Source organism: Ixodes scapularis, unplaced genomic scaffold (genome assembly GCF_016920785.2).
Source record: "Ixodes scapularis isolate PalLabHiFi unplaced genomic scaffold, ASM1692078v2 PGA_scaffold0__279_contigs__length_252992795, whole genome shotgun sequence".
NCBI classification, from domain to species: domain Eukaryota; kingdom Metazoa; phylum Arthropoda; class Arachnida; order Ixodida; family Ixodidae; genus Ixodes; species Ixodes scapularis.
In genome coordinates, this window is record NW_024609835.1 from 192,683,387 (window position 1) to 192,755,475 (window position 72,089).

Consider the following 72,089-nt stretch of genomic DNA (forward strand, 5'->3'; position numbering starts at 1 on the left):
GGCCCGCCGGAGGCATTTCCCGAGTGTGTGCCAGTGCTTGCAGAGGCTGATGACGAGGTAAGTTCAGAATTTCATGGAATATGCATTCCAGATATTGGGCGAGTGACTAAATTTTATTGTTTCCACAGCTCCTTGAATGAGGTTATTTATATGCTTCCTTAAATTGAACCATCGGGCTGCTTCAGAATGCTGTTGAATGTAAAGAGTAGGGCCGGGCACTGATAAGATATTTCTTTCTCAATTAATTGGCACTTTTCTGAAACGTTTTCTATCTAGTGTCCTTGTCTTATTTCGAGCTTTTTCATAAATCATGTACCAAGGAGCCCAATTAAAATTGTGTTATAATTGGTACCCTCCTTTCGCTTTCTCTCTTTACTCTGAACTCACTTAAACGGACACTTAACCCCCCAATAAAAGTTTTCATTTTTGGCCAGCCGATTTTTAATAGTGTCGAAAGACTACCAAATTAATATTTTGCAACAGTCACATATATTTTTATTAAAGCCAAAAAACGCAACTGCTCAGAACTGAAACTGAAACCCGCGCACGGAGGTCGGAGAAGTGGAGAGGAGAGAGTGAGTGGGCGGAAGTCACGTGGCTACACCCGACCGTGAGCTTTTTTGTTTTCCCCTCCGTGTTTTTTTTGTGTGCATAGCAGACGACATGCGTGGCTGGAACTGTTTGCTATGCGATTCTTTTGCAGTTATGTTTGTTCCACTCTCTGTTCTGTACTTCAAGATGAGGTGTTCTTTACATTGAGAAGTTGGAGACGAGTAGTGAGTGCCCGTGGTGAATTTCTGTGATTGGCTTTGAAAAGAATACCCCCAAGATGTTGCGTGAAGAGCTGCCTTGCATGTCCTGCGTCTGAAAAAAGTGGCATTGTGCGGCAGACGTCTGCACAAGTTTCCGAAAGATCAATGAGATCGGGACCAATGGCTGGCTGCATTTCCTGTAGAGCATTTCTATCTATTTCTAGGTTCACCTTTGACATGGTGTCTTGGTGGAAAAGGACAAACTGTTCTACGTGAGGGGAGCCCGGGGAGACTCCATGTTCGTTAAAGAGGCCACGAAGTGGATCTTCGGCAGGGAGAACCTGCGTGGGCGGAGTGTGACTGGGGTGCTATGCCGGCGCTTCAAGGGCGCTGTCGCCGAGAGGGCCCTGACTCCAGTCAAGTTGGCAGCAGTAAGTGCCCACTTCTCACAGATGTCTCATACTTGGTGAGTCACTCAAACCTTATGGATTCTGAAGTTGCAACCTGCTACGACAAAATTAATGTGATAAAATATTCCAAGGCTTTCAGAACTTTCAGTGTTATAGGCTGTTGAAAGGTCACGGTTCGACTAGTTCGAGCTTTAGGAACGTGAAGCTCTGAGCGCAAAACCGAAATGAAGAAGCCCTATCTCCCACTTTGTTTTTAATATATGAAGAAAAGTAAAGTGACCTTGTCACGGTCATCTAGGTGCCTTGGTGCTTTCTGATGTATTTTTTTTTTTACAGTAACATGCTCCGCATTGCAAATATCTGCTAATCCCTGCAAGTTTTGGGGGAGGTCCATGATATCAGTGGCCTGCTTGCAGGACCTTCTGCTGAGGCATTTATTTTTTCTTTTGAACGAAAAGCTGGCACTAGCAAAGTTGTGAAAGTGAGTCTTTTTGTTCACTAGAACTGCTACAACCGAACTATGTTTGGCTCTGTCCTTTGAGTACTGCCCATTTTTTCTGAACCGCCTTCTCACCGTGGGTGTTCCTCCTTTCTAGTGCTCAGTTTTCTTACCAGGGAACTATCTCGTATGAATAGACCATTGAAGGGTCGTAACACGGATATTAGATTAGTTAAATGGTTCTTGATATCAAATCTGTGTTGTCAATTTATATACATGCCCAGAACAACAATTGCAGGTCAAAATCTTTCTTTCGCACTAAGACTGCCGGTCGAGAATTGTGTGTTCAGTGTTCATTTTACTTGTTCCCATGGTGACATTGTTGGGCATGAAATAAGTTATAGCATCCTCGATCATCCGCACCGGTGCGCACCGGGGCACTGAGGTGCGCCCCTTCATCTTCGATCAAGTGCACCGGTGCGCACCGGACGTCCTCGATCAACGAAGCGCACCCTCCCGGTGCGGCTTTTCGTTGCCCCAACGCGCACCAAGAAAATCGGCGGTGCGCCGGGGGGCAGTCCCATCAGGCATTGCGGCCAGGAGCGGGAATCGAGAAGATGGCGGGAGTAGCAGACGCGCAGACTATCGAGATGGCGATCTTGCAAAAACGAACACGCCTCGCAGCTGCACTAGATAACTCCTCGGGTCTTCTGACGTCGAGACGACGAGCTTCTCACCATCGCCGCGATTACTGGCGATTGGTGCGGTGGCAAGGAGCGCCCGAGAAGCACGAACTTCGTGGAAAGCGGCGCGAGGCGTTTCGATGACAGCGAGGTACGGCTATTATCTGGTGTTTCGTTTTCTTGAACCAATAATGATGGCCAACATATACATATGGAATTGTCACCCCCTTCGTGACCCCATCGACAGTCACGTCCACAATGTTTATTTCTGTGGGACCGTCAAATCCGCGAGTAAAACAATAGAAAAAATTGACAGCAGACGGGCACCGTGCGCTGACCTATGCAAGAAAAAACGAACAAAACGCGAAGTGACGCAAGGTGGAGCTCGCCGCGGTGCACCGGCGCGGCGCAGTTTGTCCTCGATGTTGCACCGACATCGCACTGCACGACCGAGGAGCGCTGTGCACTGTGCTGGTTTCAGGGCGATCCTGGTGCGAGTTGATCGAAGATGCTATTAGAGGTTGTAGGCAATCAGAGGCCCATGTTCATAATTGAATATACATATTTAGATTTATAGAACATACTTTTACTTAAGTTAACAGGCAGGCGAGCTGGTTAAGGATAGACGTGGTTACCCGGGAACATGGGGAAAAAAAGGGACAGAAAGACACAAAGCTCTGGAGCTTCGTGTCTTTCCGTTCCTTTTTGTCCCCTGCTCCAAGGTCTATAATTTTCATAAACACTGAAATGCAAGGAACACACTGTTGCAAGCAAACTTTAAGTGCATAGTTGTGGAAAGTCACACTAGGTCTTTTCGATTTGCTTGAACTGGCCGATCTAGTTCAAATAGTGTAAGAACTGACTCATTAGATTCAACCCGAAGTTGCATGGACGCTGAACTGGCCTGTTAGATTTATTCCAGTGCTGCACGAGCTCAGCCTCAGTTCCACAGAATCTTGCGCTGGCCGAAGTCAGTTCAGCGTTCATGCGGTAACAGATGGCAACTCTTCTGTCTTTCGGAAACCAATTACAGGGTCGTTTGTAACGCTGCAGCTTAAGTTCACGCAGCCGCAGCCCGACTTGCGCACTGCTTCTGCACTCCTCTGAACTCGGTCTGAACTGGTTCAAAACTTTCGGGCCGAATCATGCATGCCTGCTGTTTTAAGCAGACTGCGTAATCGTAAGAAGTTACTCTTGGGGTCTACATGGTATCACAAGATATTAACAAAGCATAAATTGTAGCGGAAATTGCTTACTTATAATTGCAGGAAGTAAAATATTAAATTTTTCAGGGAACTGTAGATATACATGACTTATTGTTGTATTCTTTTCCCCTGCAGATGCCTTCAACGAGTACCTATGGAGGCATCCTCGAGAGGCCTCTCCAGGGAAGAGGACAGCTCGGGTGAATCTACTGCAGTATGCAAATTTGTTAATATCCTACTGCAGGATATTAACTAGAAGTTTGACTTCTAAGCTTGCTTAGAGGTTAAGCTTCTTGTTGGTGTTCTGCAGATGCCAATTTGCGTTCTCTAAATACACGTATAACCTGAAATGACCTGGCTCATGCTCATTCTTTGCATGACAAATGCATGCGAATTGTTAAACCTGCAAAGATCCATCCATCCGTTTGCAAACGTTGGACACCATGTTGATTCCTATTACTGCGTCAGAAGGGATAAACCTTTAAAGATATAGGTTTCTCTATCTGAACAGATGAACATGCATAAATATTGGTTCCTATATCTAAATGGGTCAACCTGTAAGGTACGGGTTCCTATATCTAAACGGGTCGACCCGTATAGGCACGGTTTCCCTTACCTAAACGGGTCAACCCGTACCGGTACGGGCCCCGTATCTGAACGGGTTCCTGTATCTGAATGGGTCAACCTGTACAGGTACGGGTTCCCAGTATCATACGGGAGACCCGTATCCCATAACACCGTATGAGATATACGGGTCATCCAGTATGAATTTTTATACGGGTTTTTTCAGTAGGGAACTCCAGCTTGCCACGCAGAGCGGCTCTTGTACACGCGTGGGCTTCTGGAGCATTCTGCGTAGAAGGTTCGGCGCGTAGAACATTCTAATCTAGAATCACGAATTTCCCAGAATACTAGTCTGCAGGAATAAACAAAAAGATGCGCCGCTCCAAGGAATCGAACCCTGGTCCTTCGCGTGGGAGGCAAGCGCGATAACTGTTAGGCCACGGCCGCGTTGACTACTTGGCGCACGGCAATATTCGTAGCAAGATGGATGTCTCAGGGGTTAAAGTGTACCCTGTGCATAGGTGTTGTTTTCAAGCCGCCTCCAAGAGAATGCTTCCTCCTTGGGTAACTTTGTGAGAGCTTGTAGGTAGACCTTTCTTTCCAGTTTACAGTTTTTTTTAGGGCGCCTTCATCTGGGAGCAACATGGCTCGGGTCGGGCTGGAGGCCCGGCGAGTATAATCTCGAGCCAAAGCCCGGGCCAACTTATTCCTACCAGGTCCTCGTGCCCAGCGGCCCAGACTATTTGGATTTTCGGAAGCTCTCTTTTTTCTATGAGGAACTGAAGAGCCGTAGCCGCTACTCTCCATCTCTGAGAATATTTACAGGCTGCTTGTCCAAATCGTCTTAGCCTCCAGAGCGATAGCCGCTTTTTCCGCCGCTTGTCACTTGCATCCCAACTGTTGCAGATGCCAGCTCTTTTCCGCTACCGTCAACCGATCACACAGTATATGCTCCTTTTTCTATATACGTGGTTGCATTGGTGTATGTTGCGGACTCCAGTTTCACCTCGTAAGGCTTCTTGTGTGTTTCCACCCCGGCTCTCCTCCGCTCTTTGTTCTTTTCCGGATGCATATTTCTCAGGGTAGGCGCCACCCCTATCTTGTTTCTTAGGTCCAACAGGATCCATGGTTTGTCCCTTGTCTCACCCTCGTTACTGTAGCTTAGCTTCTAGAACGTGGCTCTGCACGCGGCCGTGAGGTTCAGTCTTTCCAGTAGCGTGTTTTGTGGGTTTTTACCATCTTTTCCCGCAGGTCATCGACCCCAAGTTGCACGACTCTCTTCGTCGAGGTTGTTTGAGGTAGCAGGAATGCCAGCTTGTAGGCATTTCTGTTGAGCCCATTGATCTTATTTTATTTGTGGTTTCTAAGCCACAGGTACGGAGTTCCATATGTAATCATGCTGAGCCCAAAGCTTGCAACACTTTCAGTGAGCTCTGCTCCTTGTGTACATGGTTGCATTTGGCCCCCCTCCTCACTATGTGTGTGACTAAGGAGGCGGTACCCTTCAGCCACTGCTCTGTGGTTGTTCCCGATTCATGTCCTTGGATATTCAACCCCAGTACCCTGATCGCATTGACCTTCGCGATGGCGAATCCTTTGAGAGTATGCTCTAAATCCCGCTGGTTCGGAAGGCACATTTCTCTTGGTCGTTTCGTCAGGATTAGCAGCTCTGAAGTCTCCGGAGCGTACACCGGACCTCAGTCCCACCGGTATGCCTCATTCCTGTACACCCCCTCCTGCGAAACGTCCTGCTTCGTTCCTGCTGAGTCGGCTATTGTCTAAACCTTAAAATCATCCGCACAGATATGGTTATTGAATCCTCACATAGCCTTCGGCCCCTGCGGTAGGCCCTCATTGCCAGGTACAAAACGAGATGTACAATCATTTACACCTGAGGATTCCCTCCATACGGGAAATTCAAATTATTTTTTCTTACAGTCGGTCTCCACTCCCAACGTGGACGTCTGGTCTTCCAGAGGGTTCGTAGATAATATTACGCGTTCATTCCACAACCAGCCTATGCAGGCTAGTCAGTACCACCGTGTGTAAAACATTGCTCGGGTCGCCTTTCACATGCATGACGAGGAATGTGCTGTTGCTTCTAGGGCTTAAGTTCTTGATGGCATTCTCCTTCAACTGCTGTAGGATATCTTGCGTCGACAGATGTGGTCTGAAGCCGTACATTGTACTTGGAAAGTTGTCTTCTCTCTTCCTGATTGGGTGTCAGTCCGTTAAGCATCATGTGCGCGACCAGGTTTCCCACGTGGACTTCAGTGATATCGGTCTCATATTCAGAATGGTGATTGTCTTTTCTGTCTTGGGCATTATCTCTACATCTGCACATTTCCAGACGGGCAGAATCCTCCCCGTACCACATCAAGGTTCATGAAAGTCTCGTTCTTTATTCGATGTCTCCTGGTACCGTTTTTCTCGTCAACCGTCCCAGAGAATCTTCCATTTCAACTCTGGTGAACCATTTTTCCAGCTCTGGGTTGTGTTCTCCCTCGTAATTCGGGTAGATGGTCGTGCCTTGTAAGGGATGCTCTCCAAAGATATTTGCTTTCTCCGCCTCCATCATCTCCTTACTCTTCTCCAGGAAGTTGTGGATGAATTTCTGGATCTGCTGTCGCAGGTTTGCCTTGGGCTCCGTCCTGTTCAGCAGGGGTCTGAGGATTCTCCAGGTTCTCATGTTGCTCAAGGCTCTCAGCAGCTGATTGCACACTCCGTTACAGTTTTGCTTCCCATTTTTCGGCGTACACCTCCGCCTGCCTTATGATCTGCGCGATATTGGCCTTCAGTTTTCGATTAATTTTCTCAACCTCCGCCTTCTTAGCAGCCCTTGTTTTGCCTCGTAGAGGTGAAGCATCTGAGGATCCACCTCTGGGTTGCCAGTAGTGAGCTGGATTGGAGAACAAATAGGCGGTCGGAAAAAGTATTTCAGCTCTTGAACACATTTTTCTATCAGAAAACTTGGTCCACATAATACTAGATACGAAACATGGACCTAATTTGGCTAAAAGTTGTATCACCTGATAAAATAAACATTCGTTTCCGCTTATCTTTATTTTCAGCAATAGTACCCATTAGACAACCAATTTGCTTCCCTAATGGGTGATTAAAACGGTGTCTTGCGTCTTTCGGCGGAAAAGGTTACATACCTATAGTTTTATAACAAATGCAACCTATGTACATAAAGAGCGGGCACCGAATAGTCTGTCTTAGTGCAATTAAGTGGCCTGAATATTTTTCAAGCAATTAAATAATTACATACAATGTAGGACAGTAAAGTCACACTAATATTTTTCCGCCGTATTATCGGCATTCCCCTCCTAACTGTATATATTTAAAAATTTTCACCCTTTCAACAACGAAATGTAGCTGTTTAGGTACATGTGCCCAATCTTAACTCTGCAAGAAAAACGCAGACATTACTGCCAGTTTTACACTGACGGTGCCAAGTCCTCAATGCACGTCGGCTCTGCTTTTTATTCAAATTTGTTTACCCATGTTACTCGACTTAACAATGTTGCCAGCATTTTTACGGCCGAACGTTATGTTCTTTTGGCAGCGCTCTTCTATATAATGAGGAGCAAAGTGATAAAAGCCATTCTTTTTGTATGTTCTCAAAGCGTTCTTAGTGCAGTATGTTCCGTTACACCAACCACAAATAACTTAACTCAACTTGTACGGGCCAAGGCTCTACAGGGACTCGCTGGTGGGTGTTACATTAAGTTTTGCTAGATCCTAGGCCATGTGGGCATGGCAGACAACGAGACTGGACATAGACTAGCCGCCTTTTCAGAGAAACTTTTACCATCGAATATCTGCATGCCTTACCAAGGTCTTAAAATGTTCGCACGATTTTCACTTTCACGGCTATGGCAATCTCAATGGAAGATAGCCGACAATATTAAGCTTCATACCATCAAACCTGAACTTGGTACATGGGAAACCTCCTATAATAAAATTGTTTTCATGAAGCCCTTCTGTGCCGCTGGAGAATCGGCCACTAGTTCATTACTCATCAACACCTGATATAGGGGAGGAGCCGCCGTTACATGAGCACTGTTCAGAAACGTGATGTTTTCTACATGTTTTCTTTCATTGCCATGGCCTTCTACAACAATACATGACATTTTTTCGTTAATTTTCAAAGTGCAACATCCCAGTTCACCCTGTCTTGGTTCTAATGGAGCAGCCTACAATATCATTTGCACGTCTTTTAGCTTTTCTCAAAACTACAAGTGTTTTACACAAACTATAGCCGAGCTCTAGTGTGGTCCTACAGTACTTTTACGAAAATATTTCTAGCCTACCTAGTTTAGTGCAGTTTGGCCGTGGGGCTCTTGCGCCGTAAAATCCGCAAACAACAAGAATACATGTGCCCAACATCTCCTAATATACAGCATACCGGTCTCACTCAGGTTTGATGAAGCTCCAACTGCTCAGGTAGCACGGAGACCTGGAGTAAATTGTGGATTTCGACTGAGATTATTGGGCCTTGACAAGCCCTTATAAGCCAAAGTACAGCCAAATCAGACCTAGTTTGGCAAGTGTCTGGTTATTACTGGTTGTTTTCTGGTTATCGACAAAGTTGTGTAAGGATTAGTCTTTACCTGTTTTTGCGTTTTCTTCTTTTCCAAAGAAATATAGAAGGATGGAATATGTTGGCTATCGAAGGATGTGTTTAACGTTTAAGTTTGTATTTCGATGTTTTTAGAATCTTACGTATGGCATGTACACCCCCTGCTATGATGCAGAAAGGCGATGCAGGTCTCTATGTAAATAAATAAATAAATAACCAACATTCGTACTAGGGACCACAAATACTGGCTAAAAAATCAAAGCTGGCTCATAAACAGTTCCGACCGTGCGTGGCGCGTTGACAAAAACACCATGACAAGTCACTGCTTCGTAACAAAACCTCCTTTTTTTTGTTATTTTCTTTTCCTTTTTTAAGCATGCACCCCTCAGCTGAGAGTGTGGTGGATGCTAGTAGCTCACCCGACCAATAAACCGCCTCCCATTCGTTTCTTGACTCCGCCTTTTTCCAATGGTTATAAGCAGGAGAGCGCGAGCACGTCGTGAAACATAGACGTACGGCTGGCGAAAGAGTACGTAGCTTCCATTGCACTTTAAGCTTAGGGGTGCGGTTAATATGGCTGGGGATTTCGAGGACCGTCACAAACTATAGTCTCAACAAAGCGCTTATTTCGATTTTTATTTTTTTTTAATAAGGCGGGATGTCTTCGAGGTCACTGGTATGAATGTCCATTTCATACTTACTTTCCATACCGGAAAACCAAGTGTAATGTCGTTTCACTATATTGATTATGAAAATGAAAAATGAACTGCAGTTATCTTTTGAAATATTAAATTAAGAATGCAGACACAGGAATAATTTCTGAAAACCTGAAATCAATCCCAATAAAATCCAGATAGATTTACAGTTTCATAATCCACATGATGAAACGTTATACTCTTTCTATTATTCGGTAGGTTTGATTTACTTCTTCTCAACTGTCCTCAGTCCCGTCAGAGGACAGTTAGGAAACCATTTGCTATTGATTTGATATCCGCCTAAAAGCGGAGCATTCATAAAATGACGCTAGGGTAATATACCGCGTGGCATCGAACTGGCTCCTGATAGGAAATCGCGGCTCTTATATGTTTTACTATAGTTCACCACAAGGCGATAATTGACATGGATAATTCCTGTACGCCAGTGCACATTGAAATATATCAAACAAAACCGCTTGGTTAGTTTTTACATATATTGATAACCCAATTTCATAAACTCCACTTGAGCACAGTCACCGACCTGGTAGATATTATATATTCAGAAAATAACTACTACTACAACTACCAACAGAAATAGTGCGTGTTATTGGAATATTACTGCTACAGCTAATAACAAAATATTAATAAATAAACTATGATAGGCGTTACTTGTGCAAACAAACATTGACAGTTTTCACTAGGGTGCAGTAAAAAGTAGTAAAATGTCTTATGACAAGTGTTTGAGCATGTGTACTTTCGAAATATTTGAAACAAATGTGCAGATACGGCCATTTGTCTATGCTCAGAACATCCAATAGCAAACACAGCCGTTCAAGAGGTCACATGTACGCTTACTACACAAGTAAGATTTACACTTTCGCAACTCAACAATCATGTGTTTCTTAACCTTTTTATTAATATTTAACGTTAATCATACGAACCAAACAGTAATCATTGTGCTGAGTATTTGCAGTTTGTTCGTATTCCTAATTAGTTGTGCGCGTTCACTGGAGCATATTAAGCCTGTACAAAGGGATTTGATATACCGTTACGCCACTGCGGAGTGAAAAACAGCTACTGAATTCCTTGTGATTGCCTGAAGCTGAGCAGGTTGGTTATTCATGCTTGTAGATACGCCAGCTGAACGGAGGAAGAAAAATGCAAAAACAAAGAGTCGCAAGGAACATACACACGCACTCCGCTGGACTAACAACCATTTACTGAATGCCATCTTTTTCTTCGTCGACTTACATTTAATGGATACCTCTCCTCTTTCGTCGATTTTAATTATCGCCTATATGAAATATTTGTCACTCGTCTTCATCACATCCTTTTTGAAAAACCTTGCATCTCCAGGGATAACGTCTCCTGTGGGCTCATGCCGGCTATTTTACACAGGGGGTGTTTCCTGCAAATACTTCTTTTCTTTTGCATGTACCACAATAGAGGCAGTGCTTACGCAATCTTCTTTCTTCTCCTCAATGGCTAGGGATTCTAGAATTTCCCTTGCAGTCTGTTTTTGTGTGTAGCCATGATGGTTATGTTTGAGAAAAAGGGAGCACATTGGCATTCGCGACAATGCGCTGGAAGATGGCCCCCTGCTGCAATTGTGCGCACGGAGGCGGCGTGTTCTCTGATGCGGTCATTGACACAGCGCCCAGTTTGTCCGATGTAACATTTCCCACATGACAGCGGAATGTGGTAAACAACAGCGCTTTCACATGGGGAATATTGAGCCCTGTGAACGGTGCCGCACGTGTTCTTTTCGTTGTTGTCGGCCTCACTGTTAACCTTGCGGCCCATGGCATATGCCTTGTTGGGAGCTGAGAAAACGACTTGTATTTCATGTCGGCCAGCGATCTTTTTCAGGCGATGTGTAACCCCGTGGACATATGGCAACACAACTGGAGGATTAGGAGGCTTCTTTTTTGGTGTTTGTGCAGTCTCCCTTGGTTTGCGTCGTATTTGCTTGCAAATACTTTCACACACAGGTACGAGGAGTGCGCTCGTGTATCCGGTGTCTTGAAGCCTAGAGATTTGTGTTTGGAAACTGCGTTCGAGCCTATGGCGTCAAGATTTCTGTAGTGCCGCGACAAGAGCTGTAGTAGCCAATCCTCGTTTAACAGTTTTTGAATGTTCGGAATCACTCGAAAGAAATCCCTTGCAAGATCTAGCTTGATACATCCAGCATACGTGTGTGCTTGTGAACTTTAAGGAGAGATCGAGAAATCGAATACACCGGTTTACAGGAAGTTCATGGGTGAAGGAAAGTCCAGGGCAGCTTCGGTCAAAGCTGCGCACGGCTACTTCTAAACACCCATCACTCCTCTCGTCTACTTCAGAGTTGCACAGTATAAGAAAGTCATGTACGTATCGGAAGATGGCCTCGATGCGATGATCTTTCAGATTATCTTGAATGGTCTTCCCGCATGCTGCAAGATATATATCGCAGAGGTATGGGGCAGCTCAGGAACCTATGCAAACACCAGATTTTTGTAAATATTTCTGGCCCTGGTGAGACACAACAGTTGCCGTAAGGTAGATTCGTAGGAGCTCCAGGAAGCTGTCGAGGTTCATCCCAGCTGCGTTTTGAATGCGTTGGACGCCTTGCTCTTCGATTGTCGTACGAAGGATCGGTAGAAGAGTGGCATGGGGAATGGAATAATACATGTCTTTTATATCGACGGAAAAGCATGAAACAATGTCGCACCCCTTTTCTTGAAGTAAGCCGATTACTTGCTAAGAGTTGGGATTTCGGAAAGGGTCGTTTATCTGAACTTGGGATAGTATTTTTGCCAAAACGTTAGAGAGATGGCCTTGCCAGGTGTGATTTTCTGAAACAATGGCTCGAAAGGGAACCTCGTCTTTGTGTGTTTTGGCCAAAAAAAACACAGATAAGTCACCTTGTTTCGTTCCTTTGATTTTTGTCACAAGACTTCCACATTGCTCCTCGTCGAGTATCTTGAGGATGGCCCTTTTCGCGGATATACTTTGTTTTGGATCGACTGGACTGAAATTCGTCGCCATCGCTTCTCGGGCTTTTTCTCCAAACGTCCCCAAATCCATAACTACAAACCCTCCTTCCTTTTCGGAGAGACATAGTCTAAGGTCTTGCGACGTAGTTCACGTACCGTTGTTGCAAAACTTAATTTTTGAGTTCCTTGGCTCCGTACAGCGGCTAGGCAGTCAAGTCCTTCACTGATTCTCTGCGAGGATGCTTCCTCAGGTGCTTTAGATGCAATTTCCCGTACCATTGCGACCTTTTCGATGGCATGCAGACTTGGTGGTAGGGCGAATTTCGGCCCTTGTTCAAGTACGCTGCGCGCTGGTGCTGAAAGAGCTACTTCGCCGATGACCTGGAGTGCGGCGCTTTTAGGCTCTTTCGTAGGCCTCCTTGCCAGATGGTGTTTCCATGTTGGAAGAAAACACACCTTCCAAAGGTGTTCCGTTGTGTATATTGTCATGGTCAAGTGGTTCGAAAAGACGTTGTGGCTAGAGCACTTTACTCTTAGAAAATCTGTGAGAATGCGAACCTGCCGCCATGTTTCGGATCTCATGATTTTCGAAACTCTTTGGGCATGGCCTTGAGATGGTTCAATGAGGCCAAAGAAATGTCGTACCTCATCAAGGAGAATCTTCTTTTTGATGCTGCGGGAAAGCAGCCTTCCTCTGCAGGTGTTGAGAGCAATGAGATGGCTAAGGCCTTGCGGTTCAAGACGGCTGAAACATATAAAAGGTGAGCTCAGAGTACTAGGAAGATACGCTGTGATTGCCTGAAGCTGAGCAGGTTGGTTATTCATGCTTGTAGATACGCCAGCTGAACGGAGGAAGAAAAATGCAAAAACGGAGTCGCAAGGAACATACACACGCACTCCGCTGGACTAACAACCATTTACTGAATACCATCTTTTTCTTCGTCGACTTACATTTAATGAATACCTCTTCTCCTTCGTCGATTTTAATTATCGCCTATATGAAATATTGGTCCCTCGTCTTCTTAATCTTTACTGTGCGCACAATTGAAGCAGGGGGCCATCTTCCAGCGCATTGTCGCGAATGCCAATCTGCTCCCTTTTCCTCAAACATAACCATCATGGCTACACACAAAAAACAGACTGCAAGGGAAATGCTAGAATCCCTAGCCATTGAGGAGAAGAAAGAAGATTGCGTAAGCACTGTCTCTATTGTGGTACATGCAAAAGAAAAGAAGTATTTGCAGGAAGCACCCCCTGTGTAAAATTGCCGGCATGAGCCCACAGGAGACGTTATCTCTGGAGATGCAAGGTTTTTCAAAACTGATTTGATGAAGACGAGGGACAAACATTTCATATAGGCGATAATTAAAATCGACGAAGGAGAAGAGGTATCCATTAAATGTAAGTCGACGAAGAAAAAGATGGTATTCAGTAAATGGTTGTTAGTCCAGCGGAGTGCGTGTGTATGTTCCTTGCGACTCTTTGTTTTTGCATTTTTCTTCCTCCGTTCAGCTGGCGTATCTACAAATACTGAATTCCTCCCGCGCAGAAGGGATCACTGTCCGCTGCGACAGCTTACAAAGTAACGTTCCAACATAATTCCTCTTCACGCTCATGCAAGCTTGTTGCCGAACGGCCCATGAGCCCATTCGCATGCACACGTGCACGAGGGAGCCCATGAATACGTTTTCAGTGTAGATGTTGCCTCTTCATAGGCCGGAACCATCGCGAAAGGCAACTGCCTGGATGATTCAAAATAAAATAAAAATCCATTCAAGTAAAATTTTGATGTTTGCTCGACTGAGTTATCTGCATACTCACTTGGGCACAGTCCGAATGTTTGTGAAAGTGTTCGTTAAACCCTGCAGTGAGCCTGCGACGTGCTAAATCTGGTTAACACTGCTGCAAAGGACTACGACTGAGTCTACCAAAAGGGGGATTTAAGTCGCTTACGACCGCCATTGCTGCTGGGCGGCACGGTCGTAAGCTGTCACAAGGGGCTTAAAAACATGTTTTGTTGCACTCTGTTGTAGTCGGTTGCAACATTGTGAACCAGCCTTTACCCTCTATCAAATAGCGTCACACCAAAGGGAGTCAACGACCGCTTTTGTTTGATTACCAAATATATTAAAAGAAGTAGAAAATATGCATGTAGGCCATAACGACACAAACAAAATGACGCCATGACTAAAATTATACATGAAGTAAAATTTTGATGCGAACAAACATTGGATTCATGTCGTAATAAATCTAACTGCAGTACTCGTCTAGAGCGCAGCTCTTCGGCTCCTGTTTCTGGCTTGAGCGGCGTTTGCCATCGGCGTAATCGCCCGTTGCGTTATGAAACATTTCCCATAATAACGTCACACGTGATGTGACGTGGGACGTCACGAGGGCAAAATTTCCCTGCTAATATTGACGAAAAAGTTTTCCCGCTAACGTTTGCGAAAACATTTTCCCCTCGTGTCGTCTCACGTGACGCCACACAACCCGGGAATATTGTTCTGCTGAATTTAGCGGGAAAAGGTTTCCGCAAAACTTTCCCCCCCAAATTTAGCCGAAAAATGTTACCCTCGTGACGTCACATGTGACGCGCCTCTTCATCCCCTTCCCTCCTCCTTTTTAAAAGCTGCACTCTGATTCGGCGTTACATGAAATTCTAAATCTGTTTCATTGTTTGTTTCTTTTTTTTAGGTCGTTGTGAAAGTTTCTTTTTGATTGCGCTGCTACCCAAAAAGAGCCTACATCAATGAGTCGGGACATGGCAGTATTTTCAGTGTTCTTATCAAATGAACAAGAACTATTCAATAACTTTGTTCCTCTTCTTTTCTGGAAGCAAAACACTCGACTAGCCATATCTGAGTGCACCCAAACATCGTGTGCATTCTGACAATTTAAAAATATGTTTATTAATAGATCAAACTAATTCACCTGAATGCATTATTTCTAAATGTCCTGGGATCACTAGTTTTGTAGACCGCGCAAGTGACTCAGAAATGTAGTTTTTCAATGTTTTTCATACATATTTATGAAGGTATTTATTAAAACGACTTGCCTTATAGTGATTCTTTTACCGAATGAGAGAGCGTAGCGCAAATTAGAACGGTGCTAACCAAGCGCAGGTAATTTACACATTTACATATGCAGGGTGCAAATATAGCCGAGTGACGTAGTCGTTTTAAATATGAATACCATATATGGCCAGCTTTCGAAAATGAAATTAACATTAGATTATATCTTTCTTATTAGATTATATTAGATTATAAATAAAACCGATATCAACACTTTCAGTGTCTTGGTGTAAACAATATAAACTGCAGGACTAGAAAATAGCCCATAGCTCTTCGCAGTCAGCGAGCACTACCTCCCCCCCCCTCCCCCTTCTTCCAACTGACGCAGGATGCACCATTTTGTCACAAACGGCTGCAGCCCGATATTGGTGTTAAGGCACGAGGCGTAAAAACATGAAACTATGCCGCCCTGTCCCGGAATCTTGGTTATGCATATCGCGGACGTTCTCGATTGACTAAACAGACGCGCAGTTATACTGTGATAATTAATATTTATTGTTTTGCTCGTATTGTGCGTCAAAGAATTGTAGACTTTTTTTTTAAGTGGAAGTTGTACGTAATTGAGTGGTGCTCCGTATGGACTTTCTGTAATCTTCCTCCTAGAGTTGCATTCTTGCCGTCTTTTCAAAGCACCTTTGGTCTTTCTCGCTGTAACCAGAAAATCGATAGCAAACACAAAATTCCATAGTTTAATGTTGCGATAGTTCAGCAACATCAATGTCGATAATACTTGAACTCGGCAAATTTATGAAATAGACCACAATGTTACAAGCGAAGATAAAAATCAAAACTAAAAAAGTATATACTGGCTATTTTGAGTCATTAATGACATGTTTAGAAAAAAACATTAAATTTACATTAATATGGTTTATGCATCTGGGTTTTACGGAGAGGGGGACATTATCTGGAGGGATAGTTAGTGAAAAGAACCATGCGGTTCAAAATAGAACATTTCTGAGCGCCATCAAAAGCAATTAAATCAGCAAACTAAGAAACAAATTTGCCAGTGATATTCGCATTTAAAGTCCTGTTATGCACGAAATTTCTTCAGAATTGTCCGAAAAAGTACTGTGTCACGTTACGTATATCTTGCCGCCAAACCTAGCGGGAAAATTGAATAGTTGTAAATGTCACATGTCTTTAGGTCACGTGATGTCAATTTTCCCCACAAAATTTAGCGGATAATCGAAATTGGTGTTTGGGTCACAAGACGTGAATTTTCCCGGTAAATTTAACGGGTAATTGAAATAATATGTTGGTCACGTGCCGTCAATTTCGCCAAGGTGTATAAGTCACGTAACGCCATATTCCCCGCTAAATTTAGCGAAAATGCTTGAAGGACGGTCAAAATTGAGGTACTGTGGGGAAGCGTTAAAAAATGTGTCTTGTCTTAAAAAAAAAAAATTCGGATTGCGTTGAAACTACGGTAGTGCGCTAAACATACCAGTCGGGGAAACAGCGCTAATTAAACAGAGCAAAATCGCGAATAATAGAACACTTGAAAACCTCGCGGCAGCGTTTTTGAGCCTATAGCCTTGCTTGTCTTCCAAAGGTGATAACTCAGCGCGCTACCGCGCTTCCCACGCTCCACAATGAGTTCTAATATTGGCTAGTTTACCAGTTTTCCATGACGCTGTGCAAGTTCGTCAATACAATTTTGTATTTATTTTTAGAAAATATTTAGTTATTGACAAAATTATAGGTAATTCATAAACTTCTAGACAGGACTATCCTCTATATTGTGCATCAGGTGCGCATAGCTCACCAGCGCAAACCGTATGTTTCTAGATATAACGGCTTTTTAAAATCTGTAATACAAATCAATTCTTGTAAAAATATCGAGTGTTGCCAGTAAGGCTAAAATAATTCTTACGAATAGTTGGTTGAGAAAAAAACAGAAAAATAAATTAAAAAAACTAAAGTCACATCAGGAGATAAAAAAAGCCAATTGCTCCTAGCAAAAGCTTGGTGAATGTTATCACAAGAAGCGAAATCAACATATACCATAAAATGGTATATGCTGACACGGGGTGTACTAACGTTACCACTCTTGCAGCAGGAGCAGAACTAACAGTCTGATACTACCGATGATAAGGATATCACCCTCGTTCTGGCACCGCCAACTTTTTTTCGACTGCATGAGTAGAAACTTTAGCGCACCTTCTCTCCCCCCGAGAGCTTCAATTCCTCCTAAAAATCATATGGCAAGAAAGATTCTATACTACAACACTTTCAATGCTAAGAGGAATGCTGCCCTTTTCTCAAAACATGTTTGTATTGGAACCCTCTGCTGCTGAGGTACGGGGTGTCACCAAAAAAAAAGTTTACATGGCTTTTTTGCCGCAAAAAAAAACTATGCACCGCCGAATGTTTAATCTCCGTCCAAATGTAGCGTTAGAGGTCACAACCAGGTGGCAAAGTTTCTCAACTTTGGCACCTGGTTGTGAGCTGGTTTTTGTTCTGAACAGCAAGATATATATATATATGGGTGGTTTCATCTCAAACCGTGCAGGCAAAAAGGGTCGAATTTTTAATTTCGATAAAAAAAAATATATGTTATGGCGCCGTTTCTAAAACCGCAGTCGACACAAACCGCAAGTTCGTCGGATTTTTTGTTCTCAACTTATGAATTTTTAAAGAGGCCCCGGCGAAAAGCAGTGTTTTTCACACCCGTCGTGGGTCGGATGTTTCGCTTGATCTCCCGCCATGGATTTTGAGTCCACATTATATTTTCTTTTTGGAAGCACTCTGTGAACATATTTAAAAGGCTCCAATACCTTGAAATAATTTTAGGCCTTTTGCTTTTTTTCTGTAAAAATGTCAAAAACGCCTCCTCGGTCAATTGTTGACGAACTTTGACAATTAATTACTGGCGATCTACTTGGGTTACACCGATATTTTTTATGTCCACGGAGAGTCCAAAACACTCTCTTTATATTTATTATAAAATGCCTTGGCTGTATAAAATATCCTTTGCGGTACGTTTACGTTAATATTATGCAAAAACCGAAAAGTACCATTTTTGAAATTGATTTTCTCAAAAAACCCATTTTTTATTTTTTTTATTTTTTGTTCAAATGTAGATATGATAGTTGTCTACACGAAAATCAAGCCTAGAAAGTGTATATTTTGTTTGCATGTTTTATATTTAGGCCTCAATATCGGAAAAAGACGCCTTTGTTTTGCAAGACCTAAGTGAGACATAGCGACCCATGCGTCGCTATGAATTGTGAAAAAGTTTTCTTGAATTTTCTTCTGCATTTTGTAATCAATTATAAACGGATTTTGTGGTATTGAATATTTATGTATGTTTTGATAAGAGCGGGAACCATGAGATACATATTTAACCAAATCAGCAGGCCTAGTAGACTTTCAATAATCAAAAGGCACAGACGTTGTATTGTTTCAATTTATAAACCTTTCAAAGTAAACTAGCACGACTAGCTATTAGCTGTCATATTACTAAGATACAGAAAGTCACCACATCGTCGATATATTATATACAATTCTTTACGAAACCAAACACTGGGGATTGTTCACCGCACATCGCACAGGTCACCAGGGAATGTCCTTTCACTTCCGTAATACACAAAGGTGGTGACACAGAAACGGTCCGAAACACACAGAGAGTGTGTCATGGAGAGGGGTACGAAATAAAAATAAATAAATAGGAATTAAATTGCCCAACGCCGATCTAAACAAAAATTGCGTTAAAAAAAAAGTATTTAGGTTCGAGCGGTGGCAAGGCGATTGGTCCACGCCTGGTGGAGAGTCAGACAAAGAAGTCGACGGCACGTAAAGGTAAAACAAAAAAAAAATCAATAATTTAATAAAGACGGAAAAACTCAGCCGCACATGGCAAGAACAAAAATCAACTCCTCCGGGCATTCCCTAAACGGGACGCAACCAATTGCGTGCGAACACGCTCTCTACATCACCGCCACGCCGCTACGCCGTCACGAAGTAAACCCAACAACTGAACAGTGCTAACAAACAGTTAGTATGAAAACATTGAAAAAAAAAACAGTTCAGAAAAAACCGCACCCGAGAAACAAAGTTCAGCGGGGCGGAGAAACACACACGAGTCGGTCCCACGACATTGAAGTCTGGCAGGATGACGGCGTCCAGATGATGCTCGAATCCGTTCCTCCCTCTATTACGCACATCCACGACGGCTGTGCGGAACAGTGGCTGTACGAAAGAAAGTGAAGAATAGATTCGAGCAGGCGATGCGCGAGGAGGTAACCGAGACTATGCTTCAAGCTTCATATCGGGAGAGGAGCTTTCGAGGTAGTTTCTGCAGTTACTCAAACTTTCTCTTTCCCCTTCCCTTTTTCAAAAGGACACGTCAGCCGGCGATAACGTTTCTTCTCGGGAGAAGCCAACTCTTCACAAACGGTTATAGTTGACAAGGAGGCTGACTTCGACCCAACTAGTCTCCGGGCAGAATACAAACACAAGTATATTTACCAACACGCTCGTTTTAATGTCAGTTTCCGGGCTTTGCTGTTTCCAAAAGAGATAACCCTTTATAAGGACAGAACGAGCGGGTTGGTGGGGATAATTAAACTTAAACACTCCCTTCTCGTTTTCTTCCTCAAGTTTAATAGATAACTCTTCGGTGCTATCGGATCTCCCCGGAGAGAGAGAGAGAGAGCACGGCCGTTTCAAGGTAAGGATAGGGCGCTCGAAGCTAGGGCAAACAGGCGGTATCGTTTCACGCATGCACGGATGGCTGGTTTCAAATTTCCCCACATCCCTAACGAAACCGGCCATCTTCGTGTGTGCGTCTGCGGGATTTCTGTCCCGCGCCGCCGGTTTTAGCGCGCACGCGGCGTTGTTTTGGCTGGCAGAACAGTTGTTGACCGTCGACATTGTAAGGCCGTGGTGTCCTCATCCTTTCAGGCAACGATTCCTTTGCTTTCCCTTGTGCAATACTCTGACAGACTCCACCTGGGTGGCTGTCACTGTTCGCCGCGTCTACGACAGACTCGTACCATTTCACTCCTCGTGACACAGGGTGCGCTGCTCGCTTTACTGTCACGGGCCGTCCCATCTAACACAACGAGCGCGAAAGGTCGTGGTCATCTGCTGGCTCCGAAAGGGCGGGACGTTCATGCAGGCCAATGAGGGCCCCGAATCAATAAGACGTCTGCCGACTCCTACACGTTAAAAATTTACGACACCTGCTGGTCTGTTAAGAAGTGTTGCTTTCTCTTTTTGGAACACCTCCGATGTAGCTTGCCGCCTATAATAAAATTTAAATAATCAATAAATATATTAGGGTGGAAATACTGCATTTCATTTTTATGTGGGAACGTTGAAAAAAAGAAAAAACTATTTCCAAGCTTGTGAAGACGCGCAATTCGCAAGTCCATTTCGAGCCGTAAAAACGCGTTTTTGTACGATATTGATGCTTAAATGTAGAACATACAAACAAAATATACACTTTCTAGGCTTAATTTTCGTGTAGACAAATATCATATCTACATTTGAACAAAAAATAAAAAAATAAAAAATGGGTTTTTTGAGAAAATCAATTTCAAAAATGGTAGTTTTTGGTTTTTGCATGATATTGACGTAAACGTACCACAAAGGATAATTTGTACAGCCGAGTCATTTTATAAGAAACATAAAGAGCGTGTTTTGGACTCTCCGTGGACATAAAAAATATCGGTGTAACCCAAGTAGATCGCCAGTAATTAATTGTCAAAATTCGTCAACAATTGACCGAGGAGGCGTTTTCGACATTTATACAGAAAAAAAGCAAAAGGCCTAAAATTATTTCATGGTATTGGAGCCTTTTAAATATGTCCACAGAGTGCTTCAAAAAAGATAATATAATGTGGACTGAAAATCCATGGCGGGAGATCAAGCGAAACATCCGACCCACGACGGGTGTGAAAAACACTGCTTTTCGCCGGGGCCTCTTTAAAAATTCATAAGTCGAGAACAAAAATCCGACGAACTTGCGGTTTGTGTCGACTGCGGTTTTAGAAACGGCGCCATAACATATATTTTTTTCATCGAAATTAAAACTTCGACCCTTTTTGCCTGCTCGATTTGAGATGAAACCACCCATATATATAATGAGCTCGGCCCATGTAAACTACCTAGAATGGCTCATACACGAATGAACAAAACACTCGGTTGCATACACAAGTGGGCGACACACTTGAACAGGATGCTTTGCCGTTGATACTGAGTGCGCTCTAAGCGAATGCTGGTGTCCCTGAGCCGACGTTTGCATGAGTAGAATGGGTTGGCTAGAGCATTGGCTTTGGCGGGTTACTTCATATAACTCATTGTAACCATTCAGTGTATCACTTTTGCGAAAACAAGGTATCTGTATTTTTGTGTCATGAAAATATTCTTGCATCTGTTTATCATTAAGCCAGTTCTACATTCAAATAAGTAAAGGGCAGAGAAAGTATTTTTGTTGCAAGTACTTCATAAATGCTTCCAAATATTTGTGTGCCTTTCTATAGCCGTAAACAATCTCTTTCCTCTTTAAAGAGCAACAATTGCTGAGAAAATTTTGCCTGGTATGACAATCGTTTATTGAATGCTCCCATAACTTGAATTGAAGAAAAAAATCAAGATTTGAACACGCCTTCTTTAGTGTAGTTCATATTCGGATATTTACATAAAATATATTGTGGGCACATATAGCCCCAGAAATTCGAGAATGCATGATAAAGAACCAAGCGTCTACCGTACACAAAAAGTCGGTGCTTATGGAGACTTCTGGACTGCGCTATATCCGGAGAAGCCAACCCTTACAATAAGCGCCTTCAGTATAGCTATCCATTTTTTTACCTTTTCATTGCAACAACTACAATTCTAAACGCTTTTTGGCGATTTTTTGTTTCATTCGCTTGTTTCCTAGTCATTCGTTTTTCTCTATACCGTAGTGTCTGCAGCAGGTTGGGAAAAACAATATCAGCTACGAATGACCACCAAAGTGTACCAGACTACAACGAGACGTTTAACAGGGCAATGCAACTTAAAACGTTTGTCCTAAACTGAAGCAATGCTCCATCTCTGCCTGTCTTAAGATGAACTAGGATTTAAACAGCATGTAGTCTTGAAGGCAAGCTGAAATTGCCTGTTCACCAACATGGTAAAATTGTATAAGGTCCTTCGCTCTTTGTTGATATTATTAGATACCATTTGAAGCTTTTTAGGTGCTCTCTTCTAAATCTTTAAATATTATAGTTTCGGTTGGTTTTACACTTTAAAAAACATGTGTGAGTAAATTTGTTAAAACAGCGAACAATGACACTTCTGTTCCCAAGACCAAACATTGTTCTGAAAGCTCGTCCGTAAAAATATGATGGCCCTCGTTATGGCCGGAAGCTTAGAAATTCAAAATAGACGGAACGCCTTTTAGTTTTTACTTTCATTCACTTCCTCAGACTTGAACACCAAATGCTACGAATCATGTAAAAGTCCTGATCCCGAGGCCTACCACCGAAAAAACACGCGAATGCATAAATGCAATGGACCCGTTTCGAAAGTCAGTGGCAGATTATTAGAAGGTCGGAATCACCCTACAGTGGTGGAACAAATAAAATCGTGGAAAGTGCCAGTCATCCCATAAGATAGCGATCGTCAGAGCGCGGTCAACGCTAGGAGTGAACGAGCCAAACAAACAGCGTCGAAAGTGAAATGTCACTGCGCTCATTTCCTTTTTTTTTGTGAGTGTGCTTCTGCCTTTAATCCAACACATCGCAAAACTGTGCCGTGGCGTTTCGGTCATTGTCTGCAATTGAGCAGGAATTGCGCAGCTCCCAACGGAGGGTGGTCTTTCGAAAGGACTCTATTGGAAGTCAGGGCTTAAATATAAAAGGGCAAATCGTAAATTTTCCATACGATTACAAAAACAAAAGGTGCGAATTTCACGCATTCTTATGAGTTCATAGTAATGTACCCTGCTGCTAAACCATTGTATGCATTTTCTAGCAGCCACCATAAACACCAACTTACTAGATGGCTAAAGACAACACCAAAAACTATATCGCATTTTCAAAAAAGCAACAATCTTGACTCAGTGGAAAAAAAAAAACGGCATCCATGGGTGCTGGTTTTTTTTGGAGTGTGGATGCCAGGGAGTTAGTGGAATAATAAACCGACAAACCTTACGCCAGCTTGCGTGGGGGTTTGCATCTGGTGCTCGTTTACTGTTTTATTTATGAGTACTTTGAAGCACACAACGAGCGCTTAATTTTTTCAAAATTACTTTTGCTTACAAATCAGTCAATCACAAATACTACTGCAAACAGACTAAATATAACCTGTCAATAGGAATGAGATAATCACAACACTTCATCTTCACTCGCCCTTTTCCTTTTCTCACTTTTATATTTTTATTTTGAAATTCTTGACAAAAATAATGCAGCATTAATTTTAAGCAGATTAATGTTATAAAGGGATGCTCAACCAGTATCCACTATCTTCGGGAATTGAAGTTGCGAGCAGTATATCAAAATATCTTACATTAGGCATCTCCTCATCTTGTCATAGACGCAGTGAGAAAATGCAGAGCGTCCTGGCGTATCCAATACAGATGCCATTACATATCCTGCACCCGGGCCACAGTCAAGACCAGCATTTCCAGGGTGTTCTTCTTCGTGATTCATTCCCAATCTGCATGTTGTAAAAAAAAAAAAAAAAGACAGGATCGAAGCATGAACAGCACATCAGCTAAAACTACAAGCTTGAGTACGGTACTTTTTAACCAGGATCTCAAAACGAACCAACACCCGATACGAGAAGAATATTAGAAGGCGGAATTGTGTCGAACTAGAACAAATATCAATACGGTATTCGAGACCTCCTGAAGTCAAATGGCCCGTTTAGCTCTTTCGTAGCTGTCGATAGATTTGAAGGATGCTATGAGGTATCCAAGTCAATTAAATGTGATGTGAGATACACATGACCTTCAATATCATTGGAGTGACGAGCATGTGCGTAGTCTAGATGTTCGCAGCGCTGGACTGTATAGATAGCTCATGGAAGCATGTATATATAATATATATATATATATATATATATATATATATATATATATATATATATATATGTATGTATATATATATATATATGTATGTATGAGTGTGAGTGTGTATTCTGAAGAAGAGAGGCCTCCTCTTGGAACGTCAAATAAACGTTGCCTTGTTTTTGTTCTGTCCATGGATCTTTCTTGTGTAATTTTACAAGAAAAACCGACCTGTGAATTACACATTTGACGAAAAGTTTAGATTGCTACGCGCAGGCGTCGATTTTTACGGTCTATTCTAGATCAAGCCTGGTGACTTGAACCATCATATATATAGATATATATATATTTGTTTGTACGAATACAACCTTGAAACATGTTTTTATATTTGTTTTAAATGAAGTTTGGTAAGCTTTTCGTATCCTCAAGTTCAACTGTGTTACGCTGTTCTTGAACACGGTGAGTTTGAGAGTACGGTGCGCTCGGGCCTCGCCTACGAGTACTCTACTTGCTTTCTGTTTTCATCTACTGCTTTGACCTGTATTTGGCATACTGTTGTGTTTGTGATAAGACGTGGGGTTCACGGAACGGAAAAAAAAAATCACAAATTTATTATCCTGTATTTTTTTCAAAACCGGGATTTGATTATTATATTTTTGCTTTTCGAATTTTAAAGTAGACGACGGCGGGTAGAAAGCAATTTTTATCTCAGGATAAAAAAAAAAACACCTTCATGGCTCGAATATCTCTATTTTTTTAGCGGCACGAATTTATCAATGATATTGTTGAGCAACTAAATTGAGGAATTAAAGGATGCTGTCACGATCGCCATTAGCACTTGCGCAGAATGGCGTTTGCTATTTTTATGCATTGCGATAACGCAATCTTGTCGTTTTCTTTTCACAATTACTATCTACTAACCGATGGCGTAAAATATAACACATGTGGCGTCGTTGGCGTCCAAGTCCATCACAACGTAGGCGTCTCCCGCTGCCTATAGTGGATTGCATAAAATCTTTAAAACGGTGGATTGCTGGGCTACAGTGTTGTTGAACAACATTATTAAAAACATTGCAAAAGGACAGTAGAAATGTACTAGTACTTATGTCTCTCCTGCGTCTGTCTTGTTTTGTTCCTTCTAATTTTGTACCGTCCTATTGTGTCGTCTTTACAATGTCGTATAACCTTCAGGAGCTCGACAATTTTTATCGCGTCGACTGTAAGATACTGTCAAATTGCGCGAATAAAAACGTGAATGTCTGTACCTGAAAAAAAGGCTATGTTTACATTTTCCTTGCTATGGATGCCGAAGACAAAAATATCAGTGCCGCATTCAGTTCATCCGGGGTAAGGTTTTTTTTTTTTACTTGAAACCGCTCATTCTACATTCATATAAATAAGCGTTTTTATTAGTTGCCATATTTTAAAAAAAAATAATTTTAAATCTTACTGGTGTTTTCTTTTCCGCTTCATTTTAGACACAGAGAGACATTCATAAGAATTTGAACCTCACGAATAAATAACTTGATCATCCGCTCCGCGGTGTTAGACCTTTAGAGTTACTTGTATTTCTTCATGGCTTGACAAGGAGCTAAGGTATTCAACCTCATGAAATAAAGATAGTCAAAGATTTAAGATGACTAAACTAATATTTCACTCTTCACCTAAAATTAGTTTATTAATTTTTTGCATGTGATGAAAAAATTTTAAGAAAACAAATAATTAAAATATTTTCGCGCACGTACATGTTTTTATATTTAAATTTGTTTGAAAGGTAATTTCATTCAACATATTTTGTTTAGCACGAAGCACTGTGACAACGTTACTGTGGTTACTGTACTTCAAAAGAATATATATATATATATATATATATATATACAAGCTGTGTTCCTTAAATGTAACCAGCACTTGCAAGAAAATTACTGTGTGTGTGATACGCTCGGTAACATAACGCATTTCACCAATGTTGGGTAATCGGTCCTAGATGTGTTTCTTGTGTTGCGATTTTATAATATTCCCAATAAGAAAGCTCTATTTTGGTGTGCTGAGGCACCACAATCCTCGCCATTTACCGTTAGAATGCATGGGCGGCACGAGTCTAAGGCATAAATATGACCTTGTTTGACCAGTTGGCATATGGTGGAAACTGCGACCCAACCGATTATTCGCATGCCTGACTCCGGGGAAACAAAGCGGGAACTAATATAATCTACTGAACCGGACTCTAAACAAAACCGGAACAGAAACCTGTTCGATGCCAAGTTAAAAAAGTTTTGCTGTTCTCTCTCTTTCTCTATGTTAATAGGCTATAGAGCGTATATGATATTAATATGCCAAGAATAGAACGGATAATTTAAATGACTCCAAAGGCAAGATGCTGTTTAATAGGGTTGAGATGGGACATTCAGACGAAAGTACTTACTGGTGACCCAATTCATGAGCTATAAGTAGTGCAGATGTTGACTCCCTTAATCCTTGAACTGATTGAACGGTTACTTTGTATTTCGAGCAGATACCACAGATAATCGTGCATCCTGAAAATAGATTTTCTTATATCAAATACTGTGGTATCAGTGTACATGTTTCGCTGTTTTTAGAGTCGCGGAAGTCAACTTCATGCAAAAGCCGAGTGAGCTCAAGGATGCGTAGCGGGGTGCTGTGGTATACAAATCTAAGAAAGAGGCGGCTAATATTTATGCTTATTAAATTATGTTTGAAGTTCAACATGGTACTGTCTTTAGCACATGAAAGGAAATATATATATATATATATATATACATATATTTTTTTTTTTTTTTAAGTCTAACAGATTTGCTTAACAAAAGCCGTGAAAGTTATGCCGCTTGTGGAGGCGAGTTATACGACCAGGGGGACATGTTATATGGTTCTAATCGTAACGATTAGTCGGCTAATTAACTCAATTCGTTAATTAAATTTTTAAATAATAAAAATAGACATATGGTTCCAATAAGAAACTTGATTAACGTCATCGAAAACCACTAAATCAGTCATTTCCAGAAAGACTTTGAGCGCGTGAGATGCGTACTAGTGCACTAAATTTAGCACTCGTGGAGCAGGTACAAAGCCAGCGGTTGCGGTAAGGCGCCCCGCGCGATTTTTCCGTATCTTATCTCGCCCCAGCGTTGTACCAGCTCCACGAGTGGAACATTTAGTACAATACTACGCTTCTCACGCGCTCAAAGTCTTTTTGAACATGACTGATTTAGTGGATTTCGATAATGCTGAGAAAGTTTCTAACTGAAACTATATGTCTATTTTCATTAATTAGAAAGTTAATTAATGAGTTATATTTAATGAGCCGCCCGATCGTTACGATTAGCCCCCTATGATATGTCCCCCTGGCCGTATAGCTCACCTCCAGAAGCGGCATGAGTGTAACTTTCACAGCTTTTTTTAAAGATATCTGTTCAGCTTAAAAAAAAACGCCCTGCATATATATATATATATAATACAAATTATTCGAATGAATGAACCCTACTTAATCGATTGTATCAAAGTTTTACAAAACCAGTGCAAGTCAAAATTAATGGCGGATTCAAGATTTCAAATCTGGACATCTCACCTTCCGGGCGGGAGTGCGAATTAAAGAACCCAGCCATTGATTTTTTTTTTAAATACAAATTGGCAGGATTCAACGTACCTATTGTTGATCGTTGGTGCTCCCTACTAAATGGTAAACTGACGGAAAAAAAGGAGAGAGAGTGGGTTGCTTATAAGCATTTTTAGAAACCAGAAATACCTAGCACGTTCTGAAATAATAATCACATCTCTCTGGTAAATATTAGACCTGTTTGCTGATCTTATAAAGGTACTAAGGTAATGTCAACCTTGCATCGGTATTTGCACCCATGAACAACTGAGTTTTAACCACGCTTTTTGGAAGAACATAAAGTTATGTTTAGGTCACGCCCAAAAATAGCCTATGCATTCTCGAACGTTTAGTTTCTGCCCATATATGCGAGAGGCCAAGAATCCAAGCATTGTTGTTGGCAGCAAATGCAGAGATTTGTAACCTGGCTATCGGTACTTAATGCCTAGTTTTAAAAACGCTTGGTTATTTCATATGAAAACATACATAAGATCTGAAAATTAACAATAAATTGCCAGTCCAGTTTTTGGTAGCAGACGGCATTACTATATATTCCGTTCAATGCAAATTTTTTTTTTCAAAACCTAAAAAAAGTGATTAATATTATTTTTTTTAACGGTAATGTTTAAACACTTGCCGTCTGGTTCTAACCCCTAGAGGTACAATAGTAGGAAACAAAAAGTTAGGCTACGTGTTGATTGGTATGTAAATCTAAAAACCCGCTGTTTCTCTCACAAACTTCGTACACTCGCACCCAAACTGGAAGGAACAGGAGTTAAATACGTAATACCAACGCGTCCGTTGCATTGTTGTGATCTAAATTTGGTGCCGTGTAGCGCTGCCCTAACCCAATGATATATCCACCGGCCACAGCTTCACCCCATTTTAAGGAGTACAGCAAGAATCATTTGAAGTACTGAAACGGTACCAATTATTAACCTTTCCTGCTTTAGTAATAGCAGCAGATTAGTTTATCTTACTTAATTTGCAAGAGTTTGTTAAGAAAATGGTGCATAAAGATGATACCAAAACTAACATGCATATTTCAACCAATTTTTTTCAATTTCGAGATGTCACAGGAAGGCAGCATTGCACGTCGTCGAGCAGTCACAATACAGCAGAGCATGTCGGGTACATCTGTGGGGCTAATTGAGTGTCCAACTTAGTTTCGAGAGCCCTCATTTAACGCAATAAAATATTTTGTAGTCAGTTATGAAAGAGTTCCACTACCCGAACACTGAGCATTAGCCTAGCATTGGTGTCAGTTGGAGTTTCGAGCGAAAATGTTACTTAGAGAAAAAAAATTAAACCCTGTGCATTGGTGTATTGAAAGCATTATACGGCACGTGAGCGTCCAGGAAAACGATTTGCGATAGAGTGAGAGGATGTTTCAACGGCCTAATGATTAGGTTTTTTCTCGCATAGTATTCTAACAAATTGGTAGAGTTTTTGTATGACAATGGTGGATAAACTGAAGAAGGGCCGAAGTTTTTGACCAAGCCTAATACTGCTTTCTGTGACAAAAATTTTACTACCCCCAAGGTTTGCACGCCCAAGAAAGTATCTGACTGCCGCTGGTGTCCCGGTTTCTGAAAACTGTTTCACTACTAAAATGCTCAGTAAACAAAAACGAAGGGGTGAATACATTGTCTCAGAGTTTCGAAATGAAACACGCCTGAACATTGCACAGATTACATTATTTCTGACGGATTTCTTGAGTTACGTTTTGCAACGCACGAGATTGTAAGGCCCCTGGTTTCTTAAAAACTCATGTACATGCTTATTATGTCGAGGTACTTTTAAAACTGATAAAATCTTTTAACCCCGACTTTTCTTTAATCGAGAATTATATTTTTATGCTTCGCGTATTTTCTGTATCAACACCACAATTTTGTTTTTTTGCAAATAAAATATGCAGGAAGGACTAAGATTTCAAACTTATGTAATTTTATTTTACACTCAATGAATAAAATCGGAAGAAAAAACACACGTGCACCGTGTTTTGAACAGCCGTTTGGAGTTTTATATTTAGTGCATTCTGAAATCGAATGACAAGAAACCATCCCTATATTGAGAGAACGTAGTTCTAGTAAAATGTCGTGGGGAACCCGAAACCGGTGTAAATATACACCAACTCATGTTTACAAACAAACCGGAGCGCCCGGAACGCCCCTAGCGGACGCCACCGGCGCCGCGCACGCGCGACGGGGGTGTGGGGAAGAAGCTCGCCGTCGCCCATAAACAAAGCATTGAAATGCGATGTTGTCGGCGTCGGTGTGAGTCCCCGCGCTCTTTTTGGCGTTGAAATTGTTGATTCTACGTCCTCCTAACGATGTCTGACTACTTGAGTGGCGTCAGCGAAATTAACGAGGCTCGTGACAAAGCAAAACTTCGCGTGAACAATGTGACGTCTGGCGATTCATTCCGCGTGGACGCCGCAGTATGTAAGCTAAAGCCTGATTCACATGATGAGATTTCGCTGACAATTTTCAGTAGAGACGTCGCTCGGACTGCAAAAGCGTGAACCGTAACTGAGATGGTCTACGTCGATACTGAAAATTGCAAGCAGAATCTAACCAAGTGAATCAGGCATAACAAGTCGGTGATGGCCACTGGTAACAATGATCAACATCTTGTATCTACTGTTTACGTCGAGCCTGCTTACCAACCTTTTTAACTTCAGTCTTTTGAGGCCTGCACTGACTTCTTATCGCAAGTACCGGCCCCACATTTCGTCTACGGGCCGGTGTCCTCTAAAAGAGCAGACGACAAGCAGAAACGTTTGAAAGAGCAGACGACAGTTCGAAAGATCAGGCGACCGTTTGAACTTAAAGACGCACTGAACGTAGTCCGCAGGTGGTCCGTACAACTTTACCGTTTTCCGGCGTTAATTTTGGAACAATACAAATAAATCTGATGGCCAGAAGTATCCGTGAATTCAAACCAAAATGCTTCCCGCCCAAGCAATCGTGGTCGGACGGCGTCTGGTTTTTCCCTTTTCACGGCACATATCCACGTTCTCGGACGAACCGAGCGCATGAAAACTGACCTTCAAACCTTTCTCGATTCTTTTGGTACGGCCCCAGTCGCAACCTTTTGACAAGAAGGCAGTTTTTTTTGTCGTTCCTTTCAAAACAACGCAGGAATACACGTCTCACATGGGCACTTCCGCCCACAGCCCCGGACCGGAAGTGCGTCCGACGCGCCACCACTGCGCCGTGACGTAACAGAGATGAGTTCGTGTATATGCACGAATTTATTTGTTCATGAATTTCGCCGTACAAACAATCCTGCTAAATCTAGAGGGGCATGTCCCTCGTAAAATATGCGCATACGAATGTCTCCTTATATATCTCGTAGACTGAAGAAATTCTCCTCTCACATTCTTCTTTCTTTTTACGATATAAGAACAGAGGTTCGTTTTTCTTATTCAGACGCCATATCATGGTGGTAAATAATGCGAAACGGCACTGCTCCGGTAGTTTTAAAAATGACTTCTAATGTTGTAGAAGAAAATATCAAATCCAACACTTCGGCCCGCAAAAATACTACGCCTCTTAAAATGCTTGAAAACTGTTTGGATATGATGCTGCGAAAGTTTTTCACGAATGATTATGTGAAGAAACAAAGAATAGCTGAGGAAACTGAAGTATTTAATGGGGCGAACTTCTGCCCAAAACCAAAAAGGAAACAGAGGAAAACAACGGTGAGACTGACTACGGCTCGGCACGCGGAGCCCCTTATGTGCAACCGTGGGCTTCTGGAACAATTGGCATAGTAAGTTCGACGCGTACAACATTCGGACCTCAAACAAGCAACAGGTTTGTCGAAATTACCAGAACACTGAACTGCAAGACCAGACAAAACACGCGTCACTCCCAGGAATCGAACCCTGACTCTTCGCTTAAGGGGCAAGCACGGTAACGGTTAGGTCACGGCCGCGCTGCCTAGTTGGCCAGCTGCGTGCTGCATTACTCCCCCCTTTAAAAAGCGCATCGCTCCGATGCAGCACAAAGCAAAACAAAGCAAATAAAAATAACGGCAAGCTAAAGAGTTATTTCGAACACATAGCGTCCACAAACTATCGAGCGTAGAACGGCTTCAGGCGGACGACGTGGACGATTTGAGGTCGCGATGAGCGACGTAATGATGTTCTTGTTCCGTCGGGCATCACCTCGTAGTTCAGATCCCCGAGTCGACGAAGCACTTTGTAGGGTACGAAGTAGAGCTTCAGGAGTTTCTCGCTCAGGCCGCGTCGTCGTAACGGGGTCCAAACCCACACACGATCTCCGGGCTTGAAGCGAACGTCGATCCGGCGAATGTTGTACCGGGCAGCGTCGACACGTTGTTCATCTTGAATTCAGAGTCGGCAAGCTGCCCAACTTCTTCGGCTCGTTGAATAACCCTATTGGCGTCGGGGATCCCATCGTCAGCTGGTTCGTGGAGTAGCATTCCGTCGAGCATGGTCGTTACTTTTCTGCCACGCACCAGCTGGAACGCGGTTACTCCTGTGGTCTCTTACACCGCCGTGCTGTAAGCAAACGTGTCATAGGGCAACACTTCGTCTCAAGATTTGTGCTCTACGTCGACATACATGGAGATCATGTCGGCGATAGTTTTGTTTAGCCGTTTTGTTTTTCCATTTACCTGCGGATGGTACGCAGTGGTTCGACAGTGGCCCGTTCAACTGAGACGAAGGATCCCTTGCGTCAGCTGGACCATGAACGATGATCCACGCTCGGCCAATAGGGCTTCGGAGGTGCCGTACCGGAGGACAATGGACTAGATGGAAAACTTGGCGACTTCACCAGCCGTATCTGATAGAAGGGCGTTCGCCCGGGCGCACCGTGTGAGATAATCTCTGGCGACGATCATTCAGCGGTTTCCCGTCGTTGACGGCAGGAAAGGGACAAGAAAATCCATTCCGATCAGCTGGAACTTTGGGGACTGGGGAGAAATTGGATGCGGAAGTCCTGACGGCTTCTTCGGCGATTTCTTGCCTCGCTGACACTCGTGGCATGATCGAGTATAGAAGTGAACGGTTTTGGAAAGCCTCGGCCAGTAGTACTTTTCTCGAATACTGGCGAGCGTCCTGTTGTAGTTAAGGTGTCCAGCCGTTGGGTCGTTATGGCGTTCTTGGAAGATTTCTTTTCGAAGGCTGGAAGGAATAACCAACAGCCATGCTGTGTTGCTATTGAAGAAGATTTTTTTTTTTGTACAGCACCCCTTGCCGTATGAAGAAGGTAGGCAGGATTCGTAAGAAAGCACGGGGAACCGTACTCGTTGTCTCTCTAAGTGCTCGATGAGCGCTCGCAGTTCAGGGTCGTCTTGTTGGAATGCTGGTATGTCGCTGGCATCGAGAGTGCTTAGGAAACACTCAGCATGCTCGCCTTCATTGCAGGCAGGACCGCCCTCCACTGCGGCCCTTGACAGGCAGTCGGAGTCATTGTGTTTACGGCCGGACTTGTACAACACGGTCATGTCGAACTTCTGCAGTCGTAGGCTCCACCGGGCGAGTCGCCCGGAGTAATCCTTCAGTTTCGCGAGCCAGTAAAGCGAGTGGTGGTCGGTGAATACGCGAAAAGGACTTCCGTACAAATATGGGCGGAACTTTATTATTGCCCAGACGACAGCAAGACACTCCTTTTCAGTCGTTGAGTAGTGCTCTGCCTTAAACAGCGTCCCAGTCACGTATGCGATGACTCGCACTGCCCCGTCCTGCCATTGTACTAGTACTGCGCGAAGTCCGCTGTCAGTGGCGTCCCTGGGGAAGGGGGGCGTCTGGTGTCTTCGCTTGAGATCATCAAATGATCCCTGGTGCTCTTCTGGTCATTAAAACTTTACGGCGCCCTTCGCGACGTGCGTTAGCGGTGTGGACATCCTGTCGAAGTCTCGAACAAACCGTCTGTAGTAGGCACAGAATTCGAGAAATCTTCTCACGGCCTTCGTGTCAGACGGCGGCGCAAATGCAGCTACGGCGTGGGTCTTTGGGTCAGAAAGAGCACCTTTGGTGTTCACGACGTGGCCAAGGAACTTCAGTTCACCATAGGTGAGCCGACACTTTGCTGGCTTGAGTGAGAGGCCGGCGGCCTTGATGGCTTGAAGCACAGCATGAAGTCGTTTCAGGTGTTCGTCGAAACCCCGTGAAAATACCACGACATCGTCCAGGTAGACGAGGCAGCTCTGCCATTTCAGATCAACCAGCACTGTGTTCATTGCACGCTGGAGGGTGGCTAGTGCTGTACATAGTCCGAAGGGCATCACTTTGAATGCGTACAGTCCGTCGCGAGTGACGAAGGCAGGTTTCTCGCGGTCGCGTTCGTCGACTTCCTTCTGCCAATAGCCGCTCTTCAGGTCCATCGACGAAAAATATCGGGAGTGACGCAGTTAGTCTAACGTATCGCCGATGCGGGGGAACGGATATACGTCCTTCTTAGTCACAACGTTCAATCGACGATAGCCCAACGCAGAACCTCAGGGTTCCGTCATTCTTCGCAAGGACGACTGGCGACGCCCATGGACGTCTTGAGGGTTGAACGATGTCGTCGTCGAGCATTTCCTGGACTTGATCTTGAATCACCTTCCTTTATTTAAGGAGACTCGACGCGGCGATTGGTGAACAGGGAGCACGTCGCCGTCAGTGACAATGCGGCGCCATTGGGGTTTGGCGAACTTTCAAAGATGTGTCAAAACAGTCACTGTATTTGGCGAGGAAAGAACCAGTTGCCGGCGCTTAGGAGCTGCGAGCTTGGGGTCAATGTGGAGCTGCGGCGGCGACGTGCTGTTCTGCTGTGACGACGAGGTTTCCTCAGCGACTGCGGTGACCGCGGCTGGCGCCTGAAGCTCCTTGACGTGGCCTTGGTTAGGCGCTGCGGCTCCTCTCGAAAGCTTGTCACGAGAACAGTTGTATGTCCTTCATGGAGATTCGTTAAGCCTCGTGATACGTCAGTGTCTTTCTCAAGTGGCTGGCGCTTTGCGTTCACACGGGCGCATCGCTAATTTATGTCTTTTTCACGGGTTTTACGTTGACGATCATTTACACAATTCATATGTTTGGCCACCTCATCGCATATCACCTCGCATTGACCACCATGCAAAAGTTGGCATCTTTTCACTCGAACTACAACATTACTTAACTATTTTTTCCCGGCGATATCTGTATATTAGAACGGCCTTCCCGAAGCCATCGTCTCTGCTCAAGATATAGATCCGTTTTGCTCGAAATGTTAACCTGGCTATTTTTTCTAACCCACTTTCTTATGTAATACCCTTACTCAGGGTTCATAAGGAATTTACATAATTAAATAAATAAATAAAGAGCAATTGTTGTGTTGGTCTCCACCGGCAGCAGAACAGGCTTTCGGAGAGTTAGTTGGTTTTCCCCGAGGTCGTTGACGTGTGTCGTGCTACAACAGAAAAATGAAGCAGAAGAGGAAAACGTTGAGGAAGCACGCCGGAGGAGAAGGGGGCGGGAAAAGGAGGAAGAAGAGGGGTTCTTGTTCGGCGGTAACCCGACCAGGTGGAAGCACACCCGGCAACGTCCCCAGGGTGCTACTGTCGGGTGAAACATTAGCTTGGCGGTGTGCAACCAAAGCGGCAACATCCGGCATGAACGAGGCTGATGAAAATAATCCCTGGAGAAGGGGAACAAGAGGGACAAAGGACAAACACAAATCTCCAAACACAGCTAGGTGACTGGTGCGCGACCGAAAAAATCCGCCTGGTCCGGGTATCGAACCCTGGACCTCTCCATTACAAGTGGAGCGCTCTACCAACTGAGCTAACCAGGGGTTAGACGTCAGTAGAGCATACGGGTTTTATCAGCCGCCACCAGTCTAACACCAACAAGGGTGATGCTTGCAATTTAAGGTTATTATTAAATGCAATTAAATGCAAAGGTGCAAGCGAGCTGGACAAGAATGATGAAAATAATCCCTGGAGAAGGGGAACAAGAGGGACAAAGGACAAACACAAATCTCCAAACACAGCTAGGTGACTGGTGCGCGACCGAAAAAATCCGCCTGGTCCGGGTATCGAACCCTGGACCTCTCCATTACAAGTGGAGCGCTCTACCAACTGAGCTAACCAGGGGTTAGACGTCAGTAGAGCAAACGGGTTTTATCAGCCGCCACCGGTCTAACACCAACAAGGGTGATGCTTGCAATTTAAGGTTATTATTAAATGCAATTAAATGCAAAGGTGCAAGCGAGCTGGACAAGAATGATGAAAATAATCCCTGGAGAAGGGGAACAAGAGGGACAAAGGACAAACACAAATCTCCAAACACAGCTAGGTGACTGGTGCGCGACCGAAAAAATCCGCCTGGTCCGGGTATCGAACCCTGGACCTCTCCATTACAAGTGGAGCGCTCTACCAACTGAGCTAACCAGGGGTTAGACGTCAGTAGAGCAAACGGGTTTTATCAGCCGCCACCAGTCTAACACCAACAAGGGTGATGCTTGCAATTTAAGGTTATTATTAAATGCAATTAAATGCAAAGGTGCAAGCGAGCTGGACAAGAATGATGGAAATAATCCCTGGAGAAGGGGAACAAGAGGGACAAAGGACAAACACAAATCTCCAAACACAGCTAGGTGACTGGTGCGCGACCGAAAAAATCCGCCTGGTCCGGGTATCGAACCCTGGACCTCTCCATTACAAGTGGAGCGCTCTACCAACTGAGCTAACCAGGGGTTAGACGTCAGTAGAGCAAACGGGTTTTATCAGCCGCCACCAGTCTAACACCAACAAGGGTGATGCTTGCAATTTAAGGTTATTATTAAATGCAATTAAATGCAAAGGTGCAAGCGAGCTGGACAAGAATGATGAAAATAATCCCTGGAGAAGGGGAACAAGAGGGACAAAGGACAAACACAAATCTCCAAACACAGCTAGGTGACTGGTGCGCGACCGAAAAAATCCGCCTGGTCCGGGTATCGAACCCTGGACCTCTCCATTACAAGTGGAGCGCTCTACCAACTGAGATAACCAGGGGTTAGACGTCAGTAGAGCAAACGGGTTTTATCAGCCGCCACCAGTCTAACACCAACAAGGGTGATGCTTGCAATTTAAGGTTATTATTAAATGCAATTAAATGCAAAGGTGCAAGCGAGCTGGACAAGAATGATGAAAATAATCCCTGGAGAAGGGGAACAAGAGGGACAAAGGACAAACACAAATCTCCAAACACAGCTAGGTGACTGGTGCGCGACCGAAAAAATCCGCCTGGTCCGGGTATCGAACCCTGGACCTCTCCATTACAAGTGGAGCGCTCTACCAACTGAGCTAACCAGGGGTTAGACGTCAGTAGAGCAAACGGGTTTTATCAGCCGCCACCAGTCTAACACCAACAAGGGTGATGCTTGCAATTTAAGGTTATTATTAAATGCAATTAAATGCAAAGGTGCAAGCGAGCTGGACAAGAATGATGAAAGGCATTCGGCAGCGATCCGAAGTAGCCGCTGGTGGGAAAGATTAACGACTTCGGCGGTGTCCCGGAGCAGAACATCCCAGACCAGCCTCAAGGAACACCCAAGGAACATCACTGGGAACGACTTCGGCGGTGTCCCGGAGCAGAGCGTCCCAGACCATCATCAAGGAACAGCACTCACCAACAACCAAGCGCTGCTGAAAACCAGACAGCACCAAGACGTTCAGCCACACAAGGACGGACTGAAAGTGAGACAATTTCTGACTTGCATATTTGTGTATAGCTAGAACGTTTATTATTTTTGTTAAATTTTTTAAATATATATATATATCTCGATCAAACCTCACGGTGTGACTGAATTGCTCTTTCGGCGGTTTGACCTGAACCTATAACATTACAACGTGCCATACTCACAGAGAATGTCCATTCCCGGCATAACGTCCCTCGCACAGTCTTGCAGAACAACGATATTCACAGGGCACGTCAGGCCGTGACTTTCGACTCGAGCAGTGCACCTTCCGACAGGCGTTATGAGGTGTCCACCAGCGGTTCGTATCTGCAGCCTATCCCACGGCGTCGTCAATTTCGAAGGCGGCGAGAGAGCCTCCCTCTCAAGACTGAGTAGTATGCTCTCGTGTCCAGAAGAGCAGATCCGTCGTCGCCGTCGACAACGACGTTCAGGTTGTTGGGCACCGTTGCAGGGGCGTCGTTGCGATTTGTGGCGTCAGTCGAGTGGGAGCGCTCCGGAGTTCTTGGAGGCTCTTCGATCGTCTTCGGCAACTTCACCAGCAGGCGCTGCCGCACTTTGTTTTCCTGGCGACGAAGGAGAGACAGGCTCTCTCGGTGGGGTCGTGGCGCTGGGACCGCTGAACGTCGTGGCGATGGGGAGTAGGATTCACGGCAGTGAGACGGCGCTGAGGAGGGCGAGCGTCGGAGGGTACTTCGCGATGCCGCGAGGGAGTTAATCGTAACTTGGGCGTGGGTCGGTCGGGTGGAACCCACGCAGCCCCATTCGCCGGTAAGGACAACGGGGTCGGCTTCCTCGCAGCGGTAGCACAACGAGCGTCGATCGGCCGTTCTCCACACGTCGGTCTTCCTCGCCGAGGGTCGTTCCGGGCGGACGTCCTGGACTTGTCTTTCCTGGCGCCGAGGATACTTCGGCGTCGGAAGATCTCGTCGAGGTGGCGCCGTGGCCTGGCTTTTTGCTTGCGGTGGTCGTTGGGTCAAGGCGGCGTAGCTAAAAGTTGGTTCCTTTGGCGCCGTCGTGTTGATCGGAACTTCAGGTTGGAAGGCCAGGTGAACCTTTCTCGGACGAACTCGGGTAGCGACAGTGAGGGCGGACGATCCGCAGGGGTGATCATCTTGCGAAATTCTTCCCAGACGACTCCACGGATGATGTCACGGATGCCAAGGAGGTCAGTACCAAGCTCGGATCCGAATGTCGCCAGAGTAGTTACGCCAGGGTATCCCTAATAGTGTCTGGAGTGTGCTATTAGGGCCCGTTTCATATTGATATTTTTTGCCTCCGTTACGGACTCGTCGACTGTTGTCGGGGGATTGAGGATAAGACCATAGAATATCTCGCTCTTTACACCCCTCATCAAGTGGCGTTGCTTTTCTCCTCGGTAGCGTGACGGTCGACGCGGGCGTTCAGGCGACGAATATCTTCAACGAAACTGTTGATATTTTCATTTCTGCCTCGGGTTCTTGTTCAAAAAATGTCTTCGGCCCCCTGGTGTCGGCGTTGACTAGTAAACGTCTTCTTCAGTTCTAGCGTACGCAGATCCTACGGAGTTAAAGAAACCTCGTGGTTCTCCAGCTAGAACGTTGCCGTCCCTTTCAGCGAGAATCAGATGTTCTGCAATCATTGTTCAGGTGTCCACCCATAATGGCAAGCCACACGTTCATAATCTTGCAGCCAGCCTTTAATGTCCTTGTGAACCTCCCCGTGGAAAGGCGTCGGAGTCCGGAGTGCGACGGGAAGTTATACGACGGCGTTGGCGGCCGGGGTCTGCGACGACAGGTTGTCCATCATCGGCCTCGTTGGCTGCTTTGTCTTGTGTTGCAAAGGTTCAAGTTCCGGAGGTAAGCCTTGGTGGCGGCGACTTGATCTGGTTTTGGTCTGGTCTTCGTTGGGTCTTCGGGGGCTTGGGTTCGGACTTGCACTCCGGGCGCCAGTCAGTCAGTCAGAGTGTTGGGAGGAGGAAATCAAAGGAAGTGTTGCTGAGCCGGAAGCCCAAGAACACTTCCTTTGATTTCCTCTTCGAGGGGTGCGCTGCATGGACATGCGTTACACAGCACCTCCAACAGAATGTCAAAAATGATGAGGTGACGAAAAAAAATAACTGAGGACAGTAAATATTTTCATGGGCGAACTTGCGCTCAACACCAAAACGGAAACAGAGGAAAACAAGAGAGCGTTGCCAGCGTCGAAGTCTGCGTAACAGCAGGATCGAACATTTGGGCGAGACTGCACTACGGCTCGGCACCCGGAACCCCTTATGTACACGCGCGGGCTTCTGCAACAGCCGGTGTAAAATGCTCGGCGCGTCCAGCATTCGGACCTCGAACAAGCAGCAGTATTCTCAAATTTACCAGAACATTAAATTGCAAGAACAAACAAAAGACGCGCCACTCCCAGGAATCGAACCATGGCTCTTCGCGCGAGAGGCAAGCATGATAACCGGTAGGCCGCGGCCCCGCTGCCTACTTGACCAGCTGCGCGCGCGGCAATCTGATTTTACCTGACTCGTAAAATAATCCAGAGAAAGGATACAATCCTCATGGTGACATATCCACTTATGTCTAACGTCAAAATTTAAAAATGACTGGTAAATATAACAAACGTAACATATACAGAGAAAGATAGTTTTATTTAAATGCAGATTCAATTTGCTCAGCTAAAACCCGACATCAGAACTGGCATTGTGGATGACTGTCTCTATTAGTTTAGTGAAGGAAGTTTGTCACACAAAAATGAACTCCTAATATTTACTAAGCGACCGCGAGCCTCACATTCTCTCAAATCTCCAATTTCCCGAATCTGTAGTTTCAAGAAACATGGCAAAAAATAGTATGTTTATACTTGTCCTTAAAACATGCAAGTTGAAAGTCAGCATAATACTTGTCATGAAAGTAATATGAGTATTGCTAACGTAATTGCTTTAGGTTCCATGTTCTTACCCAGAGAGGAAAGCAACGACATCCTGAGCATCATGCCGCCATGATCGATAGACAAAATGATTAAGGGGTTTTAGAGTTTTGCAAACCTTTAAGTGTCTACCAGGAGTTAATTTTAAGTGTGCTTCACTCTGAAACACAATGAAAGGCATTAGAAATTAGTATTTTAAGTGACCGATAAATATGATCGCAATATATTACGTACAAGTAATTTTTCAATGCCAACAATGACAAAATGAGGCCTTGGGTTTTGCAGCGCAGTGTACAGGAGGTTCACCTGTAAAAAGGAGAATATGGTGACCACAATAAAAACATCATAAGCTGCAAAACTTCATTTTGGCCAATCGTTCAAAGTCGCAAGGCTATGTTGAGGCGATCATTCCAGGAAGACCTAGCAGTCTGCGAATATATTGGGGTGGCCTATTCCGCTTCTGACAAAACGTGAAAACACAGCTTTTCATCCGTTTACTTTAAATGAATTGATTAGTTGAATCATTAAGAGACCATCGGACGAAAAAAAGAACGACATTTTATGCCCATAATTACTATTTGGCAGGAAATATTTCGAGTTGTTCCGGAAAGTTTAATTGAAACCATTTTGCAAAGTCTCTGCAATCGCTACAAGAACCTCGACGAAATCATTCCTTTTAAAAACATCCATCGCAGCAAAAATAAAAGGTTGATCAGATATTGGTAACTCTGTGTCAGGTTTCCCATATGATATACTTACTAACGTTTGGTTTAATTCGGTGCGTTGTATTTTTTTTACGAATTACATACCATACACTCAGTTTAAAATCACTGTTAAAAACAATTCCGGCCGTCATCGAAAAGGGCCACAGTGGCTTAACTTACAAAAATATAATGCCCAAGGACTTTTAACTCTGTCCGAGAGCTGCGTAGTTCAGAAGCGTTTTATTTGATGATTTTTTGCAGGAACGCATCTTAGCGCCAGCAAGATTGTTTCCCGTAGCCAAGGCGCGCACCTACTGCCTCGGCTCACTCGTAGCAGAGGAGGAAATATACAGTACACATGACATGAAAGAGTAAGCTTGTTCTTGACCTTACATCATGCACGCAATGAATTCCTGGTGGCTCAATATTTGAGTTCTTTCATAATAGGGAGCAGGCCCTTTGGCTTAAAGATCCCCACCAATATTGAACAGTAACTTCCAAAATCGTATAAACAAATTGTTCTGTGAACGGCGTAAAATGTTGCGCTTGCAACATTTTTGGCGAAGCGCACGGATTTAGACGTTTTCGATGAAGAACAAGGAATATTTTAATCAGGGTTTACTTCTAAATATTCCTTTCAGTATACTTCAGAAAAAAAGCAATAGTTTTAACAGCGTAAATGTTTTATTTTAATATTATATATAACAATGATTCAATAAATTGTGTCTTGGGAAGAAATTCTGTGCGATGCACATTTTTCGCAGGAAAAATTTTGAGACCCTTGCGTAAGGCAGCCTGTTCATTGTTTCCTTCATTTTGTTTTTGTAATCACTACAAAACGTGTCAGTTTGTGCACTAAACTCCTTTGTGACTGGCAAAGAGTAAACTGAAGACGCTGTGCTGTGGTCTTAAGCTAAATTGGCGAATATAAATGGAACGCAAATCTTTTAAGAAATTAATGGATCTAGACCCATCTATGTCCACAGTTGCAAAAGTATGTTCAATATGTTTCATCTATAAGGCTGAATTACCTTCTTGCCTTATTTTCCTAGTTTATCTTGTTAAATATACAGATAATACGTTATACTCGTCTGAAACATTCGATATAATTAAAGGGTGTCCCGCTGTGAAAACTTCAAAATCGTTGAAGGTCAAGATTAGCATATGAGCAGTCAATAAAAAAAACAATTTCCTCGTGTATCTCACGCTTCGTCTCTGACTATTCTTCAAGTCGCGAGTTTCCCTGGAACAAATGTTCACTTAGTGTGTTTTTTTATCCCATGGTTTCTAAGATTACTGCGTGTTATATTGACCGTTGAGTAGTCAGTAATACCAATACATATTTTATAGAGTTGATGCACATACACTATGGTTTTTCTAAACTTTGCGGATTGTGGGTGTTTGGGGGGATTCCTTAGAATATGTATATTAGATAGGGTTTTTCCAGTATACTACGATATGTTTTCTTATTAACTGCAGCATATATATTATGAAGAAGACTGTCCTGCTTAATATACGTAGACCAACCATAACTTCATAACTTTTTACTTTCAATTCTGACCTCAACAACTGCTCTGCTAGGATCTCTTTTTCCTAATGTAGTGAGAGCAGGACGTAATAATAAAATCTGAACCAGCATAATTCAGTATGTAATTTAACTGTAAACCATGAAGAAATGTTTAGAGTTAGAATGCATTCCATATACAAAAATCTAAATTTAAAAGCTACCTCACTCTCAACCAATATTAATAGCACATACCATAAGAATTATAAATGCAGAGCGCGTGTCTAGTCTCATTCTATTTGAATATAGATTACAGAGGGTGGTATGTGCGCACAAAAAATAGATCGTATTTTGCTGCTTTTTTTATGGCGCGCTGTCGCGATTTGCGATGCGGCGCAGCGGAATTCTGCACCGTCAAGGGGGCGTAAGCGCTACTCTGGAGCATTTTAACCGAGTACACTAAGCAGAGAGAGGCCCTTTCGGTCTGCCTGCCGGATAGTATACGCTTCCAGAACAACACCGGACTGCCGAGTCATTATCGTCACAGCCATACTTAACACTAGCATAAATGATGGAGGTGTGTGAAAATACTAAGGCAAGCCAGCGCAGTGACATTGTCTTAACTTTGAAACGACGGCTCAATTCTCTTTAATGAGGGCATAAAACAAGTGAGTCTAGAACAGTCGTTTCTTGCAAACATAAACTCATCACAAGGTTCATTTGTTTAAGGATTAGCTCGGAGAACTAGATAATATTCAGGAGTAGTTTATATTTTGTTTAAAAAAACGCTAACTGTTTCACAAAAAAAAAACTTGCATGAATTTACTGCAATCAGTGAAACCATGCCAACAAATGTGGAAACTTTGAATACAGTTCCATATTTTAGAGCGCATTGGGTGTAAAGTTTTTTTTTCCCTTCATTTCTGTCTTATGCAACAATGCTGCTTAACTGAATTTTGCTTTCTTATGCAAAACCGACCAGAGCTGTGCTAGTGGAAAGTTAAATCATCATTTACGGCAAAGTTGACGGACAGAACACACGCCTATTTAATGTTTTGTGCCTGTCCGAAACGCTGCAACGACAGCCGGCATAGGACCGTGGCTGCAGTAATTACGCCCGAATGTTATCTCAGCACTTGGAAACTATCTGTGATTATCAAATATTTGACTTCAACAGGCTATTTTATTTGTTACAAAGTTGTGTTTTTTTAGGAGGAGGAATTGTGCTAGTGTTGTATTCAGCGTGTATCAGGCTCGGCTGACAAAAGATGAGGCAATAATCACCCTGGTAACTTAGCTAAGTAATTAATATTCGTCAATTGACATTTAATTTATTGGTTTTAAGAGCCGTGTTGAAACGTTCAATATCGACTGAAATAACAATTCGTGTTCAGATCAAATAAAAAATTGTTCGGAAATGTAAATGTTTGTTATATATTTTTCAATCAACCACCGCATTTCTTAGCGCGATTTCTGAAATAGCAATGGCCAACTTCTTGGGACATTCAGTGGAAAAATGGTATAAGTATAAATTTCAAAATTCTAATTAAAATTTGTTTTATTATTTGCAGGTAATTACATTCCCGGGTCACGGGGTACATTTTGATATTTTATCAAGAGAGAAACATGAACAATTTCGTGAATGCAAGCTACAAGATTCAATGCAAAAAAAAGAAAAAAATGTGGAGCCCTGGAAGAAACCTTTATACGCGTCTTAACGTTTAATTACAGCTTATTTATATTTTATGACTGTCATATAAAACATTCCAATGGAACATTGAGATGCTCCTCAATGTTCAGTTAAAAACTTATTATAGTGCATGCGCCATGGCATAGATGTCCAATAAACTTCGAGATTGCACAAAAGGGGCGCCATAAGCCGTCACCACAATTACACTTTAAAGAGTGACGTAGTTGTTTCAGTCTTGTCATGCATATCTTGGAACTGATATTGATAAGTGCGCCGAAAACGCAGGTGACGACACGGCTCAAACGATTACGCCCGTGACTTTGTTTCGATAACATCCATAACGACCAAAGTTTCATAACATAAATGCTTACCTTATTCATTACAATCACCAAATATTGATTGAGGTAACTTCCTTTCTGTTCTTCAAGAGCATCGTCGTAGAGTATTCTCGTTTCAACGGTAACTGTTTCTGGAGAATTCCGCAGGCGTTGTCTTGCCACTAAAATAAAATTTCAATGCGGCATGTAGTAATGAAAACCTTGATTTTAATCATTTGTTTTTGTTTTATTAAACCTTAGACGCTCAAGCATCTTAAGCATTATTGCGGGGTGCGAAATGCAATATAATAAAAATCAGCATTCTACCCAGGTATGAAGCGAAACAAGCGCCTAACTTGGCAAAAGTGTGGAACGCGTAGGGTCCTAACTTAAGCCTTGTGAGGTTTTGCTCCATAGCACTTGTCTGTGGAAAACTACTTTGCCTACCTATGGCGCTATTTCGGCAATCCTGATTCATGTCAAAGTTGTCTTCTATCAAGAGTGCCAATAGTAAGTGCCATACCTGAGGCACAACTCAGAAAGTAAATCTTATTTAGGGATCCAGGAGAATGCCAAAGATTGTCCTTCCTCTTGCCAGTTACTGGAGTGCCAAGTTTGTGCAGAAAACGCCAATGAAATACCAAAGATACGGTAAAGTTTGGCTTTCTTTTTTCTTTTTTTTGGTTAGCCAGAAGAGTGCTACCTAACATACGCCGGGAGAAAAACGGCGAAACAGTTTGACGCAGGATTGTGATATATCGTCAGCCTCCTTAATATCGTCAAACGCAAAAATAAAATGCTGCCGTTAAGTTTTGTTTTTGGGTTTGCGGAGTCTGAAGCAGGCGTGAACTGTGAAGCCACGACCTTTTTTTATGACCAGGCTTTAAGAATGATTAGCCGCAACGCAAGACAAGCACAGTGCTATGCCCCCTTTTCCAACACGTATCATTATAATGGTTTGTGTTGAGGAGACCTCTTTACGTCAGTATCGTGCATCGCTCGCGGGATGACAGCAGTTTCTGTAAAGTTCAACCAGCCTCAGGGGCGTCCTTTGTTCAATGAGCAACTCTCGACGATGACGCCCACACCCAAGTGCGGGCGACAGTACCCACCGCATTCTGCGGCTTAAAAATCAGCGTTGTCTTGTACTGCTATGGCAAAATATTTAGCCCACATTATGGTAGAAAATTCACGAGACACCGAAACTTAAATAAAAATGTTGTGGGTGAAATGCAATTATATTTTCTTTAAATACGTGAAAGGCCACCAGAAAAATGCCAGCGGGGCCCACATTGATTGCCTAACTCTGGCACTGCAAAAATATCGGTTCAAGAGTAGGTTGATATGGTATTCCTTTGCTTGCTTCAGGCCGAGCAGAGTGGGAGGATGGTTTCTTTTGAATCAGCTTCGGAACCAAAGATTACCCACAATGTGTACGAATGAGAAGTTTGAATGAGCCTTATCTAGATCACAGCGGCTCAAGGGGCCAACAGTATAAAGCTGATCTTTTCGTTGTCAACAAATAGGGAGAGGCTTTGCGCGGGTGTTGTTTTTTAGCCAATTTGTATTGAACAAGGTGGTCTTGACCAAGTCGTCTTTTTAAGTGACAGCACATATTTGCGTAAGGTGGCAAAATGTCAGATGCTAGACGGACTACCAGAAAATAAAACCTAACGTTGAGCTAGCTAGTTAATTTGGGACGAAAACGGCAGATTCGCACCAAAATTGCAAAAAAAGATGCATAACTCTCTGACTTTTTAGGCGGAATTAGTCTGCGATATGCCAGATTGTAAACAAACTAGACCTGGGAATGAAGATTAATTTTGGAGCAGTAAACCTATAGCTGCGGCGCTTGTGTGGCGATTTTGGCCCAAAGATTCCAAAAAGAACTATGAAGAAATTAAACATAACTTTGGCACTTGTTAAGCTATCTGGGATTTAAGCTTACAGATAATGTCTGAACTACCAGGTAGAAAGCCTAATTCTGGCTCTTTCTTGACTATTTTCGCCAAGAATGGCCAGATAACTACGGAAACACGGCAGGTCAAAGCTAACTTTGGAAGTTTTTCTGAATATTTAGGCACAAAGTTGCCTCATGGGAGACGAACTACTTGACAATAAGCCTAACTCTGGCACTTGTTTGGCGATTTTGGTTCAAAGATTTCAAATGACACCCAAACTACAATGGAGTAAATCATAACTATAGCTATGGTTTCGTGAATTAGGGCCAACATGCCCAGACTATTTTCGAAAAACGTAACGTTAAGCCCGACTTGGGCTTGTTCTGCTTTTCAAGGCCTTAAACAGCAAGGCAGAAGCCGAATCTTTGCCCAGACCTCTGAACACTTTCGGTGTTAAAAATTTTATTAAGAAAACAAAGGGCCAGGTAAAAAACGAACGATTAATTAATAACTTGCAAAAATTGTATATGTACTCACTCGTGACCGGCTCGAAAAAAAAAATAACCCGTAATTTTGTTTTTTGAAAACTTCAGATAAGAAGTGAATACATTTCGTAACGCCAAAAATTATGCATGATCGTTTATAAATATTGAAAACGATGATTCCCACGGGGCGCCGCACAAGCGCAAGATGATTTTAAATAATGCGATTGGAGATAATGCAAAGGGACTGAAAGCGTTGGTTGTAAAATATAAGCTTTGATTTGATAATAACTTGTTCTTCATAGGATGAGCATAAGAAATCAAGGTGTTGTTATTAACCCTTGCTTTTGATAATATCCAGACTGAAGAATATCGTCATAATCTATCTGTAGCATTGGAAGCAATTTTTTTAATCAATGTCCGTAATAATATTTTGATTTCTATAAATACTAAAGAATTCTAATTTTGTTTAATGTTGTGAATAAAGTGCATGCGTTTTGTCGCGTAAATGACCAATTATAAACTATTAAATGTCACTCACCTCTGTGGATGTCGCCCCTTGCTTCTCGTTCGGCTAAGTGTGTGTAATGAACTGTAAAATAAAAAAACAATTAATTATATCTCACTGTTCATTTTTCAGCCAAATATTTCTTCAGGAGCGAGTAAAAGCAAAGTAGCTTGCTTCCATTTGATAGGAATATTTCACTACAAAAAATATGACACCTTGTATTTATTTATTTGATTTATAATACTTATCCTTACGTATTTTATAGGTAATCAACAGACCAGAGTCAGAGTTATGTAAAAAAAAATTCAACGATATAAACTTAAAGAAAAAATGCACGTGCGTTGTAAGTCTTCGGAAAATAGGATTCGACAACAACGAGAAACTAACTGCACAACACTGAAAAGTACAGACAATAAAAACCATATATTTAACTTGATAATGACATACTCCATCGAAAAACCGATCACGGTTTTATTCACCTGTTACAAAATATTTTGCCTAATTTTGTAGCTATTATTTATAACCAGATTGTGAAGTGGGTCTTACCATAATCAGCATACATTGGGATGGACGAATCATTTAACTTTGATATCAGGTGAGCAACGATTCCGTCTTTCGATCGTTGATTCGATAAAACTGGCTCGATTGATAAAGTGTCTGTGAGGATACCAGTCTGCAAAGGTTATTTCAATATAAGCTATTAAAATAGTTATGGCTTAGAAGGGAGCAATATTTTATTTGCGAATTTTATCTGTAATAACACGTGTATATCATACCACTTGGACATATCCATTCGATTCTTGGACCACAACGGAGGAGCCGTGTTTCCTGTCCTGGTACAAACTCTCTTCAATTTCCTTGACATTCAGCTGGCAACAACGTGAGAGCATTAATTGCAGTGCTGCGAAAGTAGTTATAAACACGTTTTCTTCAACCCTTAACGGCATCCTGAGCTATTTCGACATAAAATTATCTCCCAAAAAGCCATGAACCTACACTTTGATTATGCCCAGTATCCCAAAATCACATAAATGTAGACGGCATATAAATTGCAAACATAATGTCAGTACATTCTTAAAAACCAAAAGCGCAAACAGCAAGGAATAGAAGAGGTGACAGGAGAAAGCGCCAAGTCCTGTCCCCTCTTTTTTCCGCTGCTGTTTTGCACTTTTGTTTTTTAACATTGTATAGCCAACTAGCCCTAACTGTTCATTTTGATTCAGCATCATGGCAGTGCCGAATTTGTATCAGTGTTAACGATTTCGTCGTAAGTGTACAGTATATATATCTTTAAAAAGTTTATTTTGGCTTTAAAATATACTATAAACACTTACAACGAAAGCTTGATTAACTTTAATGAGAGCGCACAGCTTGCACCCTTCAGGACGCGTCACTCAAATTTTCATTAAAATCTCATACAATGAACTAAACCAGTCCTTATCAATCGTAACCATCCGCTGAGCAACACCATGATTGCATTTATGGGACATGGCTAAAGCCATTTGTACATGCAGTTGTGATGATCACAGCTCAGATCTTAAGTTTATACTATACGATTCGGATGTTTTTGCAGGCAGAACGGGAAGTTTTATTTGGGATTGACAATTATCCCGCAGAAGCCAGCCGGAGAATATACGCACCATTCCAATAATCACCTTCTATCGTAGAGTTTTTTTTTGCGTACTCGGCGTTTGCACGCCGTCTTAGCATTTGCAGTAAATATCTTCGTCTAAATATCGAATTTCGCAAATATGTTTACAGGCTACTGACCCATAATTTACTGCATATCAGGTAAGTGCTAGAAAATAATAAATAACCTTATACCCCCGAAAGCTTAACCAGGAAGGATGATATACTTTGCGTAAAAACACTGTTTCTAAAGTGTAAACACATCATTTTGAACGCGCTGTAAAATAGGTAGACGGCACCAACAATTCTCACAAGGAAACATAAACATATGTGGCGAATGTCATTCATAACGTACAATTCACGAATGCAGATAAGCATGGAGCGAGGAAGCGAGTTATTGTCGGATAAGTATGGCACTGACAGTTTCTGCATAGAAACGCACTAACCCGATTTTATTTTAACGTATAAACCTACTTCAATTATATGTACTTACAGAACTGTTGGAGTCATTCACATCGTCGCCCTTGGTGAAACTGAAGTTTCCGGCGAACACTTTGCTCTTTTCTAAGCTCAGAGTAAGCCCGTCTCGAATGTGGAGCATCTTCTCGCCATTTGCGCCTCTCGCTTGGAGAATTTTCGGATAAACATACTCCTTCACAGGCAGTTCTGTAAAGAGAGAATTTGTCATAGTTAGAAATGATCAGCGTTCAGCCTCGAGGGTCGAATAAATTTTCGAATTGTTTTAACCTGTGGCAAACTTCCAAAAATGTTGGACTCCTGAAAGTGCGTGGCCAAACTTCTACAAAAAAAAATTATACTTTTCTTAAAATGCTTGATATAGCATTTTGATTTAGTGTTCAGCTGATATATGTCACTGTCAGTTTAATATAGCAGAAAACCTTAAAAACTTTATGAATGAGTGTATTAGTCGAAAAAAAATATTATAAAGAACGTCTGCAGCTTTATCTGCAAGGTGGCTCCAACACAGTTTTAGCTATGCGCCTACGGTCAAACTTCGCTTTAGAAACTTGTAAACGTTTAATCTATTTAAACTCCAAACTCGACAAGTTTACGAAGTGATTAGTAAAAATTTCTTTAAACATTTTTGGCCTTTCCACTTTGGTGAAGAAGGAAGACCAGCGAAGCTGTACTATGGTGGAAATGAAGTAATGGCCGGCCGCAAGTCGGCAAGCCAGAGTGGAAAGGCTCGAAGGGTTGCGCCATCTATGAGCGACGGCGGCAAGCGGACAACCAACAAACACAACACTCTGGACAGCTACCGCCATCTATGAGCGACGGCGGCAACCAGAGTTGTGGGTCGACATTTTTTTGCGGAGGACATGATCCTGGGGAAACTAGTCCTTAACAACTCCGATGTAAAGAAAAAAATGCTGGATGCAATTTTAGACTTATTTAATAATCATTACTTACTGAAAATGGTAGAATGAACGAAAGTCAAACTGATTTTTCTACAGTTTTACCCTCACTTTCATGGTGAGCACAATTGGTACCTATTTATGCATAAATCTCGAAGACATTCCGAGCAACAAAAACAACGTTCAAGTATTAACAAGTTTGATACTAAGTCATGCTTCTTGGAGGCGGGCGGAAAGCAATGCGGAACAATTTCGTTTTCCCTTTCATCAATAAATTGTGCCTATTCTATTTCTGGTTTACCCAATTTGTTACCTAATACTAGAACAAATTCAGCACTAGAACTAAATAAAAAATCAAGCGTATGCGCGAACGACGTATCGGAGAAAATTACTTTCAAAATGAGAAAAATGCATGGTATTAAAATAACTCACCATTTTAGTTACTTTAACGCACATACAGGATTACTTTCACGGGTTACCATTATCTAAATAATTATTCTCATTGATTCCATAAATGTTAGTAAGCTAGCAGATAGTCGTCTAAAAGCCAAAATGCCTAAAGTATGAAAATAATGTTGTACGTAAGCTCTCATTAAATCGTTGACATAACCTTCCAAATTCATGCTGTATATGTTTGAACGCAGGTCAAATTGTCACTCACCTCCAAAGCATACAGTTAGCATTACTGTGAGTACAAAACACACGCCTTCAGACATTGTGAAGCGAACAGCTACTGCTGGTAAAATATTCTGCGAGCTTAGCGTGTATTTATAGAGTACTGAAATGTCTTCATAAACTGTGAAGGTCTTCCTTCATTAAATTCAGAAAAGGCTGCTCCACAGCGAAATACATAAAAGCCTAAAGTATTCAACTTTTTTTTTTTACTGGTATTTTTTTCTTACGTTATACTTGTCAGAGCGCGATGGTGAGTGCAGCACGTTCCTTCTTCCTTTCCAATATTAATCATGATGCCAGAAACTTGTCAGCGCAACGCACCTGCCTGCTCGTCACAAAAATGAATTTTCACTCTAATTCTGTGACACGAATATGAAGAAAATTAATCTTACACTGACGTAAAGAAATGTTAAAGGAAGGAGCCAAACAACGTGCAAAACGCCGAGCTCACGCGAAAGGTCGCGGTATGCGGTTTTAGAATGACTGCGGTACGTTAACGTGACATAAGACTCTTCAAATGCACGCACAGTGAAACTACACTGTCAACTAAACGTCACGTGTTTAATTTCAACTGTCATTCTCAGGCAGTTCGAGCAAATATCATTTCAGCAGAAGCTGCATCGTGGCAAATGGAATGCCCTTATCACCGCTCCTCCAAGACGGAGAGGATAACTGCAATAATACTTAAAAAAACAAGCGAGCTGGTGATGATTCATGGTAATAAAACCCGAGACTCAGGAACACAGAAGGGTCCGAACACAACACAACACAACACGGCGAGGATGAGGCTTTTGGCGGTTTTTATTTCTGCTTCCTTTATCATTATTTTAATAAAATGAAGACTAATTTTGCACGGCTGCGATTTTATATTAATCATTTGTTTATTTCCTTCACGCAAGATCGCAATATAAAAAAAACGTAATTTAGGTGAGGCTATCGTGATTAGTGAGAACCAAGTTAATTTTGTTTTGGAGGTTTTAATTCCCTTTCTGAGCACATTGTCCGCCGGACAGCGGTTCCAGCTTTCACCGAAAACAATTTTTTTTGGCTAAAAGGAAAGACTGAATCTTGCTCTAGTAGCAAGAATAATGCTCGTTAAAACCTTTGAAAGGGTTGACATTAATCATCTCTTTAAAATACAGACCATATCGTTTATATATATATATATATATATACATATATATATATATATATATATATATATATATATATATATATATATATATATATATATATATATATATATATGGGTAATTTCACCTCAAATCGGGCAGGCTAAAAGTGTATAATCTTAATTTTCACGAAAAAAATATATGTTTTGTGGGTATTTCTCAAATGAAGGAGGGCGCAAACCGCATGTTCTCCCGATTTTTTGTTCTCGAGTTACGAGCCGTAGAAGCCGCAGTGGCAGAAACTGGTGTTTTTGCCTGCCGTCGCAGGTCGCGTGTTTGACACCCTCTGCTGACGCTATTGTTTTCTCTACACCCTTTTAAATTTTCCCCCTCATTTAATAGGTACTATAAAGATACCTTGATGTATTCAAATTTTTTTTAGAAATTTGATTGTTTTTTAAACACATGTCAAACTCGTCACTCCGGTCGCTTTTCGGTCAAATTTGACAGGTCATTACTTTGTCTGTACTTAAGGTTTTTTTTTTTCTTTGGCTCTACAGAAAGCGCAAAGCAAGCCCATTATAGGTATAATAATATTATTGTGATTTGTCGACTAGCCACTCCGCTACCTTCACGTAAACTTTGTAAGAAACAACAAATGTTGAAAGTTTGAGGTCGATTTTCTCAAAAACCCCATTTTTGTAAATTTTTATTTTTTAAATTCTTTTAGACATATCAGTTGGCTACAAGAAAAAACAGTCTAAAATGACTTGAAAGTAAACATCTTCGACAGAAATCTGTCGAAGATGTTTACTTCGTGGAACGTGCCTTCGAGGCACGTGCCACTTCGTGGAACGTGCCTCGCAAGTGAGACTCAGCGATGATGACACGATTGTGTCTTTCGACGTTGTGTCACTCTTTACCAGCGTGCCAGTTCCCTTAGCAGTTGCTGCAGCCAGAGAGGTTCTCGAGAAAGACGAAACATTGGGCTCAAGAACCAGCCTCAGTGTTGATGAGCTATGCCGCCTTCTCGAGTTCTGCCTTGGCAGTACGTACTTCAGCTTCAAGGGTGAGCTTTTCAAACAAGTCAGCGGAACGGCAATGGGCGCGTCTATTTCGGTCGCGACGGCAAACCTCACAATGGAAGTGGTTGAACAGAAAGCGCTTAGCACTTTCGCCAACAGGCCAAAAGAGTTCATGCGCTATGTAGATGATTGCTTTTGCATCGTGAAGAAATCAGAGGTGAACCACTTCCTCGCACACCTGAATTCCATAGAACCGGCCATCCAGTTCACTGTAGAATACGAGAGAGATGGAGTCTTGCCGTTCCTCGATGCTCTGGTGAAAAGGCAAGGAGACAAGCTGGGGTTCACGGTCTACAGGAAGCCAACACACACCGGACGCTACCTTGATTATGACTCGAACCACCCAACGAGTCACAAGACGTCGGTGGTCTCTACTCTCCTGTCTAGAGCAACGACCATCTGCTCGTCCGAAAGAGACAGAAGAAATGAGAATCAGACCATACTTGCTGACCTCCAAAAAAACGGCTATTCAAGGAGTTTTGTCCAACGCGTCGCCCGTCGACAGTGCTGCACGCGCAATAACCATGGATCGTCGGGTGACACACAGCCCCGCCCCATCGCGCGCATCAGCGTCCCCTATGTAAAAGGGACGAGCGAGACACTGGCGCGCGTGCTCCGAAAAGAAGGCATCCAAGTGGCGCACAAGCCAGTGTCAACATTAGGACGGCTCATGCCAAGGCCGAAAGATCGCCTCCCAAAAGAGAAAGCACAGGGCGTGGTCTGCAAGATACCGTGTGCGGAGTGCCCCGCCGCCTACATCGGTGAAACTAAATCTTTTCCCGAACGCATGCGCCAGCACCAGAACGATGTGCGCAATTTCGATCGCGAGCGTAGCGCCGTCGCGGAACATTGTGAGGTGTTTGATCATCGGATCGACTTCGGAAAAGCACACGTGATAGACACGGAGCCACACATTCGAAGACGCCTGTTCTTGGAGTCGTGGCACATCCAGAATACACCGGGGAACATTAACAGGTCCCTCGGGGCCTTACCATCTATTTACGTCCATGGCCTGCGTCACGTTGAAAAAACATCACCTCGGTAGAAGAAGAAGGAGAGGTCGAAGCTCGCGCTGTCCAATTCCATTTTTAGTCACCCCTGAAGAAGGAGTCAAGTCGACCCCGAAACGTTGGGAACTGCTGTTTCTAAACTTTTGGTTTGAGTTTTCTTTTTTTCGAAGTCTAAAAATGTAATATTTTGGTTGTATGTCCTCTGCTTGAGCCGCAATCGCGTGAAATGTGTGAACATTTGTTATTTTTCACAACGTTTACGTGAAAGTAGCGGAGCGGCTACTTGGCAGATAATAATGGTATTATTATATCTATAATGGGCTTGCTTTGGGCTTTCTGTAGAGATAAATACAGAAAATTCACCTTAAGTACAGACAAAGTAATGACCTGTCAAATTCGACCGAAAAGCGACCGGAGTGACGAGTTTGACATGTTTTTTAGAAAACAATCAAATTCCTAAAACTATTTGAATACATCAAGGTATCTTTATAATACCTATTAAATGAGGGGGAAAAGTTAAAAGGGTGTAGAGAAAACAATAGCGCCAGCAGAGGGTGTCAAACACGCGACATCCGACGGCAGCCAAAAACTCTGGTTTCTGCCACTGCGGCTTCTACGCTTCGTAACTGAAGAACAAAAAATCTGGGGAACATGCGATTTGCGCCCTCATTTATTTGATAAATGCCCGCAAAACATATAATTGTTTTGTTAAAATTAAAAATCAGACTTTTTTATTCTGCCCGATTTGAGATGAAATTTCCCATATCGGGCAGGCTGAAAGGGTCCAGCTTTTAATTTTCACGAAAAAAATATATCTTTTAGGGGCATTTCTCAAAGAAATGAGAGCACAAACCGCAAGTTCCCCAGATTTTTTCGTTCTCGAGTTACGAAGCGTAGAAGCCGCAGTGGCAGAAACTAGTGTTTTCGCCTGCCGTCGCAGGTCGCGTGTTTGACAGCCTCTGCTGGCGCTATTGTTTTCTCTACACCCTTTTACTTTTCCCCTTTTTTAATAGGTATTATAAAGATACCTTGATGTATTCAAATAGTTTTAGGAGTTTGATTGTTTTCTAAAAAACATGTCAAACTCGTCACTCTGGTCGCTTTTAGGTCAAATTTGACAGGCCATTGCTTTGTCTGTACTTAAGGTAAATTTTTTTATTTGACTCTACAGAAAGCCCAAAGCAAGCCCATTAGAGATATAATATTATCATTATTATCTGCCGCGTAGCCGCTCCGCTACCTCACGTAAACGTTGTGAAAAATAACAGATGTTGACACATTTCAGGCGATTGCGGCTCAAACAGAGGACATACAACCGAAATATTACAATTCTAGACTGTTTTTTCTTGTAGTCGACTAATATGTCTAAAAGAATTAAAAAAATAAAAATTTACAGAAATGGGGTTTTTGAGAAAATCGAGCTCAAACTTTCAACATTTGTTATTTCTTACAACGTTTACGTGAAGGTAGCGGAGCGGCTAGTGGACAGTTCATAATGATATTATTATATCTATAATGGGCTTGCTTTGGGCTTTCTGTAGAGCCAAAGAAAGAAAATTTACCTTAATACACACAAAGTAATGACCTGTCAAATTTGACGAAAAAGCCACCGGAGCGACGAGTTTGACATGTGTTTTAGAAAACAATCAAATTTCTAAAAATATTTGAATACATCAAGGTATCTTTTTAGTACCTATTAAATGAGGGGGAAAATTTAAAAGGGTGTAGAGAAAACAATAGCGTCAGCAGATGGTGTCAACCACGCGACCTGCGACGGCAGGCAAGAATACTAGTTTCTGCCACTGCGGCTTCTAGGGCTCGTAACTCGAGAACGAAAAATCGGGAGAACATGCGGTTTGCGCCCTCCTTTATTTGAGAAATATCCCCAAAACATATATCTTTTTTCGTGAAAATTAAAAATTAGACACTTTTAGCCTGCCCGATTTGAGATGAAATCACCCATATATATATATATATATATATATATATATATATATATATATATATATATATATATATACATACATGTCTCAGGCCGAAACGTCGACTCACTAAATGCTTTAAAACTTCAACAACGTTTCGAAGTGCGACTTCATTACTACATATACATATATATATATAGATGCATGTTTGGTGAAGTTATATGCTCAATGATCTTTTAGTGTAAATCTGGACACTTTGTAATGCACTTATTTGATAAATCGTACATTTTAAATTAACATTAATCTTACGTTATATCAATCGTGAGAAGTTGCTATTGAAAGATGCAGCAATACATAATGCCACGAACAGGTTGCTAGGCATTTACTGTGGAAGTATGTGTCAGAATTAATAACACTCTAGTCATGTTTTTTATCTGCACCAAATTTTAAAAACAATAAGAGGGACATTTGTACACTTTTTTTAGTTTTTGGATTACAGTATTTGTTCGACTGTAACGTGACTTTTTTTTTTAAATTTCCCTCACCGAATTTGTGGGTTCGCGTTAAATTCGAGACGCCTCAAAATTTGCCTTGGCGGTGTTGTGGCACAGGCTTTTTAAAATGTCTACGACAGGTCTCGCGATCTTCCAATTTTGTGCTGCAACATCTGCGCGCTGGCAACATCCAATCCAATCCTATTCGTGTTTCCGACTCGTCTCGCCCATGTTAGCGTTAGCTTACTCATGTGCCCGAACACGACTGAATTGACTGAGTTTCGCGGGCTGTTGCGTTGTGCTTTCGCGACTGGACTCGAGCAAATGGCAACGTGACGAGCTCAGTACGAGGCCCGCTTTAAAAGAAGTGCAATTGTGATGGCTGAGGAAATCGGAAGCTCTGCCGCGGCTCGACGGCCAGATGGGACAGAATCGAGTATCCGTGGGTGGAGGCTCCAGCGAGAAGCGCTCTTCAAGTGTGAGCTCGGCCGAAAATGCTTCCACGGACCTCGTTGTCGCCGTCACCGATGGCGAAAGCGACGAGTAAACTCATTTAAATTTTAGAAAATGCAGGTGCTGGCCACTATGTGCAACAATTGAAGGTAGTTTTTTCCCCTCACTTTACTCGCGTTACATTCGTGTCCTTTTTTTTTTTTTTTGCGCTTTGAAAAGTCACCCCTCGCGTTACAATTGGGGTCGCGTTACATTCGAGTAAATACGGTACATTACCCGACTTGGCCACGACTAGAAACGAGATTTTTTTTGGAATTAAGCGGCTAACTTAGTATTATATCTAAAGAAAACTCTTCAATTAATGACCTTACAGAGCATATTGCCGTTACAAAATTGATGTCCAACCTCGAGGCTGTATGCTGCAACTGCAAGCTGAAATACACTTGTAAGCACTTGGACAATTCTGGCTAAATTTTTTCAGTTCTTTTGAGCTTCCCTAAACCTAAACTAACTTAGAAATGAGCGATAATCGCGTCACTATCTCTGCCCTCGCGATGCCTCACAGTAACGATGTCACATGTGATGTGGGTGCCAGCTTTCGGTGTAAGCTGTAAATGTTGCGGATGCAGCCGGCGCCGACTGTGCTGTGTCTTCTTGGGCAGAGGCTGCGGATGACGTTTCTGTTATCGATACATAACGTTATTTGCTCAGTGTTACAAAACAGCTTGTTTTGTTTCGATAAAAAGGCAAGTATCAAAAATCGTTGTCTGCGTGTTGAGATGACGAGGACGAAATGAAAGGCTGACAGCAGGCGCCAAACTTTAAATTTTACACCAAAAGCACAAATACAAAATGAACACACTCCGATAGTACCGGCGGGAGTGCCCCCATCACTGGTGACGTCGTAACTCTGAGGTTACGTGGGGGCACAGACAGTGAGTGACATGGCTGTCGCTCTTTTCTAAATTAGTTTTGTTTAGACTTAGCCTCCGTATCTAATATAATTAGCCGGTAGCTCCCAAATGCTTACATGTTTATTACAGCATTCTCTTGGCGCATACATCCTGGAGCATGGACATCAATATTGTAAATACAATATGCCCTCTAGAATAATTGACTAAAAGTTAATTTAAATATATGTGTTAATTAGTCCCTTATTTGCAGCAACAACTTCGTTCTAGTGGTTACAAGTCGGGTAAGCGACTACAAAAAATAAGTTGTCCTAATGTAACTCGTATTGTTTTTAGAAATTGGCTGCGGCTGAAAAAAACACCCTGTATATTACTTCACCTTTCGACTTTTAATTGGGAGAGAGAGAGGGAGATAATAGTCTTCACACTATAAACCGGCAGAAGCTGTTTTCGTCTCATGGTGTTTTGTCCCATCAGTCCAGGAGACTATGGTCCTTGGTTGCCCGGTGGGCCCTGTCGATCGGCTTGGTTTGTTCACCTGCGTCCACGATGGTCAACCGGTTTTCCCAGTGCTCTCTGGTAAGTCTCACTAAGCGTTGTATCAACGCGCTGCCCTGGCATCCACACGCCATGGGATAAAGGTTGTTGGGTACCCTGGAAGACTTGCAGTCATATTCGAAGCAGGCTGAATTTCTAAGGGGTATAGGGTACTATGTGCATAAGTGTTGTTTTACAGTTGCCTCAAAGAAACTGCTTCCTTTCTGGGTAGCTTCTTCTGAGGTTGTAGGTAGACCCTTCTTCGTAATTTGTAGTGTTCTAGTAGCTCTGCACTCCTTTTGGGTACGACTTCATCCGGGGGCTACAGGTCTCGATCGTTCGGCAGAGAGGCACGGCGAGCGTAATACCGAGCCAAAGTATAATATATACTGTGTGCCACTGTTAGTGCCAATTCGAGATCGGCACTTTTTTGGCATTTTTCTCAGAGTAGTACCCATTTTTATTGGTTAGCCTCTTTGTCCACCAGCTAAAATCTTTCTGTGCAGACACCTGCAACCTGCCGGTACACTGTACCCTCATGCACAGTGAGTGTATGAACTGGGGTTGTATCCCCAGTCGACACTAGTTGAGCATGAGGGTAGAATAATCTTTACATTGCAGTGGTATTCTTTTATAGTCTTCACAGTTGAATGTGAATATTCGACAGAAATCTCTCAGGTTGGGGCGAAACAAATTTAAACGAACGTGTTTAATATTTTGCTTAATTAGGCAAACCTCCGAACGACGGGGGAACGCGTTTAATATTTTTCCCTAATTAGGTGCCTCGAACGGCCGGGGAAAATATGGCCCTCCGGTTGGGAATAACCAACAAATTATTGGTTGGTGAGGCTGGCCCTTATATTTTTCTCTCAGGAGTGTCCCACATATTACGACCCGGTCAATATCAGAACCTTGCGCACATAATCTGCAAGCATGGATCTAGGTATGGAGGGGCCTTTTACCATGGCAGAGCTACTGGGCGCACTATTCTCAATCACAAAGTTGCACGGTGCCGCGGGACCCAACATGATCACTGCTTCAGCCATGCGCTACCTTCCAGAAGCTGCTGTGCAATAACTCCTGGGCGTTTGCAATAGGGCCTGGGACATGGGCCAAATTCCCACCACCTGGTGCCAAGCCACGGTTACACCTATCCCCAAGCCCGACCGAGCCCTGAGGCGGCTTTCGAACCATGCGGCACATTACTTTGACTTCACATGCACGTAAGCTCATGAAGAGGATGGCGCTGATGCGGCTTGGAATGGCACGTTTTAGGTAAACCACGTCCTCCACTTCTGCCAGACCGGCTTCCGTCGGGGACACAGCACGCAAGACTCGCTCGCTCTTTTCGCTGATGATCTTATGGGTAAGCGCCCACGATACGACGTCAAGATAGCGATCGCCGTGGATGAGAAGAAGACGTTTGACGCCGTACCGCATTTAACCGTCGTATCCACTGCGCCCGCAGCAGGTCTTAATGGCGAGCCCCTCCACTACATTCGAGCGTTCCTGGACGGGCGCACCTTCAGCATTTCAGTGGGCGGGGCACAAACACTACCAGCTCCTCTCGGGCTGGGGGCCCCACAAGCAGCAGTGCTTTCACCACTACTTTACAACCTAGTGATGGCACTCTTGAGTTACCGCCTCGAGGAGATTCCAGGCGTCCGCCACACAATTTACGCGGACAACATCACAATATAGACGACGTGCGGCCCAATCCGTCCTTAAAGGGATGCAGCCCAGGAAGCCCTGGACGTTGTACATGGGTTTCTACTTGAGAGATGCCTAACCCCTTCACCAGAGAAGACGCAATACGCCATCTATGGTAACAGCACCACATGCCGTGAGGCGGTCTCGTGTATTGAGCTAAAGTTTAGGGGCACCGTCATTGACCCCACCAACGTGCTGCGTGCCCTCGGTGTGGACTTCTCCACGCACGAACCGCTTAAGACATAGCTAAGCAAGATCAAATCCTACGTCAACCATATGCTCCATCTCATCCGTCGCACTAGAGCCAAGGACTGGGGCGCCGACACCCACAGTCTACGCATGCTGGTTCGAAGTCTGATTCAGGAAAAAATAATCTACGGTGCCCAACACGTGGCTCTCACCAGAAAACAACATGAACGCCTTGAGAATCTAAATTGGCGTGCCATGCGCATAGTCACGGGCCTTCCGAACTTTACGCCGATTGACACGCTACAAGGTCATGCAGGCGTTCACACTATTGGCGACCTGCTACACAAGGCACGCCTCGGGCAGCACCTTCGCCTCTCAAGGTCCAGACCGGGCCGCTTCATTCTCAGGCTGCTCTGCCTGCGGCCCGTTGAAGAGGTTCTCCCACTCACCATAACCCCGCCACCGTGGAGCCTGCCGCACCTGGCAGGCTCCACGGTGTTGGCTTGCAGGCTCCTTCTGCAAGCCAACACCATTCAGCGCAGCACTATTGAAAAAAACATTCAAAATTCAACCGGGTGGGAAGCTGGTCGACTCGTTTGAATGCAATGGATGGCAAACCTGTCAATCTGTGTGGATTAACCGTGATTATGGGATACGGGTACCCGCTTGATACCGGTACCGTTTCGGACGACCCGTTTGAATCAAATGGATGGCAAACCTGTCGATCCGTTTGGATCAAACGTGATGATGGGATACGGGCACCCGTTTGAAAAGGTACCCATTTGACCAGGCATGTGACGACACTTTTGAAGGCGCCATTCCGATAGGCAAAATATTCGCTAGCCCTAAATGGGTATCGGCTGGAAGGTTGGTTATCTTAAACTTATTTAAGACGTCCCGAAACTCATAGACTTATTTCTAACATGAAGAAAACACGTGCAAAAATTGTGCTCGCGCAGGTGCTGGCAAATGGGCAGGAAAAGAGACACAAAAGATCGTTTTCAATTCGCCTAGAAGTTTATTGCAACTTATTCCGTAGACATGTACAACGTGCAAACGATCTGTGAAACGTGAAGCGGCACTCTAAGGTTTTATACAGCCGAGGTAATTTCCCACTATATGGAAGATTTTGGGGGAAATTATTCTCCCGGCTGCCGCGAGATTAGACGCTGCATAATTCTATGGATAATCTGGAAGAGTGCGCGTAGAAGAACGGTCAGTCGTTGCCAACAAGTACGTTGCAGTGAACTAACTTACCATCACAATAGCTGACTTAAAAGATGTAATACAAAATATCTGTCGACACGGCCAAAGCAGGACAACCACACAAACACAAAAAAGAGAAGGTGGGCTCCTTGAAGTTTCAACACGACGCGGCACACAGGCTGTCATTTGCCGAACCCAACCAAACCGCAAGAATACCTGACTTCTTTGAAGAATCGCGTGTTTCCGATATACACGTAGGACTTTTCGAACACTGATAGCTTTGGTGCACATCCAATACGTTGTCGAGAGATATCCTAATAAAATCGCAGGGTTAGACGACATATCGAAGCGGATAGGACAAGCGAAGTTCGAACTGCAACTGAAAACAAGCGGACAAAGAAAAAAGCGGCTGCCGGGCGCGCCCTTCCGGATCTCGATGCTTATCAGCGTGTAGCTCGCGCGCTGCTGCGGGTCACGTGACAGAGCTGAGCAGAGAGGTGGGAGGGGGCGAGGTCAAGGCGCAGGACGCCGGGACACACCCCACCTAGAGAGCCTTCATGTGCGCTTTGCTAGGGGTGGTGCCACCCTTTGTAATACCACTCGCCGACAAACCAGCAGCCATTTTGGTCTCGGCGATAATCCGTGGGCTTATAACCCTCCCGGAAACAAGCACCTTATCTCACAAGTTTGGAGCAGCGTTGTGGAACCCACGGAGGGAGGATTAGCATTTCCCCCCTCGGATGGGGGGACCGATGGACACAAAGGCAACTTTCCGGCGCACGGGAAACGCACGGGGAAACAATGAGGAACAAAATGGCGACGGGGGAAAGGGAAACAGGCAGTTGGCATCACTCTATACGAAGCGCACATGAAGGCACCCTAACCCCACCCTTCCATAAAAAAAAGCAAACTCGGGGTTACTTCTTTTTTTATTGCAGTCAATGCTAGTGGAGAGGGTGCACCAACCGCTGTACCGCTGTACGCGCGTTTCCCTCGGCTCTTCGAATTGCCACAGAAAGTTGAAAACGCCGCGTTTGCAGCCTCGGAAAGCAAGCGATTTTTTTCAGCAAGTTTGAACGCTGGAAATGGCGCGCGCCGGCATGAAGCTCGGCTTGTGCCCGAGCAAGAAAAGCACTCAACGCGAGCTCGTAATTTGACTGCTGCAACAGCGGGTCTCCTCTCGCAGTGCTCGATCTTCGCGCAGCCACGTGTTCGCGCGTTACCTTCGCTGCGTCTTGAAGGGAGGCGATATTAACGGTGTCAAGAAGTGTATTCTTTCACGCGGTCGCGTCCTCTGCGAGAGAAATTCGAGCCACCTACCACCATCATGAAATCACCCTCACCCCCTCATCCCTCACAACCCTTCCCCTCCCGTGTCAGGAGTACAACTCCATAGCGAGTGAATCCCTCATCAAATAGAAACATGTCTCTCTTTCTCTCTCTACTATGGGAGGCTGGATGGCGCTTAGCTGCTCTCCGAGTCTGGCGCAAGTGAAGCCACCGGAAGTTCGATGCTTGTCCCGGAAGTCGGGCATGTGCTGGGCTTCCTAGTGGATTCAGTCGATATTTTGGACCGTGCTTTTTTGTGTCTTTGATTGGGTTTTACTACTCCCCTTCTGGATTAAATCCCGAGAATGAGGCATTTGAACTTGGGACATATTCACAACTTGATCAACTAGAACCCCAAAATGTTTGCATTGAATGGCTTCCCATTCAATGACTTCTCGGGTCCGCATGCGCTCTTACTGCGCAGCAAGCAGGCTCTCTTGAGGGAACAAGCGAAAATCCAGCGCCCTCGACGCTTTTCGAACCAACACTCGGAAGGGTTACAAAGCCTGCCAAGCGCTCACTTCCGGTGGCTTCATACCTGTTTGCTCAATACGCCATCAAGCCCCCTCTAGCGCAGATCAGTGATTCAAGCTGAATAAGTAAATTGAGGCAACGTAGAACCCCAAAGTTTTAAAATTCTGTCAAAAATATCGACTCGGCAACGTCGCATGTTTATGTAAAAAGACAATGTTTATTGTTGTTGCAGTATAAGCGAACATTAGCGCAATCAAAGTATAAATATAATTATTAGCATTACGCGGACGATTGAAAATCGATGAACCGGCGCTCCCGGCTTTCCCGAAACAGGCTGCCACTGCTGAAACTGGCGGGCCCATGCCCCCGATCTGTACGCTCAGTATTAAACGGGCTCCGAAGAGCCGTTTGATTAAACCGCTACAGCTTGCCGATCACCGGTCACCCGTTTGTGGAACAAAGTCTCCGGTTTGAGCAAACGTGCGAGAACTTTGCCCAAACGAGTGACCCATTAGACCAGAAAACTGACTCGTTTGCCAAAGAAGTGACCTGTTTGCCCAATAGGTGACCGTTATGGCTCATACTGGAGAGCCCTTTGAGCCATACGGGCGGTCCTTTTGACAAACTGGTGGCCGGTACGGCTAAACTGTTAACGGTATGAACCCGTTTTCTTTCATTTAAGCGACAAATGTTTTGTTTGTTTTTTTTCAAACGGGAGGAGGCGGCCATCCCGGTCACCGTGGATTCCAAGCCGCAGCACACGAACGCGCAGCTAACGCCGACGGACCTCAAGTGCGTCGATACTACTGTTATGCGGCTACGGACCCAGAGCCCGGCTCCACTGCGGCCGCTGCCTGCTGTCTGGCCTTAGGTCCAACCTCCATTATTCGGCTCCCGCCAGAACTGGACTCCCTTGAGGTTGAGCTCCGGGCGCTTCTCCTGGGAGTGGAACAGCGCTCCGTGACACCGCCACTGGACGGCTCATGCCCACAAAAATTCTCTTGCATTCCGACTCGACGGAAGCTGTCAACGCTTGCCATTCATCGGCATCCCCTCGATCTCCAACAGTCTCCTCCATGCGCGTGGCCGTGGCTGGGCTCGAATTGGTTCTGGGGCCTACTGTAAAGATCAAGGTCGTCTGGGTTCCGGGCCACGCGGGTATCCAGGGCAACGAAGCGGCACACCGGCTGGCAGGAGCGTCCTTGCCTTACCCCTCGGCCGGTAAACCGCTGCTACGCCTTTTGGTTGATACAGCCTCCGGCTCAGACACAAACACTGACACCTCACCACCACCGCATTCCGGCACCGAGGCCAGGCGGTGCCTTTCTGCCGGGTTACCTGAGTGCGCGGTCCCAATTCCACGCGGATATCCGCGGGCGGCCGAGGTCAGGTCCGACTCCGTCGTATTGGGGCCGGCTACGCTTGGACACCACAACTCCTCGCCCGCATTGGACTAAGTTCCCCGGAGGATGCCTGTTGTGACCGCTGCTTTATTAGCCCTACTTCACCTCAGGCCGAGCGGACCGTAGGCCTCACCCCGATACAGCCTCTAACGACCATCCTTCAGCGCGTCTCGCCACCCTGCATCACCTGCTGTGGGAGTGCTCAGCAAGACGACAGGAGAGGGAGGCTGCACTAGCCAAGCTCAGCCCACCGATTCGACCCAAGACGCTTGGACTGCACCAACAGGCCCCAATGGAGCAAGGAGCTTGTCTTCGACTCGCTGTTGGCTTACATCAAAACGGCTGGTGTAGCCGGCCTCATATAATTCTTCTTCCTCCTTCCCTCCCCCATATCCCTCTCGCCTTCCCCTTCGCGGCAAGGCATGCAACCGGCCGCGTCGTACCCTCCTATACCTAAATAAAACGTTTTCAACAACGACCTTAATTAGGTACCCTCCATTTCCATGCCTACATGGCCTTTTCCTCGGGGGTGAATATTGCTGTGGCAGTAAAGGAGCAGTTTTTTTTTTTTATAAGTATGTGTACAAAGTATAAAAATGAAAGAATATATATGCTGATCCCGAAAGAATATGCTAGCCATTGTAATGCATCTCTGCCAAATACTTGAGTGTGATTTGTTTTTATTTTCCCCTACTTGGGTGGTCTCAAGATCTTGACATCCTAGTGGCCACAAGCATGGACTCAATCTTCTTCTGTGTCTTATACAATCTTGTGCGCAACAAAGACGAGGACAAAAGCAGAGAAGAGGACACAACAAGGCGCAACTTTCAACTGAATTTTATTGAAAACGTGTTCCGGTATATATATAGTCTCAACCATCGTTACAATGACAACAAAAAGTCTTTTTGTTGTCATTGTAACGATGGTTGAGACTATATATATACCGGAACACGTTTTCAATAAAATTCAGTTGAAAGTTGCGCCTTGTTGTGTCCTCTTCTCTGCTTTTGTCCTCGTCTTTGTTGCGCACAAGATTGTATAAGATGTCAAACCAACTCGCCCAAACAACCACTCTTCTTCTTCTGTGGTCTGGCCAGGACCATGGCGAGGGTAATCTCAGCAGCAAGAGCATCGTAGTACCTCCGTGCCTGTGACTTTTGATCAGTGTTACGACAGGGGAGTCCTCGTGCCACCATGTGCTAGGTATGGCACTGGAAATAAGCATTCTTCTTATCTGTTCCTTAAGTGAAACAGAAAAACCACTAATAAACCTAAAATGAAAAAAGAACATATTTACATCTTGGGTTGGACGAGTTCCAATTTCAAACAGTAGTCTGCAGACATGATTAACATGTGAACTTAAAGCCCGCGGATGTAGGTTTGAAGGTGTCACAGCAAAACACTTCCCGCAGATGGCTTCGCTCGTGCTATACCCAAATTCTAAAAATAATCATTGTGTTATTTTGGTATCATCAATCTTATGTACCTATCGCGCCCAACAGTCGGGAGATGTGAACATTGTCAGCCCTGCAAAAGATTTATGTAATGAACAAAGCATAGCACGTTCATTCTAAGGAAACAATTCAGTGCAGGCATAGTTTCAAGGTTCACATATGTATAATTGCTCTTCATGATGAAGTGAAAACTGCTGAGGCTGTGGCCCGCTACAGGCTTTTTGTTAGTGTTAAAAAGTCTTATGGTGTATTAAACAGCTCGCACAATATATTTCCTTGGAGTATATAGGTTGATGGAAATTATTATGTGGTTATTTAGAGACAGTCATGGTGAGACCAATCTTTAATGTCAAGTGTTCCACTTATTCAGAGTTGGTGAGCCTGTAAATATTGTAGGTCGTAAATTGTTTTTTTACGCTGTGCAGCGGGCACAATTATTCGTAATGACTAGATCTACCTAGGGGAACTTTATACGTTTACTACGGCAAAATGGTTTTGCAAAACTAAGTATTTCTTTCATTGAACTCCGGCACTAACCTTGTTTCTAGCAAACTTTTTATATTCTTTACGATGCTGAAATTAGAGTCAGGAAATAGTTTTTCTAGAACAACGCTAGATATTTCCAGTTCATCAACCTTCTCGCAAAACATTCGAGAGAGCCAAGCAATGTAATGTACGGAGGAAACTCCCCGAATGACGCGGCTGACAGTTTGTTTACATCTATAAGAAAGAGTCGGTACTGTAGCAGTAGTAATGACATGTAACTTATGTAATGCTCGTTGTCGCAGATCAGACTGCTTTCTCCGTCTATACTCGTTTTCGGTACACTCATTCAATGAACTCCCTTTCAAGACTGCAGCACTTGGTTCTCCCAAGTTATTCGCATGAATATAGATGCAACAGGTTTCTTTGAGTGTGCGTCTAACACATATTCTTTATATCGAATGTGCTCACTGAATTCATGACCACATCCGTAATTATATTCACATTCTACATAGTAATTTTTATTTTGACATTTGAGTTTTCGGCAGTACTTTTCTTTACATCTGTGCTTGTCGGGCCGTAACTCAAGCCCATACATCTTGACTTTCACTATTACATCAATATATCAAAGTGTTGATGCCGAGTGAAAATTCAACGTAGCGAATCTGTCATGCAAGTTAAGAACCAAGAAAATGCTCTATAGAGAAAATTTTGTTAAAGAGGGCTGTATGGGCGTCAGAATAGCACATGCCATGCTAAAAAAAATGCGAACTCTTATTAGGCATGCTACAATCACAGTGCTGCGCCATTTCTGATATGTCACAAAATATATCAGCGGCATACAGTGTTCCATATGGATGTTTAAACTGTCAAATTCAAAGCCTAGAAGTTTTATCTAAGAACGTTCCTCACTACAAGTGTGTTTAGAGGTCTGAGCCACCGACTCATGCATGACTATGTCGCAGATATTCATTTTCATTGGCATTATGGTTTACAACGTCTAGTCTGCACCAATTTGTTGCATTCATGCTGAAACTGGGATCGGTTATCTGGGTATGAATAAAGGGATGCACATTTCTTGAAATCAAGAGATTCAAGAACGAACAAAAGGAATGATATGAAGCACTATCTTAGATTCTTGTTTGTTGTGTTATCTTTTATTTTTACTTTATTCAATGTGAGGCATTTAGTTTTGTAGAGCGCAGCTCTTAGGCGCCCATTCCCACGTGTCGCGGTGTCGCCGTCGGCGTAACGGCCCCGCTAAACTTAGCAGGAACTTGAATTAATGTTCAGATAATCAGACAAATTTTTTTTTGCAAAATCTAGCGGAGAAACGGAATTTGTTTATGGGTGAAGTGACACAAAATCATGTGACGTATATTTCCCCGCTAAATTTAGCGCGAAAGCTTAACCCACTAAATTTAGTGGGAAAATTTTCCCTCAACATTTAGGGAAAGTTCTTGCTAAATGGAAGGGAGCAGAAGTGGAAGACGGGAAGGGGTGGAAGAGCATACCCTCCCATCCTCTTCCTCAAGAGCTGCGCTCTAATTTCGCATTACAGAGAAGTGTAAATGTCTTTTATTTTTCATCTCATGTTTATTCAATTTCTTTGTCGCAGCTGTGCTCGCAGCAGAAATCTGGGTTGCGCTGATCCTCTACTCACAAGTTCGAAACTCCTGAACGGCAAGACCGGGAGTTTGGTCTGACAACTCGAGGGACACCTTTGTTCATTATTTAATTTATAATTATCATCTTTAGAGCAAAGCTGAGCTTTGCTACAGGAAATTCTTCTCGAAATAAATACTTGCTACCAAATTCACCACGTCAATACATTTCGCCACTGCTATTAGTGCTCCTCGAGGGCCTCGCACAAGAGCTTACTGGAGTGCAAACATCAAGCTTGTTTGAAACCACTCGCTGATGTAGAGACTCGCTGACATCCGTTCCAATGGTGCGCTACATATGCGTCAGTCCCCCCCGAATGATGCAAACAGAGAAGGAACCATACAATCATATTGTATTAGGGGACATTCAACAAAATGTTTTCGTATGCTTTACAGATTTGTTGAAAAAAAGTCGTAAAAGCTGCACTTACGCCGCATGTGCACGTGAGTTATGTGACCAGGGGAACATAGTATAAAGGTCTAAATGTAATGATGAGTTACTTTATCAAAGGGAAGTGCAAGACTTCTATAAAAACTAGATAGAGGTTGATTCTAGCGTAGTTTTATCCCGTGAATCTGAATATCACGTTCGCTTTCCCCAAAGATATAACTAAATGTTACAAGACAACTAACATCCGACCAGTAGTGACGTTGTAAGAGGATCTTTCGGCCGCCAAGCGTGCGTCGCTTGAGGGCCGCGCGTCCAGTCGCAAGTTTTTAGGTATATTCTCCCACACTGGCACCAGTCGCGACGTCTTTTTTACTCTTTTCAAAAATGACGTGTGCGTGAATAGCTTTGATGGGCGCTGGAGATGCGTGAGCGGAGATTTCGAAAGCTCTTTCTGTGACGTCACTTTCCGGGGGAGTGCTTTTAGCGGTACTTTGCAAGTGATTCTATACAGCCTCGATTCACCGAATTAAGAAAAAAATATGATACTTGAGATTCTGGAGGTCAATTGAAAAAGTATGAAATGTGTTTCCTCAAATACAAGACTGCTTCAAGTTCCCTTTAGGTATAAATATAAATATGTTCCTTGAATTTTTAATTAGTGAAACTCGACCCATGGTTCTGTAGTTTCAAATAATGTTCTACTGAACTGGTTTTACTTTTCTGAGGGACTACACAGGAATAACGACATTAAAACTACGAGGAATGTTCCTGCGTCCTAACTGGGCGCTACTCGCAAGGTCGTCTGGCCTCTTTTCCTCTCTCCTCTCTTGCCGTGGAGGCGACTTGAGTTGTTCAGTCTACCCTCACGGAGGTTTGGCCCCGGTGCGTGCCAGCGTCCTCCGCGGCTCGAGGGAGCGTGTTGCGGGAAAGACGATGCCGTCGCTGCAAGCCACTACAGTTCCTATTCGACACTTGCTAAGCATAAACTAAAAACGCTAAATCAACGCTTCTAGAGCGCAGCTCTTAAGGCGCATTCCCACCGGCGATGTAAGCAGTCGCGCGATGCGGCTAGATCGCATGGTAAAAAAAGCTAGATGGTCACACCGGCGTGCGCGATGAGCGAGTCCAACGCCTTCGTTGGCGAGTCGTTTCTCAAAAACTCTGGCTTCGAACGCCGTTGATTGGTTCAGCCGCTCCGCGACTAGATCGCGTCGCAAAAAAGTCGGGTCGAGTAGCGACTGCTCAAATCGCGTCACTTTTTGCCCGCGATGGTCACTTTTGCGATGAAAGTTATCGCGCGACTAGATCGCACCCTGTTGGAAAATCTCGATGATGGAAAGATGACGGAAAAGGCTCATACAAGCGTAACCGTAATATGGAACATCCTATACAAGCGAAAAAGGCGGCTCCAGTATAGTGGAATAAGGCGGAACGATACAGGTGGGCGGAACCATACAAGCGTGTCGTATTATGGGACATCCTATACCAGCGTAGTGGATATAGGCGGAACCATGTAGGCGGACGGAACCATACATGCATAACGTAATATGGGACATCCTATACCAGCAAAAAGGCGATACCAGCATGGTGGAGCCATATGGCTCCAGCGTGTTGGTTTCGCCTTTTCACTGTTGTACAGGGCGATTTAGTTTCAAGCTTTACATATATGTTTAGAAAGGTCGTGAAAGCTATATTAATGCGGTTTGTGCAGGCGAGTTATACGCCCAGGCGTACGTAGTATAGGGACCTAGTCGTAACGATCAGTCAGATAATTAAATACAATTTGTTAATCAACTTTTTAATTAGTGAAAATGAAAATATGGTTTCAATTAGAAACTTGCTGAGTCATTGAAAACCACAAAATCAAGTTTTTTTTAGAAGGATATAATTCAGGGGTAGCGTTTTATGCATTCTGTAAAAAGCTTTATTTGGACGAGTTTCTAGGTTTCAGTTTCTTATCAGAGCTCATCTCTGCGCCCACGGTCCTGTTCCCCAGGGGCATAGACACGCAACACACATGCGCCTTGCTTCCCTTCATCCTACGAGGGAGGCGAGGGGGCGGCTTCGCACTGCGGTCACCGGGCAGCTGGACCGCAGGTGCAAAGATGCGCTCTGGTAAGAAACCGAAGTCTGGCAATGCGTCCAAATTGACCATTTTTTTATAACGCCATATAATGCTACTCGTCTATCTTTACAAAGAAAATTGATTTAGTGTGTTTTGATGATGCTTAGCAGGTTTCTAATTGGAACCATGGGTCTATTTTCACTGATTAAAAATTTCACGAACTTACTATACTTAGAGAGAGGCTGAAGCAGTTTTGTATTTGAGAAAACACTTTTAAATCTTCTTCATTCGACCTCGAGATTCTCAAATATCAAAATTATTTGCTAATTTAATTAATCAAGGCTGCATAGTCATTTTTAAAGCGCTGTGAAAGCACCTCCCTAGAGAGCGACGTCAGAACAGCAGCTTTCAAAATCTTTGTTCACGCATCTTCAGCGCCTATCAAAGCTATGCACGCACGTGCTATTTTTTAAAAGGGCAGAAAAATGTGTCACGACTGGTGCCAGTGCCGGAGAATATACCTAGAAAACTTGCGATTGGACGCGCGGCCCTTAAGCGACACACGCTTGGCGGCCGAAAGGTCTTCTTACGATGTCACTGTTGGTGGGATGTTTTTTGTGTTTTCTCACGTTTAGTTATATCTTTGAGGAAAACGAACGGGATATTCAGATTCGCGGGATAAAACTACGCTAGAATGAACCTCCATCTAGTTTTCTGAAAGAAGTCTGGCATATCTCTGTAATAAGCCGACGGATCATTACAAATTAGCCTTTTATACTATGCCGCCCTGGCCATATAACTCATGCGCACAGACCGCGTAAATGTAGCTTTTACGGCTTT

The 72,089-nt window shown here is 43.5% G+C and overlaps 1 protein-coding gene across 1 annotated transcript; it reads right to left on the bottom strand.

Annotated features, from left to right (window-relative positions):
• Nucleotides 1-6,779: 6,779 nt before the first annotated feature.
• Nucleotides 6,780-51,398, bottom strand: LOC121837907. Its single transcript, XM_042293777.1, has 6 exons — nt 51,344-51,398; nt 49,800-49,972; nt 48,454-48,546; nt 48,224-48,350; nt 47,711-47,761; nt 6,780-6,952 (listed from the first exon to the last, which is right to left on the bottom strand). Exons 1-6 carry the CDS (start codon nt 51,396-51,398, stop codon nt 6,780-6,782), a joined length of 672 nt encoding a protein of 223 aa, XP_042149711.1.
• Between the last annotated feature and the right edge of the window lie 20,691 nt (nt 51,399-72,089).

Excerpts from the sequence above, each read along its gene's own strand:
- LOC121837907 (XM_042293777.1), bottom strand. The coding sequence starts at position 51,398 with ATGTCTGAAGGCGTGTGTTTTGTACTCACAGTAATGCTAACTGTATGC. Across the intron at positions 49,973-51,343 it reads GCTAACTGTATGCTTTGGAG|AACTGCCTGTGAAGGAGTAT; the intron begins GTGAGTGACAAT and ends CTCTCTTTACAG. Across the intron at positions 6,953-47,710 it reads AAGGGGCGACATCCACAGAG|CTCACTACTGGCAACCCAGA; the intron begins GTGAGTGACATT and ends TCTCCAATCCAG.